Source organism: Dama dama, chromosome 8 (genome assembly GCF_033118175.1).
Source record: "Dama dama isolate Ldn47 chromosome 8, ASM3311817v1, whole genome shotgun sequence".
Classification (NCBI taxonomy): domain Eukaryota; kingdom Metazoa; phylum Chordata; class Mammalia; order Artiodactyla; family Cervidae; genus Dama; species Dama dama.
The window spans coordinates 16137930-16206125 of NC_083688.1; the positions used below are offsets into that span (position 1 = coordinate 16137930).

Consider the following 68196-nt stretch of genomic DNA (forward strand, 5'->3'; position numbering starts at 1 on the left):
CCTCAAGATAAGAGAGCTGTGTATCCTTGCATTTAAAAAGGCCACACACTGGAGAAGGAAATGGCAAACCACTCTAGTAGTCTTGCCTGGAGAATTCCGTGGACTGGGGAGCCGGGTGGGCTGTGGTCCATGGGGTTGCAAAGAGTCAGAGGTGAATAAACAGGCCAACCCATGCTATATTAATAGAAAGGACCCTGCTAATGCAGATGAGGCTGGCACTTCCTTATATATCTTTAGAATGTTAACTCTTAATAAGTTGAAGTTATCTTGAAAGGATGATAAGAGCATTCTAAGTATCATTGGGGGAACGTAAGTAATAGGATTTTGGTGCCTTCATCAGACTTTTTACAAGACAAAGATACTTTTATTTTGATAGTACAAGACTCTGGGACTCTGGGAATAAAATTGGCTGTATGCATACAATTGTATGGAACTAAGTTCGTTTTATTTTGTGAAAGCTGCTACTCTACATTAACGATTTTGATTTAGTAAAAAAAAAGGCCACACACACAATTCCTGAAATCTTCCCACCTTGACCTAAGTCTTCTCTTTCTCAGATTTTGCACTTTCTTTTTAAGAGATAACTACTTTAGTGATCACCCCTCTATTGGCTAAACTCATTAACTGATTTTCAAAAAGTTGGTGAGTCCTCTGAATCTAGTGGCTTTAAGGGAGAGATGCACAGTGGCAGCATTTTGTAAAAAGAACTTATTCTGACCTACAGTCTCTATGTGTGTAACTCATTAATCCTCACAGCCACCCCATGAAGGACTATTGTTATCCCCATTTTACAGAGGAGGAAACTGAGGTCCAGAAAGGTTAAGACACTTGCCTGAAGTCACCCAGCTGGCGGTCAGCTAAGCTGGGGTTTGAATCCAAGCAGCCAGTTCCCAAGTCTGTACTAAGGATACCTAGCTATATTCATGGAGATTCATAAATCTTGGACTGTGCCCCACCCGTGTGGGCTTTCCAGAATGGACAGTTCAACCTCTGGGTTGAGGTGGAGATGCCTTCCACGTGCAGCCTGCCTGCCCTGCCCCTTCCAGGCCTTTCTGTGATGGAAGATCTGCTCCATAACTTTCTAGCTGGGTAAACTTGGTTAATATTTACCAAACTGTTCAGAATGGAATAACAGTACTTACCTCCTTGGGATGAGTAAATGATCAGATGCACAAAAAGTGTTAGTAAATGGCAGCTGTTGATTTTGTTACACGTGTGTGTTTCAAGGGTGTGAGAAGAGTGCAGAGGGAGGGGCATGCGAGTTGACGCAAAGACGTCTGGGAGATTAGAGTTAATATGTTAAATTCCAGCCCAGAGAGGGGTACAGAAAATTACATGATGGAGCAGAAAGCTTCTGCCTAGGAGACCTTTTCTTGGAATTCTCAGGGACTCTAGACAAAAACCAAGGTGATGGGTGAGGGTGTGGACAGTCGGCTCTTGTTCTGGTTTGTTCTACTGGGCATCAGTGTCAATGAGGTGGAGGGACGCCCCCAGCAGGAGCTTGCTGCAGGCCAGGGCACAGATAAGGAGGGGTGTGGGGGGCAGCCTGTGGAACTCCAGCCCTGGAGGGTCTCCAGGGCCCCCACTGGCAGGGACAAACCTGGGGTAGAAGAGCTCTCTGCCCAACAGGATGGCCCCTAACGCTGTCCACCTGCTCACAGCCCATATCCAGTCTTGGGCCCTGCTGCCCTGGCCCCAGTGTCCTGCAACTAGTCCTTGTTCAGCAGCAGCGCTGGTTTTATGGGTACTCTCTGTAGCCTCTCAGACAGATGCAAACATGTGCGGGGGCAGAGAATAAACACAGAACTGTGAACCGGAACTCCTTAAATCCTGAACCCCAGGACCGACCTCCCAATCAAGCCGTATTGGCTGTTGTAGACTATTTAAATGAACTGTGTAGTTGTACAATGTATTGTCCATACTAGTGCTCCTCACTGGTTAGGTAATATGTTTTTTGATAAGTTTTTTCTGAAAACCCAAACCTACAGAATAGTTGCAAGAATACAAATAGTGTAAGAACACTCCTATGTCTTTTACTCAGATTCACCTATCTTAACATTTTCCCTATTTATTTTCAATTTTCTCTTTATATATATATGTATACACATATGTTTAAATGTACATATGTGTACACTTTTCTTTCTGAAACATTTGAAAGTCAATTGCATATACTTACTCTTTACTCCTATTTATTTCCTAAGAATAAGGAGTCTGTCTTACATAACCGTAATTTTTAAAACCAACTTGAGTGAATATAACTTTGAGATAATATTTCTATTTGCACCACTCTTCTTGTTGTTGTTTGGCCGCACCATGCATCTTACAGCATCTTAGTTCCCCTACCAGGGATTGAACCTAGGCCTCGGCAGTGAAAGCACTGAGTCCTAACCACAGGACCACCAGGGAACCCCCGCACTACTGTTTATATCCCAGCTTTTATCAACTGACCCCAAGATGTCCTTAATAGATTTTTTTTTTCCCTCCAGTGTAGGATCCTGTCTAAGATCAGGTATTGCATGTAGTTGTTCAAGCTAGGACTTTTGGGAGTGACCATTATTATGCTGGAAAGGGACAAACAAAGGGAGTGTTGCTAAAGGTTGATAGCTGTAGAACACAGGAGTCCATTTTATCCACTTTTATGTATGTTAAAACAAAGTTTGAAACACAAAGTGGAAAAGCAAACCAAAAACACAAACTAAAAAATATATAAATATACATGGACCCAGGTTCGATCCCTGGGTTGGAAAGATCCCCTGAAGAAGGCAATGGCACTCCACTCCAGTGCTCTTGCCTGGAAAATCCCATGGACAGAGGAACCTGGTAGGCTACAGTCCATGGAGTCACAAAGAGTCAGACATGACTGAGCGACTTCACTTTCACTTTCATATATATGCCAAGCCCACAGATGTAAAAAGGGATCATTGAGACAAATGGAGTGTCTGGTCTCCTGTCTGTAGATTCAGACCCACAGCACCGGTTCAGGTGGAGGCATAGCAGAGTAGATGAACTTCCCCCTTCCTCGTTGTTGGCCCTGTATTGAGAGGAAGTGAGCCTCAAGGGAGGAAGAGGGGCTCTCAGGGGAGGAAGAGGGGCTCTGGGTTCTTTTCCATCTCCCCCTGAAGTGAACCAGGGTGGCCTTGGCTGGGGGGCAGAGGAATGAGAAGGACAGGAGCCCTGATTTCCTTTGGTCACCAGAAGGCCTGGAGGCTGGGACAGGGCACCCATCCCATGCAGACTCCATGGCTGCTTTCAATCAGGGCAAAGTGCGCTGGCAGCAGCTTGATGAGCCGCCGGCCTCCCTGGCCTCCCCATCTCCCCTGCCCCTCCTGTGCCTTCCAGTCTCAATTTGAATGGCAGAAATGAATTCTGGTTGGGTGAGACGGTCTAGAAACCCATCTTTTATTCCCCACTTGGTGCCCTCCAAACCTTCACTCAGATTCTTAGCCTGCGGTTAAGTTTTTAGGAGTTGGTGAACTTGGACGGGAAAATTTTTCATGTCTATTTTCAATAATCTTTCATTGAAATCTAGCACTTCCTTCTCTTGTGCCTGTAGGCATCTTACCACATGTAGTATAGGCAGTTCCTGGGATCTCGTCACAATAGAAGTTATAGCTATTTTCATATCACAGCACAGTTGGTGCAGATATTTCGAAAACTGTCTACCTTCATCATGACTTAAAAATCATAGAAGTTATTAAGCCTACCACCAGATCTGGTCCTGATTTAATACATCAATAAAGAATTATAATCACAATTACCTTGGAAGGAAAACTATGACAAACCTAGACAGCATGTTAAAAAGCAGAGACATTACTTTCCCGACAAAAATCCATATAGTCAAAGCTATGGTCTTTCCAATAGTCATGTATAGATGTGAGAGTTGGGCCATAAAGAAAGCTGAATGCCAAAGAATTGATGCTTTTGAACTGTGGTGTTGGAGAAGACTGTTGAGAGTCCCTTGGACTGCAAGGAGATCCAACCAGTCCATCCTAAAGGAAATCAGTCCTGAATATTCATTGGAAGGACTGATGCTGAAGCTGAAGCTCCAATACTTGGGCCACCTGATGTGAAGAACTGACTCATTGGAAAAGACCCTGATGCCGGGAAAGATTGAAGGCAGGAGGCGAAAGGGACAACAGAGGATGAGATGGCTGGATGGCATCACCAACTCGATGGACATGAGTTTGAGCAAGTTTCAGGAGTTGGTGATGGACAGTGAAGCCTGGTGTGCAGCAGTCCATGGGGCTACAAAGAGTCGGACACTACTGAGCAACTGAAAACTGAATGGACCTTAAGCAATCACATATGGTCATTGTATTTCAATATAACTTGCTTCCTTGGTAATCCTGGGTATTTTACTTTATGCATTTAAAACTCTCAGTGTGAGAGGGGTCTGGTGGCTTCACCAGACTCCAGAGGGTCCTGTGACAGAGAGAAGATGAGGAAGCCCACCCAGCCTGCCTGGGGCCCCTCCTGCTCTCACAGTTACCCTGCCAGCCCTCTCTCTGGGGTTCAAGTCCCCACTCCTGTGTGCTATGTGTGGCTGGCCCCCTCCTTGGAAGCCTGGCCACAAGCTGTTGTCTTCTGGGGTTGGCCCATATGGCACCTGTTGGCTTTGTGAGGTGCTGTGGTCCTCCTATTCCTTCTGGGCCTTGTGAGGAATACATGAAGATATGTGCCCCAAACTCTTGCCAGGGGACCCCTTGTGCCATTCCCTGCACCCGCTTGCTTGCCAGGGTCCCTGAGTCCCGGGCACAGACATGTGGTGCTCGCCTGACCTGTGATGAAGACCTGGGAGCAGGTTAGCAGCAGAGCACAGAACTGGGTCCAAGAGCTAGAGGCAGGAGCCTCTGCAATTGACTATCAAGCCAAGTGAAAACTTAAAAACAAATTGTTCCTTGAATTGATACGGGAGCGCTTGGAACAAGTGTCAAAAGTTGAGAAGAGAATATGGTGAGTTTCTCTCCCTCCCTGGGCCTTGGCCTCAAACTTTACCAGCTTCTTTTTCCTGCCAGCTCCCAGGCCCACCCAGCAACCTTCTCACTGGAGTGCAGTTTCCTGTCAGACTCACACACTGTGAGAGAGAGACACTGTCCAGATCTGCTAATGTGAGCATCTTGCTGGCCAAACAGGCTTCTCTGCAAACTTGGAAGATAGCATTCTGATTTTTACATCAGTACTTGGTGAGTTTGATTAGTGTGAGTCAGTCCTGCTGAAAGGGATCCCCTCTGGCCCACAGAGCCAAGGGCTGCACTGCAGACTGTGGTGAATTCCCCACAGCGACCAGGTAGAATAAAACGAGCACAAATCCATTCTGACAATCAAGAAGCAGCCAGGGATCCACAGGCCCCCTTCCATCTGGAGTGTTTTTCCCTCCAGATCTAACTCGGCATTATCTGGGAGATAATCACCTTTTTCTCTACCCTGTTAGGTTCAGTACCTCTGAACCTGCAAATTAATCTGGCAAAATACAGATTCACAAGAGAAAAGACAGATGTTTAATTTACATGCATGTATGGAAATTCACAGAAAAATGTGACTCCAGGCAGTGGTTAGAATTAGAGGTCTTGTTTTTTCTTTTTAGAATTAGAGGTCTTATATATCAACTTAGGAAGGCTTCCCTGGTGGCTCAGTGGTAAAGAATCCACTTGCAAGGCAGGAGATGCAGGAGACCTGGGTTTGATCCCTGGGTCGGGAAGATCCCTGGAGGAGGGCATGGCAACCCACTCCAGCATTCTTGTCTGGAGAGCCTCATGGACAGAGGAGCCTGGTCGGCTACAATCCATGGGGGTTGCTAAGAGTCGGACATGACTGAAGCGACAGCAGAGCACGCACGCACGCACGCGCGTGCACACACACACACACACGCACACACACACATATCATCTTAGGAGGGGAAGGGGAGATGGAAAAAGGCATTTATGGGAAAATAACTGACTTTTTTGAAAAAGCCCTTAGGAGAATAGATGAGAGATTGGATAGTTTTGTGGCACTATTTACTCATGTGATTTATGTAGACTTCTCTCCAGAGATAAGAGGCTGTAAAACTTTGGAGGGAGGGGATATACGACAGTCAGAGCTTTGAAGAGGCACTGCTTCTAGATGAGGGGAGTGGGCAGGGGGAAGTAGAAGACAAAAAAAAACTCTTCACAGTGGGGTGTACTGGATCTATCCACATGCCCCTCTTCTCTTCACCCAAAGACCAGACTGTGGGGGTGAGCTGGTGGGAGCTAGGGGTTTGGGGTGGACTTCCCAGCAGAGGATGTACGAGGTCACCTTCTTGTGGCCGGGTCGGTGTAGCAGTTAAGGGGTACATGCAGGGCCACGGACTCCAGGGTCCAACTGTGTGTTCCTGGCCAAGATTCTCAACTTATCTGGGCATCATTCTCTTACTTGGGTAAAAAGCCTTGTAAAATTGTCCTGAGGATAAAATTAGATAATGTTTTTAAAGCGCCAAATACAAAAATAAGTAAATAAACCACCTAATACAGTGCCCCCCACACCTAGCAAGTGTTCGATTAATACAGTGAACTTCTCTGGGCACTGGGGATACAGCGCTGAGCAAAATCAAGTCCCTGCTCTCCTGGGTCTTCCGTTCTGGAGAGGAACTCAGGCCGTGGTCAGATAAGGATGTGCATGCACTCTGAGAAAAGGAAGCAGGTAGAGGCTGAGGGGGAGAGGTGTGTTGATTTGGATGGTCAGGGAGGGGCCATTCCAGAGGAGGTGGGAGGAAGTGGTGACCATAGGAAGTGGCCTTGCTCTTTGCCCCTCCGGCTGCGTTCCCACGTGCTGTACCCAGTCAGCCCTTCTCTCGTCCCACAGTGAACAGGGACCAAAATGTGGACAGAAGGGCCCCAGATTTGGAAATGTGAGTTAGGGTGGTGGACTTTCCTGCCCTTCATCCGTCTTCCACACCTCCCTGCCTCAGGCTTCCACAGAACAACTCTGAGGACCCGCTTCCAGGAGAGGAGCTTACTTTGAGGAGCTGTTGTGCTCAGGGAAACTGGCCAGTTCTATGGCCACAGGGCAGAGCAGAACGGCAGCGACCAGAATAGAAGGTCTAAATTTAAACTGTTTGGGGGCCTCAGAGAGCTGGGGGGCCTGGGCCCTGGGGCGGCTCCCTTCTGGGCCGGCCCCCTGCATCTTGGCCTTCCACTCCCCACCTCCCTCCTCCCTCCTCTCTCCCGGAGTGGAAACTGTTTCGTTTCTGGCTGCTGAGAGCTGGTTTCCTCCCAAGGAAATAATGTCTCACCGCAGCTGCAGCAGGATCTGCCCCCTGGAATTTCCCAGTCCTGGAGAAATCACCCCACTGGCAGAGCTGCCCCGAGGTGGGACACACCTAGAGCCTGCCTGTCCATCACCACCCAGGAGGGGCCGCGCCCAGAGACTCACAGATGTAAACAGAAACAAACACTGGGAAAACCCTTCCAACTCAGGCCCAGTTTCAGCTGTCTCCACCTCCCTGTGTGGCCTGAGCGAATCAGCTCCTCTCCTGAACCCACTTTTCCACTTCGACAGTAGTAACAATAGATCTCTTGAAAAGCAAAACAGAACAGAACTCTACAGGGATCACCCCCAGAAACTTCTCTATTCCAAAAAGGTTGCTTTCATTGTGCAAAATATTTTTAAAGTTTGTTTTTTTTTTTCTTCCCTGAAAAATTCCTTTAGAACCAGTTTCAGGCACTCACAAGTCTGCCTGGTTGCGTTTTCCAGACGTTTCTGCCTGAAGGGATCACTGCCCATGGTACTGAGAGGCTTTGGGCTGGTTCCAAAGACTGAATTCAAAGATTCCTAGGAGGATGGTGAGAGGTGCCTGGAGCAGCCAGTCCACTTTGCAAACCCTCAGCCATAAGCATAAGTCCTGCCAGGGCCTTAAAGAGTCCGCCACTTAGAGGGGTCTGCACACTCATGGCCAAACGGAAACTTTCAGTTTTAAACCCCAACTTCAGAGGAAGTGGGCTTCACTGGTGGCTCAGTGGTAAAGAATCCACTTGCCAACGCAGGAGATACAGGAGACATGGGTTCGATCCCTGGGTCGGGAAGATTCCCTGGAGAAGTTAATAGCAACCCACTTGGGTATTTTTGCCTGGGAAATTCTATGGACAGAGGAGCCTGAAGGGCTACTGTCCATGGGGTCCCAAGAGTTGGACAAAACTTAGCAACCAAAAAACAACAATCGGAGGCGGCAGTTAGGGAGAACATCATCCAGGCAGCGCTTTTATTCCGAGACCAGTGGACAGGGGCTGTCACAGACCTGATTCCTGTGGGGATGGTCACAGCCCAGATGCTCATGTGCAGGCTGTACCCCTGAACTTTAGCAGGAGGGAGCACAGCATGCTAAGGGGACACACCCAGACATACTGGGTTGCCCAGCAACAGGGAATGACAGACCCAGGGACACACACCAGCCCTGGGATGACGCATGCATTGTTTCTGCACAGGCAGACTGCATGAAGCCGGCTGCCCCTCGCATGGCCTCTTACCACACGAATATGCTCTGTCATACCCTTCGAGTCAGAAACAGCTGTGTGACTAAAGAGCCTGCTCACTCCCCAAAACGCTTACCCAGATTTAGACAGTGCTGGGGCACCCCCCCATGCTTCCGGTCATAGCTCGGTGACACATGGCACTCTTCTGAGTGGCCAGAATCTAGAAGCCTCACCTCCTTTTGTTTCCTCTCGAAAAAAAACCTTTGGCTTTTCCATTGTAATCAGCCAGTGACCAAACAGTCTATTTCTGTAACTTCTTAGCATTAGTCAGAGATTGTTCTTTTGAAATGTCTGCAAGTTACAAAGTATGCCTCAGACGTTGGTTTTCAAATTCAACTATGCGAACACTGAACACACAATGTGAAAACTTAGAGGACGATTTTTAAATTTGAAGTTCACAAACCCGCGCCTGAAGTTTCTTTTCCTCTTTTGGAGGCAGGGGAAAGGCAAGTTTACCAACTTTTTAACGATTCTAAAAATTCCACTCTGGTAAACAGGAAAGCAGCAGCAGCAGCAGCTCTGGAGTCTCTGAAAGTGCAGCATGAACAACAGGAAAAGACCCCTTCTGGACCGCGCCCCTCACTAACTAGGAATGGGTGAAATGAGGACTTGACCTCCATCTAGTTTTCACACTCAGGCTTCATCTGTGATTAGGCAGAACTTGCAGGGTGGTGTTTGTGTATTTTTAAAATATCTGTTTATTTGACTGCACTGGGTCTTGGTCACGCCATGCGTGATTGTCAATCTTTGTTGCATCATAAGAACTCTCAGTTGTGGCAGGTGGGATCTAGTTCCCTGACCAGGAATCGAACCCGGGCCCCCTGCATTGGGAGTGTGAAGTTTTAGCCACTGGACCACCAGGGAAGTCCCTAGTGTGGTGTGTAGACTGCCTGTCTAGGGGACAGTATGACCTCAGCTGGGTCCAAAGACAGCCCCTTGTATAGATTCTGTCCCCTTACTGGGATGTTTCAGACAGTAAGTTGGTTTTTGTTTGAGAGAAGCTATTCTCCCTTGGCAGCTGGGCCTCTCTCCAGTCCCATGACAGGGCTGGACCTACTTGGAGACAGCTTCGGATCTACACACTGGGTCTGGCTGGCCCTGACCTACTGTCCAGAAACTTCCTCTGTTCTTTCCTCCCTCACCCACCCTCCTTCCCTAACCAACGACAGGAATTTCTGGGTGAGCCTGGTGGCTACCTTTAGTGAGCTGGGACCTTGCCTCACTCAGTCTCTCCTGTTCTTACTGTTTATACCTCAGTGCTTGAGATATTAATCAGTGCCTCACCCAAGACAGAAAGGAAGCAAAATAAATAAATTAGAGGCAACATGTTTAATGAAAAATTTCTGCATGTCAAAACGCACATATGCAAAACAGAAAAAGAGACACAGATGTACAGAACAGAATTTTGGACTCTGTGGGAGAAGGCGAGGGTGGGATGTTTCGAGAGAACAGCATCAAAACATGTATATTATCTAGGGTGAAACAGATCACCAGCCCAGGCTGGATGCATGAGACAAGTGCTTGGGCCTGGTGAACTGGGAAGACCCAGAGGAATCGTGTGGAGAGGGAGGCGGGAGGGGGGATTGGGATGGGGAACACATGTAAATCCATGGCTGATTCATGTCAATGTATGACAAAAACCACTACAATATAAAAAAAAAGAAAGAAAAGAAATTCTGAACTAAACAATCACTAAATGTGTGCCAGGGGGAAAAAAAAAAAAAACGCACAAACAAAACAAATTGATGGCAAAAGACAAACTTGAAAAATATATTTTCCAGATAAATATGGCAACAGAGGCAAATACTCTTAATATACAAAAGACTTTTGTAAAGCATCGGGTACTAAAGAAAGATGGGAGATGTGAGCAGACAGATTCATCAGAAGGATGAAACAAATGGTTAATAAGAAAAATTTCACTCTCCGGAATACTCAAAGCAACACACACACACACAACACACACACACACACACCCCCTTTGTGATAACATTTCCCCTTATTACATCTCAAACTAGCAAATGAATCCCCACTGTTGAGCTGGGGCTTCCGCTTTAATTACTTCTAAGAATGCCCAATAATTGGAAGAGCCTTTTTTGAGGAAAAATTAAGCCTGAAAATTAGCCGATACCTTTTGACCTGTCATTTCTACCTCTGGAAGTATCCTAGAAGGAATCTTTAAGGTGTCCAAAATGCATAACTACAAAAATACTTGTTGCAGTGCGGTTGTTAAAAAGAAAAAAAAAGCATTTATAATTTCATCCTCACTTTCTTGATTGTATACCCAATGCTCCTGGGCCTGTCTTATGTTACATTTATTTAAATTCTGAACATGCCGTGCCAGAACATTGCTTTGTATTTCAGTACCCTAACTTAAATAATGCAGTTGATAGAATATTCTGAGCCAGGGTGAATCTGGGGGCTAACTCAGTCCCCCGTGGGTCCTGTGACCTGTGGAAAGGGTCTTCGCCTTCGCCTTTCTGCTCTGAGGCGGGTGGACCTGGGGCTGAATAAAGCCCACGAGACCTGCAAGGATGCTATGTGGAGGGCAGCTGCCGGAAAAGCAGGAGGGAGGCTCTTGGGAAGAAGCGTGGTGGTTGAATTACAGGCAGTCCGAGCGGGAGCCATGATGCTGATTTCACTGTCTGGAGTGAGAAGCCCTTTCCAGGAGGGGCTGGGGTCAACAGGCTGCCTTTGGACCTCACACCCTCTGCCTCCCCATCACCCACCCTCTGTCAGCATGGCATCGAGCTGTCCCAGGCCTTCCTAGGGTGAAGGTCTCTTGGAAAAGAAAGGGAATACAGAGAAAACCCTTTTATGGGAAAGCTGCCACATCCCTTGAACTTTCCTCTATGAGTCCTCCAAGTTCCCTCCTCTGGCTGCCCTCCGGCAGCTCCCTCACATGGCCAGGACGCTCCAGAGACCCTCTCCCCAGCAAGACAGCCGCATCCTCAAGGTGGCCTCGAAAACAGATTCCGCCTGGCCTCGAAAGCAGATTCCGCCTGGCCCCGGGGGTGGGTGGGGGTCTGAATGGCCGTTGCTGTCTTCTACGCACTAGGAACCTTCTGCCCAATATGGCTGCCTCCAGTCAGGTCTGCGCCTTTCTCACTGCCCTTCGTGTGCCCCTCGTAGAGTTAGGAATTTCCTCTGATTCCTTCAACTAAATGTCTCTTGGCCATTTCTTTTCCACCAGTCCTCCTCATCCCAGCAATCCTTCCCTAGGGTCCGCACTGTCTCAGGTGCTGCCTGTCTGCTCAGAAACGTGGTCAGGCTGAGTTCAGTTTACTTCAGAGTTGACACAACCACTTGCATTTTCTTATTCTAGGCTAGTGGTGTTCACACTTTTATTTTTAGCTGTAGGACCCCGGTTTTGGCTACCCCCATGCAAAACATAAATGCTGAGCTGCCCTGGTTGGGGTGGCGGGGCGGGGGGCAGGATGAGACACCAACCCCTCCCCCCATCCCCAGAGGAAAATCCTTATAGAGGTGAACACGTTACTATTACCATCAGAATCAGCTGAGGAACTGAACAAACAGGAATTCCGGAGCCCGGAGCCTGGGCCAGGCTCTGTGTGTGTGTGTATGTGTGTGTGAGAAAGAGAGAGAGAGAGACCAGGCCAAGTGTGTGTGTGAGAGAGAGAGACCAGGCCAAGTGTGTGTGTGTGTGTGTGTGTGTGTGAGAGAGAGAGAGAGAGAGAGAAACCAGGCTGAGTGTGTGTGTGTGAGAGAGAGAGAGAGAGAGAGACCAGGCTGAGTGTGTGCGTGCGTGCGTGTGGGTGCACGCCTGTGTGGTTGAGTACCTCTGCTTTTGAACACGCCTCCCAGAAACCCTGAAGCAGCTGCTCAGGGAGGCATCTCCTCAGGGCTCAGTTCCTCTCCAACAGGCACCTCTCTCTGGCCGTAGGGGTCTTGCTGCCTTCACAACCTGCCACACCTTCCCTTTCTTTCTCAACTCTTCCCCAAGGTGCCCCTTCACCTGGTCAAATCCCATCCAGCTCACCCACTCCACTCGGTGACTCCTAAACCTGCCTCACCCTTCTCTGAGTAACTAGCTCTTTCTGTGCTGCTCAGAGGGTCTGATTTATTTAGGGTGTTCTCTAGTGGTTCAGATGGTAAAGAATCTGCCTGCCAATGCAGGAGACAAAAAGAGATGTGGGTTCAATTTCTGGGTTGGGAAGATTCCCCTGGAGAAACGAAATGGCAACCCACTCCAGTATTCTTGCCTGGAGAAGTCCATGGACAGAGGAGCCTGGCGGGCTACAGTCTGTGGAGTTACAAAGAGTCGGATATGATTGAGCAACTTATTTAAGATGATTTTTAATTTCACAAGTGACATAGGAGCACATCTCCATTGTAAAACAGTTCAGGTGATCCAGATGCAGTGAAGAGCCTTCATCCTCCCCACCTCCACAGTCCCACACTGGGGTAACTCCAGGGCAAGTGGGCTGTCCTTCCAGACCCTTGTCCATGGATTCCCTAGCTAGTTTCTAGACCTGGAGAAAAAAAGAACCATCCTTCCTCTCTCCCAAGACAGCTCTTCTGTTTGTGCCGTGATCTGGACCCTGCAGCCTCCCCCACAGCTGTTCCATGGTTTGGACCATACCTGTCTCATTCCAGCTTCTTTCCCCTTGATAGCCTCTTACCTAGGACCTCTGTGTGTACATACATGCACACACACACACAAATATATACAGGTGTTTCTCTTCCTGAAAAATCATCTTTTTCCGGATCCTTACATGCCTTTTTTTTTTTTTTTTAATTTTTTTAATTTTTAAGTTTTTATTTTTTCCTTACATGCCTTTAAACCCAATCTCCCTTCAGCCCTCTCTCTCTCAAGCCCAACTTCTTCACCGAGTGGGCTCCCTCCCTGAATACCATACATCCAGGCTGACCTCAGGCTGCATCCTCGCTGAGAGGGCACCAACCCAGGTCGAGTGGTGGAGGCTCCTGTTAGCACAGTGCACAGGGACAGAAGAGCTGTGGCCTTGGAGGAGGGCCTGGCCATCCGACATCTGGAGTCTCCACTCCCAGGCAAAACCCTGCAACATGGGCTGAGCCTTCAGGAGATGCATGCAGGGCCCAGAGCGTCTTGGGGAGCTCTCTGTGCAGGGCCTAAAGGGCACCTCTGCAGTCACCCTCAGACATCTGGGAGCTTCCCTTCCATAGCTTTCCCTACCCTGGGAGGGAGGGAGCTGCTTCCCCAGTGCCCGGGACTTGTTCTGACAACCTGAAACCCCAAGGCCCCGCCTCTTAGATACCACCCCCGCCTCAAAGTTCCCAAATAGCTCTGCCTCTTGTGAAGGGGGAGGAACAGGAAGACAGGACTGAGGCCTTAACCACCATTCTCCTAACTCAGTATCATAAAATGAAAGCAAACAGGCTTGGATTATGAAACGTCCCCCAGAAGAACTGGATTCGTTTCCTCTTGCCGCCATACCAACTTACCACGAATTCAGTGGCTGAAACAATGCCGATCTGTTATCTTACAGCCCTCGGGGTCAGAAGCCTAAAATCGAGGTGTTGGCAGCGCTGTGTTCCTTCTGGAGGCTTCAGGGGAAGATCTGTTTTCTTGCCTTTTTCAGCTTCTAGGGACCTTGTGCATTCCTCAACTCTGGGCCCTTCCTTCCTCCATCTCCAGAGGGCAACCCTCCACCCTCTTCTTCCACTGTCCTGTCTCCTCTTGCTGGCTCTGATGGCTCTCCTGTCTCCCTCTTATAAAGACCCTCACGGTTACATTAAACCCACTCCTGTAGTTCAGGATAATCTCATTATGGTTTCCTTGGTGGTTCAGATGGTAAAGGATCTGCCTGCAATACAGGAGACCCAGGTTCAGTCTCTGGGTTGGGAAGATCCTCAGGAGAAGGGAATGACAACCCCTCCAGTTCCATGGACAGAGGAGCCTGGTGGGCTACAGTCCGTGGGGTCAAAAAGAGTTGGACATGACTGAGCGACTAACGCTTTCTTTCACTTAACACATATGCAATGTCTCTTTAAACATATCAGGTAACATAGGTTCTGGGGACTAGGACGTGGATAGACATTTCTGGGGGCCATTATTCAGCCCACCACAGGTACAAAATGTAATCTGGATAAGCATCTGTATCTACCACCAAGAGTAAACAGATACTAATATGTTGCCTTGTTTCCATTATTATTTTTTTTTTTTTTGAGAAATAAAGCTTTAGAAATAGCTAGAGCCCTATGTTGTTTTTCATTCCTCCTCTCCTCAGAAGTTGGTGAAAATAACCCACCTGTATGTTTCTGTGCTTCGCTACATATTAAAAATGCATTTCTGAAGAGAACAGTTCTATTTTTGACATGTTTTGAAACTTTATGTAAAAGGAATCACTGTGTAGCACTCTGTAACTTGCTTTTTCCACTCAATATGGTTTTGAGATTATACATGTTGATACATGAAAGTCTGGTTCATTCATTCTAACTGCAGCAGAGAACACCTCCCGTGAACAAGAGTTCATTTTGTCCTTTCTTTTGTTGAGACGCAGATTGTTTTCACTTTTTTTCCTTTTTTTTCTGTTACAAACAGTCCTTCAGTGAATATCTTTGTATTTGTTTTCTGGGGCACCTGTGCCAAGGACCTTGCGGGGGAGACCCCTGAGGGGGAGCCCACAGCTGGGTCTGGGCTGTGCACACCTTCAGTTTACTAGGACCGTCACCTAGTCCACAGGTACCTCCGGGTTTAAAAGAATTTTTATCTCCCTCCCTCCTTCCTCAGCAGCATCTGTTTATTCACATTTACTTTTTTTTTTTTTTAATGATTTTCCTTCCATATTTTGAGTCCATCTCTTTTGCTCCCAGTCTTTTTTTAAAAAAATAATTTTATTTATTTAGTTTTGGCTCTGCTGGGTCTTCATTGTGGCTCCAGCTTTTCTCTAGCTGTGGCGAGTAGGGGCTACTCTCTTGTTATGGGGCATGGGCTCTAGGGTGTGAGGGCTTTAATAGCTGCGACATGTGGGCTCAGTGGTTGTGGCTCCCAGGCTCTAGAGCACAGGCTGAGATGTTGTGGCACATGGCCTTAGTTGCTCTGAGGCATGTGGGATCTTCCGGGATCAGGAATTGAACCCGTGTCTCCTGCATTGACAGGTGGATTCTTTACCACTGAGCCACCAGGGAAGCCCTCCCAGTCTTTCTCTCTCTCTCTCTCTTTTTTTTAAACTAGAAGCCTTTTATTTTGTGTTGGGGTATTGCCAGTTAACTGGCTTCCCCGGTGGCTCAGCGGTAAAGGATCTGCCTGCAATGCAGGAGCCGCAGGAGACGAGAGTTTGATCCCTGGGTCAGGGAGATCCCCTGGAAGAGGGCCTGGCAACCCACTCCAGTATTCTTGCCTGGAGGATCCCATGGACAGAGGAGCCTGGTGGGCTGCAGTCTATGGGGTCGCAAAGAGTCGGATATGACTGAAGTGACTTAGCACGATGCACGTGTAGTCGATTAACAACATTGCGGTAGTTTCAGGTGAAACAGTGAAGGGAGTCAGCCATACATTTATACATATCCATTCTCCCCTAAACCCCTCTCCTATCCAGGCTGGCACATAACATTGAGCAGAATTCCATGTGCTGTACAATAGGTTCTTGTTGGGTACCATTTTAAACATAGCAGTGTGTCCATGGCCTTCCCAAAGTCCCTAACTATCCCTTCCCCCTAGAAACCATAAGTTCGTGTCCTAAGTCTGTGAGTCTCTGCTTTGTAAGTAAGTTCATTTGTATCATTTCCTTTTAGATTTCAAGTATAAGGAATGTCAAATAGTATTTCTCCTTCTCTGTCTGCTCCCAGTCTTTTATTGACCGTTACATGGCTGGGGCCTTCCCTCCATCCTGACCCCGAGGATCAGGGCCCGAGGAAGGCCCACCTAGGGCCTTCCATGCTCTGCCATCCTCCTTCCGCAGGTTCCCTCTCTGTGGAGTTTGACCTGCAGCGGCCCTTCCCCTGTATGGTTCTGAAGCCCTGCTCTCCCCACTGAGGCCACGCCAAGGACATGTGGCAAGGCTCCCGCCAGATAAGTGAAGTCCTCTGCATCACCACCCTTCGGCCTAAATAAATGAGGCGTGTCTAACCCTGATGATGCAAGTAAATCAGGCCAAAAGTATAAATGGCTTTATGTTTCCTGTCCCCAAGGCTATTCTGAAACACATAACCTGCCAGTGAATGAAACTATCCTGCAACGTGGCAGGATGGAGGAATAAATCCAAAGGCTGATATTTCTTCCCAGGACAAGCCTCATTTCTTTATCAGCCTGTGGCTTTTAGACACCAAATCTTCTGTTCTAGGTTTCTCAACCTCCCTTTGAAGATTCCATTAAAGCAGTGGGCTTCCTCACCACAAGGGGTCATCTCTGATTACCTGGCACTCATAATGACCCATCTCTCCTGCTGCTCCCTAAACAGACTGAAATGACATTGTCTTCAGGGATCTATCTTTTTTTTTTTTTTTCCATTTATTTTTATTAGTTGGAGGCTAATTATTTTACAATATTGTAGTGGTTTGTGCCATACATTGACATGAATCAGCCATGGATTTACATGTGTTCCTTGTCCCGATCCCCCTTCCCGCCTCCCTCTCCATCCCATCCCTCTGGGTCTTCCCAGTGCACCAGCCCTGAGCACTTGTCTCATGTATCCAACCTGGGCTGGTGATCTGTTTCACCCTTGATAGTATACTTGTTTCAATGCTGTTCTCTCTGAACATCCCACCCTCGCCTTCTCCCACAGAGTCTAAAAGTCTGTTCTGTACATCTGTGTCTCTTTTTCTGTTTTGCATATAGGGTTATCGTTACCATCTTTTAAAATTCCATATATATGTGTTAGTATACTGTATTGGTCTTTATCTTTCTGGCTTACTTCACTCTGTAAAATGGGCTCCAGTTTCATCCATCTCATTAGAACTGATTCAAATGAATTCTTTTTAATGGCTGAGTAATATTCCATAGTGTATATGTACCAGAGCTTCCTTATCCATTGGTCTGCTGATGAGCATCTAGGTTGCTTCCAGGGATCTATCTTAAGTCAAAGAGATTCTCAGTTATCTGGTTCCAACCCAACGTCTTTTGAACTTTGTGGGTACCTGTTAGCCATTTATGTCCATTTTGTATACTCCCTTATGCTGTGTGGCAGTGGCTTTGCTGAGACGTATCACTGGAAATGATAGGGTGCAAAGAATTGCTTCCCACAGAGGCTCAGTCACTTGCTTCACACGGGAACCCCAAAAGCTGTCAGCAGAGTCATCCATGACCTCCTGCCATAGAACAGTGGCTGGCAGGATGCATCCAGGGACCCTGACACCCTCAGCATCTGGAATGAGTCCCGTGCTCCTAAGTGTGAGACTCACAGCTTCCCATGAACTGTGTGTGCTGGGGCTTCTCAGTTGGTACTAGTGGCAAAGAACCTGCCTGCCAGTGCAGGAAATGTAAGAGACGCGGGTTTGATCCCTGGGTGGGGAAGATCCCCTGGAGGAGGAAATGGCAACCCATTCCAGTATTCTTGCCAGGAGAATCCCATGGACAGAGGAAGCTGGCTGGCTACAGTCCATGGGGTTTTAAGGGGTTGGACATGACTGAAGTGACTTAGCACACAGCACAAGAGTGTGCTTCTAATGCTCAACCCTGTGCCCCTTTGTCCACCCACTCCTGGGGCTGAGATGGGAGAGGAGGGGTTCACAGAGGCCAGCATGGCGTGGGTCCCATGAGTCACCTTCTGGCACCTGAAGAGCACCCAGAGCTGTCTAGGAGAAGCAGCCTTCCGGAGAATAACCCAGACAGAGAGAGCCCAGCTGGACACCAGTGCTAGTTGCCCTCCTTGTGACAGACAGCTGGAAACTCGAAAGGTCGAACACAGAAGCCAGGAGGCAGAGTGGCAGGCCAACCACAGAGGAGGCCACCAGAAACCCAGGGAGCTGAAGTCCTCTTCTCAAGTGCTTATGTTTTTTCAAGAAAACAAATGTTTCGTAACGGAGCTTGGAGGGTTTCCTGGGCAGCCGCCAAGGCGGATCAGGATCATTTGGCAATTATCAGCCTGGGCCATCCGTGGCTTCTGAAGGGAACCTGGGAAGTTCACGGTCACACACCTGCCTGTGACCTCTCTCCTTAGGCTTGATTCTCCAGGCTTTGTAGATTCCTAAATTCTGACTGGGAGATTTGATCATCTGAAATTTTAAAAGGAGTTTGGTGAAGATCTTTTTTTTTTTTTTTCTGGCAGTCTAAATCCTATCTTGAATTAACTCCTAACTACTCGATTAAAAATTAAGATATTGCTTCTTCAAAACAAAGTTTTTAATTCTTCAAAAATGACATTCCACTAATTAGCTTCTTAAAATCACTTACCCCATAATTGACCTGATGACCCTTCCTAGTTTTCTGCCATACACACTTCTTTTTTTTTATTCTTTGGCTCTGGTGGGTCTTCATTGCTGCACTCAGCCTTTCTCTAGTTGAAGCAAGCAAGGGGCTTCTCTTTATTGCGGTGCACTGGCTTCTCACTGCGGGGACTTCTCTCTTGTTGTGGAGCACAGGCTCTAGGCCCTTGGGCTTCAGTAGTTGCAGTTTGCAGCTTCTAGACCGTCCACTCAGTCCACTCAAGACAGATTCTTAACCACTGGCCCACCAGGGAAGCCCTGCCACACACTTCTCCGAGGTTGTGGGACAGACCCTCCCAATCTATAGTCTTATATGAGGCAGGTCGGATGCATCAGTTCCACTGTGGTTCTTGCTGTATTTGGCTTCATCTTACTGAGAAGTTGGTTAGGTACAAAGAAAGAAGCAAGCTGTCATGTCTGATGACATGCACATAACTTCACAGTGCTGAGCTGGAGCTGGTTCTCACCCCTCACCAGTTGGGAGCACATCTTCTCAACTCCACATTCCCTGACATCATGTTGGTCACTTGACATCAGCCATGGTGTGAGTATTTATACCAGGAAAACTGGCAAGCTGTACAAATCAGGCCTTTATGTTGGGTGGCCAGGGCGGTGAGGAGAGTAGTGCTTAAAACATGTTTGGAAGAAACAAGAAACCCCAAATAGTTACCCATGCAGGGTGGAAGTGGAGCACAAGGGTGTCTGAGTTTCTCTTTTACTTTTTGAATTTTTTATCACGTGTATCATTATTTTTTTAAAAAGAGAACTTGCTTTTTTTAGGAATAAAGACTTCCTTCCATGTTTATTAAACCCATACCATCAGCTGGAAACTGCCCGGGCTGAGCTGTCCGGTTGAGGAAGTGATCAGAGCCTGGAGTTGTGTCCTCGAAGTGGCCACAGTGGAGCAACATCCTGGGGAATGGGGTGGAGGCTGGGCAGGGGTGGAGCCTGAGGGTGGACAGAGCGCAGAGCAGGAGGGCAGTCCTGCTAGAACTCCATGCCAAGTCTGAGAGGGGACCCACAGTAATGACAGGCCCCGAGCCAAGGTGTCAGCCCAAAACTCGGGTCATCAAACCCCAAGGATCAGAAACATGGATGTGAAGACAGGACACCCCAAATGGCGCAGCTCCAGGGAGGATGGGAGAGGCGGAGGTGTACAGAACAGGGTACAAGGTTCACAGGAGGAGCTTCTAGATTACGGGGCTGAGGGGCAACGCTTTAGGTCATCCCCAAGACCATTTCCCCCGCAGCGTATGTTAAAAGGGGACAGCCGCTCTGCCCAGGAAGGAAGGCAGGCAAACTGGGGAAGGCAGGAAACAAGCACAAACAGGTTCCCAGACACTGGGGAAAAGGCGCCCACAAGCCCCTGAGGGAGGCTGTGGTAAACAAGTTCCAGGGAGTGAGGCAGCGCTCCAGGCGGATTCCAGGAACCTCGTCAGGCTGCAGAAAGGCCCCGAGAGGCCCCAGTCAGTGTCTGGGAGTGGGGCGGAGGTTCCCATCGGAGGAGTTTGCCGTGGCTTGGAGATTCTGGGCAGAGATAATGGAGGGCTCAGGTGCAAGGATGGGCCACAACCAGGAAAATCCATCCAAGACACAAAGCAAATGCAGGACCCAGTGGGCAGCCCTGGAAAAGGCTGGCAGGACCCCAGTGCTGGGGGAAATGGACGCCGCATCCCACCCCCTCCCTGAGGGCTGGATACTTGGGAAGAGAGACTCTTCAGGAAGCTGAGCACAAGGAGGCCACGCCTTGCCGGGACTGGCCAGGAAACTAGGGGACGGGTAGTGGAGGATGGAGTGGGATGCTCCCTGTGGCAATAGCTGAATGCCACATCTGTGCCCTCCGTGGCCCTCAGACATTTCCAAGCCTCCACCGGACAATGCAGGTGGGCAGTCCTTTTTGAAGTCATTAAGAGGGCTGCCACTAGTTGCAAGGGAATTGCATATCCCACCTTGTAAACACCTAAGTGTGGTGATGAGCCACAAGGATTAACAAGGCCACGACTTGGTCCGCTTTCTTTTTAACTTGCTGCTAAAAGTCTTCAATCTTTTTTTTAAATTTATTTTTAATATTTTTTTGGCTGCACCACATGGCTTGTGGGATCTTAGATCCTCGACCAAGGACTGAATCTGTGCCCTCAGCAGTGGAAGCGTGGAATCCTAACCACTGGACCACCAGGGAATTCGAATTCCTAAGACCTTCATTTTTAAGATAAATTAGATGCATAAATCTCTTATCATGGGCACAGGATGTTCCCTATCTCCTTCCATACTGCTGAGAACTGTTGTTGTTGTTGTTGTTCAGTCGCTAAGTCACATCTGACTCTTTGTGACCCCATAAACTGCAGCACGCCAGGCTTCCCTGTCCTTCACTATCTGTTTGAGTTTGCTCAAACTCACGTCCACTGAGCAACTATGTCATCCTCTGTTGCCCCTTTCTCCTCTTGCCCTCAGTCTTTCCCAGCATCAGGGTCTTTTCCAGTGAGTTGACTCTTTGCATCAGCTGGCCAAAGTATTGGAGCTTCAGCTTCAGTATCAGTCCTTCCAATGACTATTCAGTGTTGATTTCCGTTAGGAATGACTGGTTTGATCTTCTCGCTGTCCAAGGGACTCTCGAGAGTCTCCTCCAGCAACACAGTTCAAAAGCATCAACACTCAGCTTTCTTTATGGTCCAGTTCTCACATTGGTACATGACTACTGCTGAGAACTGATCAAACTTAAAATACTGCTGAACCTACTGATTAATGACCTTCAGCCCCAAAAGCCCCAAGTCAATTACAGGTAAACTAAGTCAATTTCACTGTCAACATGTTGAATGTTGATGGACATCACTAAATCATAATATCCAACAGCTTCAACTATTCGGGGGCATATTTTACAGCTAACTCATGCCCCAAAGCTTGTTGAGAGGTCAGCAACCCATCAGCGGATACTCAGAGGAAGACTTGCCCAGGCTTGGTCACTCACTTAACCAACACGGAGACTTGTGGCTGCAGTGTCCTGTGGTGTGCTCTGAGGATGCTGAAAGGTCCTGGCCCTAAGTAGAGGACAGGAGAGGCCCATGACAGCCGTGCCACCACCAGGCTGTAGGCTCCAAAGACAGCCCTGTGCTGTATTTTTGATTATATCTTGCACCTAACAGGAGCCCTAACGCTTAATAGGTGCTCAATAAATAATTACAGTGAATAATATGACATGCCTCTGATAACAAACATTTGAGAAATCAGGAGGAAGCAGTGAATTCTGCTAGGGAACTGAAGAAGCCTTCACAGATGAGGCCACAGAATCAAGCTGGTCCTTCAACGTAGGAGTCAACAGGCAGAAAAGGGAGAAGGGCAGTCCAGGAAGAGGGTAGCGAATGGGAGGGTGTGATGTCTCAAGAGGTCAGGAAGGAAGGAAGGTAGGATGAAGAAGGATCTTGAAATACAGGAAGGTCCAGGCCCTGTAGACTCTATGCTCTTAAGAGTCCACTGTCCACATGACAAGCTCTTCTTAGCATCAGGAGCCAAGTTGCCTCTTTAGAAACATTACTTTCCTTTTGTCCAATAGTGAAACCATGCTGTTTCCTTTCTCAGCCTGACTGCCAGGAAGCTCCTTAAGTGTTGGGGTCCTTATACCTTTTTCGTAACATGGGGCCCTGTAACAGCCCCATGTAGCACTCTTTACCCTAGGTCCTGTGTTAGTTCTCTGTTGCCGCAAAACACAACAAACATGGCATCTTAAGACAATATTCCTTTATTATTCAGTTTATCACGGGAGTCTGAGCTCTTTAGCAGGGCTTCAGTCAAGGTGCTGGCCAGGGCTGGGGTCTCATCTGAGGTTTGACTGAGGAAGAATCTGCTTGCAAACTCACGTGGCTGTTGGCAGAATTCAGTTCTTTACAGGCGACAGGCAGAAGCCTCAATTTCTTGCTTGGTGCCAGCTGGGTTCCTACCCACTCTACAGGCAGTCCACAGCATGGCAGCTTGCTTCTTCAAAGTCAGTAAGGGAGGGGGTCCCCTAGCAAGATGGTTGTTACCATCTAGCATAACACAATCACACACACACACAACCACACAACTCATCACCTTTGCCCTGTGTTACTGGTTAGAACAAGTGCCACATACCCATGCCTCCCTCTCACACCCAGGAGGAAGGCTCATGGGGCCACCTCAAATCTCTTCACTGCAAGTCCTCATCGGGTAGTAACCGCTCTCTAATTGAACTACTCCTTTTGGCAAATAAGAGCATCAGGTCACATAGACATACACAGTGAAGTGAGCAAACGGTTCCTGCTAAGAATGCTCTCCCTGCCCCCACAGCATTCACTGCAATGTGGGGCACAGATTAAGTTGATAACTATGAGATGAAGACATATTATAGGATTCACATTACTGCTAGAAAGACTGAGAGTCTTCTGCCATCAATGTGATTATCTGATTGTCATAAATTTCTTGATTGACAAACATAAAACAAAGGTAGTAGCCATAAAGTGGGAACTAGGTCAGATATCTGCTGCTGCTAAGTCACTTCAGTCGTGTCCGACTCTGTGCGACCCCATAGACGGCAGCCCACCAGGCTCCGCCGTCCCTTGGATTCTCCAGGCAAGAACACTGGAGTGGGCTGCCATTTCCTTCTCCAATGCATGAAAGTGAAAAGTGAAAGTGAAGTCGCTTAGTCGTGTCCGTGTCCGACTCTTCGCGACCCCATGGACTGCAGCCTACCAGGCTCCTCCGTCCATGGGATTTTCCAGGCAAGAGTACTGGAGAGGGTTGCCATTGCCTTCTCTAGGTCAGATATCACCATTATGAATTTGGCCCTTCCCTGGAAAAATGTCTCTTAACCCCCAGCACCTATTGTTTTCCCCTACATTATAGATATAGTTAGTGCAAAGTTTCACTAGCACAGTATGAAACTCTGGGCTCTGAGGTCACATGGCATCAAGCTTAGTCACTGACTGTATAACCTTGGACAAGTTACTTAACTTCCAATAAGGACAGCAAATGCTTGTTTAGTATCTGCTACGTACCAGGCTTGGGCTTCCCTGGTGACTCAGTGGTAAAGAATCCGCTTGTAACGTAGGAGGCAGCCTGCAATGCAGGCAACTCTGGTTCGATCCCTGGGTCGGGAAGATTTCTTGGATAAGGAAATAGGAACCCACTCCAGTATTCTTGCTGGGAGCATCCCGCGGACAGAGGAGGCTGGCAGGCTACAGTCCATAGGGTCGTAAGAGTTGGACATGACTTAGGGACTAAACCACCACTACCACCATATGCCAGGCTTTTAACATACATTAAATTCATTAAAATTCATATACATTCATTTAACCCATATAAACACCCAGGAGAGTAGGCACCATTATTAACCCATTTATAGATAAGAAAGCTAAGGGATGATTAAGCAGGGCCTAAGATTCTCAACTTAAGCAAGATCATGGAGATTGAAGGGTTGTGCCTGACTGCTCAGTCGGTAAGTTGTGTCCAGCTCTTTGCGACCTCATGGTCTGTAGCCTGCCAGCCTCCTCTGTCCATGGGATTTTTCCAGGCGGGAACATTGGAGTGGGTTGTCATTTCCTTTTCCAAGGGATTTTCCTGACCCAGGGATTGAACCAGTGGTCTCCTGTGTCTCCTGCATTGGCAAGTGGATTTTTTTTTACCACTAGTGCCACCTGGGAAGCCCGAAGGGTTAGTGGTGGACAAGATAATTGAGGGCAAGGTAAAAGCAAATAGGATGCTAGTGCTAGCAGATTCTCTAACCTGCTGTCCCCATTGCTGACCCTGGCCAAGGACAGCCAGAAACCCTGTGGTGCAGGGCAAGGGGCCCTGTCTCAGCTTCTGGAACCTTCCACCAGTTTCACAAGGGCAAGGGCATCTGTGTTAACCTGTGAGCAAGAGGAAGCCCGGGAACCAAGACTTTGTGGTCCTGGGATGACTAGTGGATAGAGGTGGCCGAAGTTCAGCCTCTGAGAGCAGAGAAGAGGGGAATGGGCTTGATAGAGTGGGCTCAACCAACAGAGATACACCTGGAGAAAGGGCCCTTTCAGAACAGCTGGCCTTCCCAAGACTGTTCAGCAAACAAGATGATGCAGCAGGGACGGGGGAAGAGGCTGGCACTCAGAGGGGTCTAGGGACCCTCCCTTTCACTCCTCACAGCCAGGAGGCTCTGGGTCTCTGCAGATCTGGGGGTCCCTTACTGAGGGTCCCTGCATCCTTCTCCTGCCCTCACCTCCAGATCTTTAGCCCTCTGAGGCTGCCTCCTGTCGGGGCTGTGGGGAGGGGACCCGTCAGAGTCCCCAAACTCTCACAGAGTCCCCAAACTCTCACAGAGTCAGATACCCTCTTAATTCAGAACCCCTTCCTCTGCCCAGATGCCCCTTCATCCTTGTACCCCAGCCTGCAGGCCACCATGGGAGTCTGGCTTCTCCGCAGGGCTTAGCAAAAAAAAAAAAAAGAAACAGTGTTTCTTACATTTTCCCCGCCAACATGGCGGGGTAATAGCCGGGAGGCTCCGCCGGTTCGCAGACACAAAATGAAGGCGGCTCAGTGCAGAACCAGGCTGCAGACAGTCCCCATGGGGCACATGGAAACCGCATGCCTGTCCTCACTCCCTCGAACACCACCCCCACCCCCGCATCTCCCATCTCCCCCTTTCCGCCTGCCTGTTTCCCCTTCCTTGGGGGGGGGGGGGGCGGACAGAGGAGTCCCCCGCGCTTTGGCGCTTGCTGCCCGCGAGCGTGCCCATTTTCCCGTGGGGGCGGGCGCATTTCTGCTCGCGAGCTGTCGGCGCGCGCTGGGCACACACGGCGATCTCTCGCTGTGATGGGGCCGTTGGCGCGCGCCCGGGTGCCCCTCTGGGCCGCCTGCCCCTGGGGAGAAATGTGAGCCCCCAACACAAGCTGGAGGCTCTGCAGACACTGCACCGGCCCGACCCTCGCCCCCCGAGGTGCAGCCCAGGAGGGACTCGGGGCGCCAAGAGCGCATAACGAAACGCAGGAGCGCTCAGGCCGGGTGACAGTCAACTTGGCGCACAAATACGGGCTCAGGGGCCGCGAGCCTTGGCGGCGGGGACGGAACGGACGGTGCGGTGCGTCTGGGATCGCAGGGTCCCGCGGGCCGGGGGCGGGGAGGCGGCTCCTCCATGCTCCAGTTGAGCCCTGGAAAAACCCCGGCGCGCAGGGGAGAGGCGGGCCAGCTCGCAAGCACGGCCGCGGATGGCGGGAACAAAGACGGCCCGCGGCCGGATGCAGTCATGGAAAAACCCATCGGGGCGCCGGGGCGGGCGCGACAGGGGAGGGGCGGAGCGCGTCCGGCCGCCCCGCCACCCTCGCCGGCAGGCCCGGGCGGGGCTGCTCTCGGATCCCGCCCCGGGAGCGCTCCTCGCGGGCAGAGGGGGGAGACCCGGGAAAACAGAGAATGCCGGGCGGGAAGGGGCGGCCTGGGAACCGAGAACCAGAAGTACCCTGGCTCCGGGGGCGGCGTGCATCCTGGCTCCGCCAGCACACCCCCGTGCTCTCGGCCGGGACTGGAGGGTAGCCGGCGTGGTGCGCGCCGGGTACACGCGGGCTGCACACGGCCACTGGGCAGCTGCGACAGCGGGTGGTGGCCGGCCTCTAGGGGGCGCGCAGACACCTCTCCCCCACCCCCAGGCCAGGGCGCGGACGCGTGTGCGGCGGTTCACACGCCTCTGTACGCACATGATCATATACACGCACGTGCTCCCCGACACGCGAGCCAACCCCAGCTCCCAGGACAGAGGGATGGAAAGCGTCCTAACGAGCGGGGCGGATTAGATGCTTCTTTGGCGGCCTCCAGGGCAGGTGACAGAACCTCTGGAGCTAGAGGCGAGGACCCTTAGAATCTGACGCCGAGGTTAGGGTCCCCCCTCCCCCCTACTTTACAGGTGTGTGCCAGGATCCCATCTCAGGGCTAGAGTTTCCCTCCCGTTCAGGACGCCGCATGCCGGTCCTGGTCTTAGGAACACGCTTGGAGACGGGGAGGCTAAAGATTTTTTTTTCTCTTTAGAAAAGGAAAGTGTTGGCTGGAGTCGGGCTCAGTGACTTCTGAGGCCTTTCCAGTTACGACTTATTATGAAGAAGGAACTGGACCCAGAGACCATAAAAGGAGTTGGTGGGAGCGGAGGAAAAAAAAAAACTTGGTGCCTGGTTTGGCCCCAGCCACAGGCTCAAACGTCCCCTTGTTGGTGCTTCTGCCTGCAGTGGGGCGCCAGGGTGCAAACGAGAACCCATGGGGGGGGGGGGGGGTCCCTGGGGTGGGGAGGGGACGTGGAAGAGGACATGATTTTGGGGGGCCCAGAGCCAGATTCTGGAGAAGAGACCTCAGGGTCCGCCTGAGTGGGGAGGCTGCTAGGTTGGGGTGGCAGGTGGGGCTTCTTGAAGCCCGGAGGGCAGGGAGCCCACCACCTCAAAAAGTTTAGGAACAGGGCTACCTTTCTGAGGTCTGGCTGTTGGAATTGTGGGAATACAGTTGTGCTGGGAGTTCCAGCCACCTCCCAGAATACAGGGTGAGTAGAAGCAGGCACACCAGCGACAGGACAGGGTCAGAGGAGCTGGCAGCCACTTGTGGTCTCCTTGCGAACTGAGGTTGGAATCAAATGACCCAGACCCGGCCTCTCCCTAACTTCCTGGTTTGGGGGATCTGATCCGACATCTCTGGACCTCAGATTCCTCATCTGTAAAGTGGGAACGAGAGCTGTTCGGTAGGCTCCCTCCATCCTGCCTGACTTCCTTTTCCACTTCTCAAAGCCCCTGGAGCTTGCTCATCAGGACTCCTTCCAAGGCCTAATTTCTTGAGAGCAGGTGGGGTCCAGTGGGACGTAGGCTGGGGAGCAGCGCCCCCTCGTGGTAAATATCGGGAGGGCTCGGTTATTCCGGGAAGACTCACGCGGGCTACCCTGCTTTTGGTGCCTGATGGGGGCTCTGGCAAGTTAGAGCTTCCAGGGGCTGATCCTGGGGCTCCACTCAGGGAAGCTTTTCCATCTTGCTTCAGCTACCCCGTTGAGCAACCAGAGAGAATTCTGCTTCCCCGCAGCAGCCTCCCGTCTGCCTTCTCACAGCCCTGCTTCTCCTCTTCTCCAGGCTTCTCTCACTTCTGTCCCGGAGGAATCCATTTGGCATTTACACTGTGCTTTACGGCTTACACAGCACTTTGACACATATTAACTCGTCCCTGAGGTGTGCTGTTTCTGGGTGGTGACGGCCCTAGATGGATAGAGGATCCTGGTTTGGGGCGTGGCTCCAGCACCAGAGGGCTGGTTTGGATCCTGCCTCCTCCATCCAGCTGTGTAACCAGGGCGACGCTCAAAACATTGAATAACCAGTAGGACAGGCAGCGACCAATCAGAACAGGCCCTGCCCTAAACACCAGGTACAGCCAAATATGTGTACCTGCTGAAGATTCTGGAACAGTCTCAGCCTCACGGGGCCTAGGTTTCTCTATCTGCAGTAAGGACACGGTGATCCCACTTTATAGGACTGTTGTGGAGACTGAATTAGTTACTGCATGTAAAAGATGGAGAAACCAGCGTCTGGCACATAGAAAGCACCCACTAAGAGCTTTATTACTGGTCCCATCTCTTCTCAGACTCTGTGACTCAGGGTGAGCGCCACTCTTTAAGGGATAACAACTCCCCTCCCCGCAGTGAGCCCTCTATATGCATCTGGGCATGCCCCCAGCTCACTTCCCACTTACCACACTTCCTCTATAGTTATTCTACTCACCAGAAGTGCTTCTCAAGCTTTCCCACATATCCGAATTTCTGGGAGACCTTATTACGCTGCAGATTCTGATTGAGAAGGTCTGTGTGGGGCCTGGGATTCTATATTTCCTACAAGCTCCCAAGTGGTGCTGATGCTGGTCTGAGAAGCAAGACTCCCAGAGATCACTGCAGAAAAAGAAATGTCAGCAGTTTGTAAGCCATAAATGTTCACTGAGCACTTACTCAGTGCAAGGCTTCCCTGGTGGCTCAGATGGTAAAGAATCTGACTGCAGTGCAGGAGACCTGGGTTCGATCCCTGGGTAGGGAAGATCCCCTGGGTCAGGGAGAAGAGCAACCCACTCCAGTATTCTTGCCTGGAGAACTCCATGGACAGAGGAGCCTAGCAGGCTACAGTCCATGGGGTCTCAAAGAGTTGGACACGACTGAGCGACTAACACACACAGTCAGTGCAAGACTGTGCAAGGATACAAACAGTCCAAGGGCTGGGCTCCAACCTCAAGTGGCAGGCTAGTTATCTTGCACAAATGGAGGTTAAAACCTAGTAATTGGGCCAAAGGGCTAACATGTGCCAAAGGGTGTGCATGTGGTGAATCCATTCTCTGCCCTGTAGCCAGAGTGATGCCTTGAACAGGTGATGCTCTTGGCTTTGGCCAAGATATTTTACTTTCTTCAGTTCAGGTGATCCCCAGAGAGGGCTGACAGCTGAGGGTCCTTGTCTGAAGCCTGTACTCCCAGCTCTGGGGTACCCTAAGTCCTTCAGGCCTGCAGGAGACTGGATGGTGTAGCACAACGCCCCCAAGGGGGTATGCACTCTGGCAGGAGGACAGGAATCAGCGAAGCTGGTGGAGAGGGCGGGCTGTGCAGGGAGTCCAGCAGAGGAGTTTGCCGGGCCTGATCCCAGGGTGGAGATGAACCAGATGGGCTGAGGCAGAAGTTCTCTCCCTTGGTTCCCTGAGGACAGAGTGGGATGAATCATGGGTGGGATGTAGACCACAGGCACAACCTCGGCTTTTGTTCTTCTGTATTGTTGTATTAATCAGTGTCAACTTATCATCCATCAGTCGCTACACTTCAGATTTCATCACCTTAGGTAAATAACCCTCATATTTTTCCAAGAGCAAGTGTTGTTCAGCTTGAAATAGGGAATCAGACAGTCAGCATTTGCAGGAATGCGCATTTCTAGAAGTGCTCTGTGGTTTGGGTCCTTTGCTAAGAAAGCACCAGGTCCACCCCTCCGCCCGCACATGTGATATCTTGTGAGCCTCTTTGAGGCCACCCTAGATGTCCACATTGTGTTGACTGGATGGTGTGGACAGTGATCCAGGAAGTAGCCGGCAGCAGCATGGGGAGAGGCCAGCAGAGGGACCTGAGAGAAGGAAGAGGCAGGCTGTGCCCAGGAAGGAGGCTTGCTTGGTGTTGGGGACACAGCAGCTCGGTTGGCCTCATGAGGCTGTACCCTGTACAGTCCCACGGGGTTCCAGGCTTGGCTTAATGCTTCGCCGTCCCTGTCTTGATGTCCTTTTTTTTAATTTTCATTTTTGTTTTTGTTGTTGTTGTCTTGACATTCTCGATACTTTTTGAAGAAGGGGCCTTGTATTTTCGCTTCACTTGGGCCCCATACATTATGTAGCTTGTTCTGCTTGCCAGCTCTGGTTCCTGGGCCCAGGGCCCATTCTGCAGGGCCCGTCTGGGAGTGACTCGAGAACACGGGCTGGGGGAGGTGGGCCTGGGGCGGGGGATCCTTGAACAGGTCTTTGTGTGAATCTGGGATCATGGAGCTTGCTCCACCCAGAGGGGAGGAGAGGATGAAGGCTGCAGGCTTTTCTCAGTTGAGAACAAGGCCCAGGAAGCCAGCCCCCGAGGCTGGTCTTTCAGAGATGCCAGGTGCCTATGCTGTCTTCCGAGCCCCCATCAGTGAGCCTAAGAGACAGGAGGGCCACAGGGATGGAGTAGAGGCCCCGCTTGGGTGGGACCGGCAGAGCGTGCCCTGGCTCCTGGGTCAACAGTTGGCCAGGATGTGGGTGCCCTCTGGCCTGGGTTCAGATATCTGTGTCCCGGAGTCCAGCCTGGTCTGGCCCACTGCACAGCTCCTTGGAGACAGACTGTGAGAGGCTTGGGTGTTACTCTGTTTTGACAGGTGGCATATGGAGGAAGGAGCCTGACAGACCTGTACAGACTGTGTCACTTAAGTCCTGAGACCCAGTTAGGGGCTGAGTCCTGAGGGGACCCACTCCCCCCTCCCTTCTCCACCCCTCACCCTCGCCTTCCTGGGCCTGGGCCAGCTTTCAGGCCCAAATTTAGGTCATGGCTTTGTCTTTGCACACCTGATGCTCTTTCTGCTCCTGTGGTGTCTTGTCCCTCCCCTTCTTCCACTCCAGGTTGGAACGATATCCTCTCTCAGGGGAACATCCGCCGTCCCATGGGAAGGGCGTGAAGAGCTCCCACTGTGTGCCAGCGAGGGTGACTGAGGCCTGGGCTGCTCCAAACAGGAGTGCGTTACTTCAAGGAGTTCACCCAACTGAACATTTATAAGTAGGACAAAGCCTGGCGGTCTCGGGGCCCCTCGAGTGGGGAGAAAATCTGGGCGCCAGGGAGCAGAGTGGGGGCGTCCAGCTTTGGGCGCAGACCCCGCCCCGCCTGGGTCGCCGGTCTCGGAGAGCTGAAAAGGGCCTCTGTGTTCCGTCTCCCGCCTGCCCGCGGGCCAGGAGCGCATTTCCGCAGCTGGGCCAGACCCCGGAGGCTCCGCAGACCCTCGGGGGACAGACGCAAATAGTTCCCGGCCCAGCTGCCCAGCCAGTTACCTTGGGAACCAAACTCAATCGCCTGACGTCACTGGGCCGTTGCGTAGCAACCGGCAAAGACTCACCCTGCAGCTCTCCCCGCCTCCGCGGTGAGGTAGCCGTCGCCACGGAGACGGCGGGACTGGGCAGGGCGGTGGATACCCTGCCCGGCTGCCCTGTCCTCCTCGCCCCTCGCCCGCCTGGTCGCGTCCTCCGCTCCTCCCCGCGACGGAAGGGGACCAGCCCCAGCGGAGGAAATGGCGCCTCCTGGCCTCAGGCTGGCTGGCGAGGGCCCCATGGTGGCCTAAAGTGCGTCCTGCCGCCAACTGGGATCTCTCTCCCAGAGAGACCTTTGTTCACCGTCACCCACCTGACTGCCCCCTTTTCGGTTCCCAGCCTGGGTTCCTGCTCTGGAGACAAGGAGCAGGTGGCAGCACGGGGCATTTGCCCCACTCCCTACCCCCATCGCCCAGGACATCTCAGCAGTGTTTGGCCACCTGCCTTGTGGGAGGAGACACTGGGCCCTGCTCACACCACTCTGCTCCCATCCTTGGTTCCCTCCTCCACCTTCCCCTGGTGCTGTGACATTCACCTCCATGCCTGCCTGCCGGTGCTGGGTGCGGTTTGGCCAGGCCACCCCTGGGTGGGGGGGAGTGGGGAGGGTAGAGCCTACCTGACCACTTTCCAGAGTTTCTGTTGTGGGTGTTGTTCCGCGGTTGCCCCATCTCCATTTCACACCATAACAGGTTATACAATGCCGAATCCCCAAGCCCAGAACCTTTCAGAGGCCAGCAGCAATCTGCCACTATGGCCTGCCTCCCTCTCTGCCTTGACTTAACCGTCTTTGGCCAGGAATAATCCTAACCACCTCCTCTTGCTAGAGCACCTTGATTATCTTGTTCAAGTTCAGAGCAGTGGAGGCCTACTGTGGCAGGTGTTTTTCTTCATCAAAAACTGCATTTTGACAAGCACTTAATATCAATGCAGGAGATGCAGGTTTGATCCCTGGGTTGGGAAGATCCTCTGGAGAAGGGAATGGCTACCCACTTCAGTATTCTTGTCTGGAGAATCCCATGGACGGAAGAGCCCGGCAGGTGGCAGTCCATAGGGTCGCAGAGTTGGACACGACTAAGCAACTAAAACACACCCAATAATATACAGGTGGTCAGAAACAAAACCGGATGTTTTAGGCGAATCCTGTTTTCTCATGGATATTTAAAATTCAGAGATCCAAAGGAAGAATTTTCAATCCATGGAGTTGCAAGGAGAACACTTCAGAATGCCTCAGCTCTTTCCAAAGCACATGGTTCAGAGAGAGTCTGACTGTGGGCAGAGGATTCACAGACAAACTCTAGTGTCGTGGTGGGCATCTTCAGGGCCTAGAGCTGCGGACTGGGCTCTGGGTGGCTTTGTGTGAACATCTGACCTCATCTGGAGCCTCAGACTGGTTTTGTGGGAAAAGTAACTTTTATCTGCGGGGGAGCCTTCAGATGTGGGTTGGAAGGGAGGTCAGGGCTGTGCCACCCACAGTGGGGAACCCTGGGCAGCCAGGAAAGGACAGTTTGCCCGGCTCCCCCTTTTTGTCTCTGGGAGGGAGGGGCGTGGCTCAGGATGTCCAGAGCTGCCTGCTCAGAGAGGCACCAGGTCTGACCTTTCCACCATGTGATCCAGGTTGGACCAACCAGAGTCCTTCCCCTTGAAATTTATCAGACTGGAGCAGAAAACAGACTTTTCCTCTTGGTCGTGGAAGTGCAAGGCTGTGGACATGGAGCCTCCAGGAGCCTTGTCTCCGACATAAGCAGAAGCCTGGAGGAGAAGAGTTGCCACGGGAGATAGAAGACACAGCCATGGAGGTATCCTGACAGCTTTGTGTTCCCGATAGCAGGCGTCTCGAAAGTCAGTTCCTTCTCAGCCCTTTTCTGCCCAGCTTGTCAAATCTGTGGGTTTTTGTCACTTCCAATAAAGAGACTCCTGACCAATATATAGACAGATAATGCAGAAAGCCCCAAGGAAGGAAGAAAACTAACATTTGTCACAGGCCCACTGTTAAATGCTGTTCTTTTTCTAATGCATTCTTTTTTAAAAAATTAATTTATTTTCTAATTGAAGGATAATTGGTTTACAGAATTCTAATGCATTCTTGATCACAGGCATTTTAGAGGTGAGGAAATGGAGGTCTGGCCCTCATCTAGCACCACAGTGCCTGTGAGGACTCCACGGGGAGGGCCAGTGCAGCGTCTGTGGTCCCTGCCCATCCAGAGACCCACCGGCCAGGCCCTCCTCTTGAGGCTACGGTGTTCCTCTGCCATCTCCCAGGACTTGTTGGTGTCCTGCCCTTAGCCACACCCTGGCCGGGCTCAGAGATGAGGGTGTCTATGGCTCTCAGCCCGGCCTGAATGTTTCTTTAAACAAAATCTCTGCTTACCAGTCAATCTTTCAGAGGCGGAGCACACACCCGAAAAGACTGCTGTTGATCTAGAGAAATGCTGGTAGCTGTCAGGTGTTAATCCTAATATATAAACCAGAAACAGGAGACACCAGCTTTGTTGGGGTGAACTTGTAACTTTGTTGTGCCTCAATTCTCAACACTGAAGAGTACCCTCCATACAGCCGCCCTGTTGCTCTGACGATGGCTCATTCTTTTTCCCCTTACACACCACCTCTGTCCCTACTAACTGCCCCTCCCCAATAGTTCAATAGTTGTTCAGGGAATTCCCTGGTGGTCCAGTAGTTAGCACTCGGCACTTTCATTGCCAGAGCCCAGGGTTTGATCCCTTTTTGGGGAACTAAGATCCTGCAAGCTGTGTGGTGCGGCCAGAAAAAATAAGTTTAGTTTTTATCCATCCAACACAGTGGCCCATGTGCCTGTGATAGGCCGGATCACTCCCATTTGCTGAGTGCTCCTGTCTCTTATGAATTGCTTCCTCTTGGCCTGTGAAATGGGGCATTTCTCCAAGTCCCTGACTCTGGGCCTTTCCTTTCTCACTCCAGCCAGAGCTGGGGTGCACCCTCTAACCCCTGTGTTGGATTCCTCAGTCCTGAGTGTGCTGTCCTGACCTTGCAGGTACAGTAGCACCTGGATGCCTGGGGTGGGGGTGGGGGGTCCCACCTGCAGAGACAACGTGTTGCCAGGTGTATTTGCCAACACCGCAGTTAATCCCACTACAAAGGGGAAGGCCAGGAGCGGGCAGGGAAATTCCGTCCTTAGCACACAGCTCCATGCACTCTTCTGTCCTAATAAACACAGTGATCATTAACACATTGCACTCAACGGTGTGCCAGGTACATTTCCAAGCCCTTGCTTCATTTAATCCTCACAACAGCCTGATGTGGCAGGTGTATCATCATTTTACAGATGAGGAGACCAACGCAGGGGGATGAAAGTAATGTAGCGAGAAGGGGAAGGAGCCAAGACTCAAGGCAGCCTGACCCCCAAAGTGAAAGTGAAGGTGAAGTCGCTCAGTCGCGTCCGACTCTATGCGACCCAGTGGACTGTAGCCAACCACACTCCTCTGTCCATGGGATTTTCCAGGTAAGAGTACTGGAGTGGGTTGCCATTTCCTTCTCCAGAGGATCTTCCCGACTCAGGAATCGAACCCGGGTCTCCCGCATTGTAGGCAAAGTGTGCTCTATATAGCTCAGCTGGCTTTTTTTTTTTTTTTAACTTCATGGGTGTGGCAGCTTTTATTTATTTTTTAAAAATTATTTACTTACAAATAATAATTTTTGTAATAATCATTTATAAATAATTACTTATTTATTTTGGCTGTGCTAGATCTTCGTTGCTGCACAGGCTTTCCTCTAGTTGTGGTGTGTGGGCCTCTCATGGCGGTGGCTTCTCTTGTTGTGGAGCATGGGCTCTGGGGCTCGCAGGCTTCAGCAGTTGCAGCTCTCAGGCACTAGAGCACGGGCTCAGTAGTTGTGGTACCCAGGCTTCAGTTGCCTGAGGCATGTGGAATCTTCCTGGACTTGGGATCCAACCCCTGTCCCTGGCATCGTAAGGCAGATTCTTATCCACTGTAGCCCAAAGAGAGTCTGAAACTCTGCTGGCTTTAACACACAAAATGGTGTTGGTCCAGCAGCCCTTGCTGTGAGGAACCCCCATTTCTGGACTGACCCGGCCCCAGAGGTAGACCTGAGGCCCACACTAGGCAACGAGCTATTTCATTTCCCGTGGCCTCGGTGATTGGCTCAGCAGGGCATCGGAGCCATGTCTTCCCCTGGGATTCTCCTGCCAGAGCCAGGGGGAACAAGAGCCCCTCTTTCCAGGAAGGTGTCTGAGCACTGGAGAATGGAGCTGGCACAGGAGGGGCCGAGCTGGAAAGCAGAGCCCTGAGGCCATGGCTGAGGCCTGGGTGCCAACATGCCGGCACTTGGCAATTGTGCTAGTCGGATAATCCTTTCCCCTGAGCTAGGTTGAGCTCGGTTTCCATCTTTCGTTCAGCTTTGCAGTCTCAGGATCTAGCAGTGCCTGGCCTAAAGTGGCGCTTTGTTGTTTAGTTGGTAAGTTGGGTCCGACTCTGTGACCCCATGGACTATAGCGCCATGGACAGGCTCCTCTGTCCATGAGATTTCCGAGGCAAGAATACTGGAGTGGGTTGCCATTTCCTCCTCCAGGGGATCTTCCTGACTCAGGGATTGAACCCGAATTTTCAGCACTGGCAGGTGGATTCTTTACCACTGAGCCTCCTGGGGAGCAGAGTGGCACTTGCGTCTGTGTGGGATAAGTCACTTCAGGCGTGTCTGACTCTCTGAGACTCTATGGGCTGCAGCCTGCTAGACTTCTCTGTCCATGGAATTCTCAAGGTAAGAATACTGGAGTGGGTCACTGTGCCCTCCTCCAGGGGATCTTCCCAACCCAGAGATTGAACTTGTGTCTCTTAGGTCTACCTGCATTGGCAGGTGGGTTCTTTGCCACTAACATCATCTGTTTACCACTAACATCATCTGGGAAGCCCAGTAGTGGCTGGTTCAAAAAATATTTGTTGAAAGCGTTTGGGGTCCACGTGGCAGTTATGTCTCCTCTGTTCTGGACTCTGGGCAGGTTGAGCTGCTGGGCCACCCTCCCCACCAAGCACCCACCATGCCTGCCTCTACTTTTGTCATCCTTGCCTCTGTCAGGGACACATCCTTCTTCTCTTTAGGTCTGCCTCAAAGGACCCCTGATCCTGGGATCTGAACTGACAACCTCCCTCCTCTGGATTCCTTGCTTTCACTCCAGAGGGGCAGCTCACGTCTCACCTACAGAAAGTGGCAGCTCCTTGCGGGAAGGGGTAGACACACCTGGTTTTATGCCCTTGGGGCCTGGCATCAGACTCACTCACCGGAAGCATCTGCTGGGGAGGGATGGTAAGTGCACACCTCTGGGGGTCAGGCAAGTGACGTTAGAGCTGATGTAGGGCAGGTGGTTCCTTCTAAAGTGGGCAACTCGGCTGCAGGTTGCCCAGAAGAGAGAAGGCCCCTCTCAAGAGAAGCAGAAGTCCATTAATAAGTATTTATTTATTTGGCCACACGAGGTGTTAGCCATGGCACACAGGCTAAATGTGCCATATGCACATTTGGTGCAGTACGTATGCAGTCTTTGGTGCAGTACGCAAACTCTTAGTTGTGACATGTGGGATCCAGTTCCCTGACTGGGGATCGAACCTGGGCCCCCTGCATGGGGGGGCGTGGATTCTCAGCCATTGGGCCACCAGGGAAGTCCTCAGAGATTCATATTTTTATTTAAAAATCTCTTGGCTTGGACTTTGTTAGTGGGGCAGTGGATAAGAAATCCATCTGCCAATGCAGGGAACTCGGTTCGATTCCTGGTCTGGGAAGATTCCGTATGCCTCAGGGCAACTAAGCCTGAGGACCACAATCACTGAGCCCGTGCTCTAGAGGCCTCAAGTCACATCTACTGAACCTGTGCAACACAACTGCTGAAGTCCATGCACCGTAGAGCCGGTGCTTTGCAACAATAGAAACCACTGCAATGAGAAACCTTCCCACCACAATGACAAGTAGCTCCCACTTGCCACAACTAGAGAAAACCCGACTGAAGGAATGAAGACCAGCGCAATGGAAAATAAAATAAATTAAAAAGAAAGAACTACTGTGAAGGGCAAACAATCCATCAGTGGGCTGGTTCCTGCCAAGGTCTCCCATTTGGAGACTCTGCTGGGAACAAAGGATGGGTGAATGAAGGACTCTATGGCCAGGCCTGTAGAGAAGGTGTGTGGGTTGTGGCCCAGCCAAGGGCGAGAGTCGGGGCTGATGCCAGCCAGATCACTCACCAAGTCACGTGGCCAGGTTTGCACTGTGTTCCAGCCAGAAGGTGGTCTGGTGGCCTTCCAAAGCAGGTGGACAGAATCACAGACAAGGGTCAAAACCACATTAAGAAAAAAAAAAATAAAAACCACATCAAGAGACCTGGGTCTAGGGTGACCAACTTATCCTGGTTTGCCTGGGATTTTCTTGGTTTTAAATCTGAAAGTCTCACATCCCAGGAACCCCAGGCAAAGCAGGGTGGTTGGTCACCCAGCAGGATCCCTCTTCCCACTGTGTCCGCCGTCTGCTGGAGGATAATAATCGTGGCAGGTGACACGTGTGAACTCATTAACTGCCAGACATCATGTGTTAGACCTGCGTTGTTCTCCTTATGTCTTAGAATAGCTTCATGGTATGGGTTTGCTGTTGGTTATATGGAGGAGAATTGGAGGTTCAGGAGGGTGAAGAGATTGGCCCATGGCCGGTAGGGGTGCTAGGATTTGAACCCACATTGGTATTGCTCTGCATTCTCAACCCCACTACCAGAGAGCCTGGCAAGCTGGCCTGAGCCTGCTAAGCCAGGAAGCCCCAGAGAAGGGCCAGGTCTCGCTTCCTCAGAAACACACTTACCTGGTTAGAGGTCCAGACCAGATCAATTTTTGCAGTGGTAAAGAATCCGCCTGCCAGTGCAAGAGACCCAGGAGATGCGGGTGCCATCCCTGGATTGTGAAGATCCCCTGGAGGAGGAAATGGCAACCCACCCCAGTATTCTCACCTGGAAAATTCCATGGACATAGGAGCCTGGTAGGCTACAGTCCATGGGGTCGCAAAGAGTCAGGCACGATTGAGCGACTGAGCATGCACAGCTCACCACACCTGGCCTCCCAGGCCTGCCCAGGCCCTTCTCTTTCTTTTTTTTTAATTTTAATTTTTAAAATTGCATTGGTCATGCCACACTGCATGCAGGATCTTGGTTCCCAGACTGGGGATTGAACCTGTGCCCCCTACATTAGAAGGCTCAGAGTCTTAGCCTCTGGATCACTCGGGAAGTCCCATGGCAGGTCTCTTTCTGCACTTTGGCTCCTGGCTCCTGAGTGGGACAAGCTGAGAAGCCCTCAGGAGGGCACCTTTCCGTCTCCAGAACACCCTAGCCCCATCCTGTCCCTTCACCCTGTGCCCACTGCACCTACAAGGGAGGAAGCCGGCGCTTGGAAAATAAACGCTGGCCGGTGATTTATTGCCCAGTCTGGGGAGAGCTGTCCAGAGCAGGGGTGGGTGAGAAAGCGGGGCAGGAGTGTCCCCGGTGTCTCGGGAAGCTGCCGAACATGGGGCCCAGTCCCAGCAGGGGTGGGCTTGGGCCTAGTGTGGGGTGAGATGACTGGTCAGGTAGCGCATGGCCGAACGGATGCCCTCGACGGTCCTCTGCTCCACCGATTCCAGCATGTGGGTGACGGAGCGTAGGGCTGATCTGGTCCTCACCACCAGCCTGGAGGACAGGGCAGAGCTGGCTCTCCCCAGGATGCTGGAGACGGAGCGCAGGCTGGGCCCCGGGCTGTGCAACAGGTCTGACATGGAGCCACGGCCGGTGGCCAGGAAGCCCGTGGCCAGGCCCATGGTGGCATCGGACCACACCAGGATGTCTGCCAGGGAGCTGATGGACCCCTCGCCCCCGCCCAGCAAGCTGGTCATGGAGCGCATGTAGCTGTTCTCCTCGCTGGCTGTGAAGTCCAGGGGACCCATCTGTGGGGCCGGTGCTCCAGGGCCCGGCGAGGCAGGGGCTGATGGCGAGGCATCAGGGTCAGGGTTCAAGGCTTTGGGACCCTCCGGCTTCTCTTCAACAGCTTCAGGGGTGTCAGCAGTCCCAGGGTCAAGCTGGTCCTTGGGGTTGGCGGTGCTCATGACCGGCTGAGCCTCCACGTTCTGGGGGGACTGTACCTCGGCACTTGGGGTGGCTGTTGCTGGCTCCTGCTCTCTGTCTGGGGTGGCCACTGCTTGTGGCATCGCTTCCTTAACCAGGGAGATAACTTGGAAAATCTGAGGATTCTGAGTCCCGCTGGAACCTTGCACCAGCACTTTCTGCACTAGGTTCTGGAAGTCCAGGGAATTTTTCAGGATATCTGGGGCCGGATCAGCAGGCAGGGCTGTGGCCTCCCTGGGCTCCTGGGCTTCCCCCTCGGCAACTTCATGCTTATCTGTGTCCCCGGACTCTGACGTGGCCCCCGAGGTGGCTGGCTCAATGGAGGCCTGATCTACATCCTGCCGTTCAGCTGATGTTATAGCGTTAAGAGATGCTGGGTCATCTGCAAGGAGGGGGACCTGACTTTGGGACCCCACTGCTGGGATGTCTGTAGACCTGCTGTCACCATGTAGAGGGTTGTTGGTGGCTCCGGCCTCTCCCAAGGGCACGGTGGTCATCTAGGCCCTTTGTTACTTGTGCTGGTTGAGAGAGTGGCCATGGCCCTGCTGGGCTGAGCTCCCCAGATGGTGAGGTCACAGGGGACTGTCGAAGCTGGCGATGTCACAGGTACTGGCAGAGCAAGGTCCCTGCACCTCTGGAGTGGCTGCCCTAGTGGGCTGAGTCTGTGGGACTGTTTGTAGCCGTGTTTGCAGATGTCTAAGGAGACACAGGCAAGTGTCTTGGAAAAGCAGGGAGGTTGTATACAGGGGCAGGTGCCCACCAGGAAACAGGATGCTGTGGCTCTCACAAAAGGATGGGATGCAGATGTTGGTTTGTAGTAAAAGTTATAAGGGACCACTCCCAGCACTTCTCTGTCCACACTGGTGACTCATTTGGCCAGTCCTTCTGCAGAGACTCGGTTTCGCAGCAGTGGTGAGTAGGAACAAGGGAAGGAGAGGGGCTTGGGCAGCTCCCAGCTCTGACTGTCTTGGTTGTGGGGAGCTATAGACTTAAGGGTTTGTGTTTCACCACAAAGTTTGTATGGTTGAAAGCTATGTACTTGGAGATGGAGACTTTGGGAAGTGATTGGGTCATGAGGGTGGCACCTTCATGAATGGGATTAGTGCCCTTATAAAAGGGACCACACAAAGTGCCCCCTTCTCCATGTGAAATGCAGCTAGAAAACAGCTGTCTATGAACCAGGAAGCAGGCCTCACTGGACACTGAATCTGCAGCCCAAATGTGCTGATACAGGGGTTAACCCTGTGATATAGAATAAACAGTCTCCATCTTCTCCCTGCTTAGCTAGGCTGAGAGGGCAGAGAATAACAAAGGATCTATAAACCCTCTAGTGTTCTCTGGAAATGTGTGGACCCAGATAAACCTATTCAAGCTTGTGCTCTTCATTAAGAAGGTGGTTGGAGTGAAGGTTCCAATCTGTTGTGTCTCGCTTCCCCTGGGGTTATCAGCTAATATTTAGTGATTGCTTATCATGGGCAGATATGTGACTTCCCTGGTGGCTCAGATGGTAAAGCGTCTGACTACAGTGCAGGAGACCCAGGTTTGATCCCTGAGTTGGGAAGATCCTCTGGAGAAGGAAATGGCAACCCACTCTAGAACTCTTGCCTGGAAAATCCCATGGACGGAGGAGCATGGTAGGCTATAGTCCATGGGGTCACAAAGAGTCGGACGCGACTGAGCGACTTCACTTTCACTTTTATCATGGGCAGAAGAAGGAGCTAAACATCTAACCCTTCCAACTACCCTGTCATCTCTAGGTAGGTGCCATCCATTATTATACCCATTCTATACAGGGGGAAGCTAAGCTTCAGAGGGAATAAGTGACTTATTCAAAGGCACATATCAATAAGCACTGAATCTGATTTGAACCCTGTCTGGCTTCAGAAGTCAAGTTCTCCAGCACTATTTTATATGCAGGAGGGATATTAAAATATTGAATGACCAGCATGGTAAGGATACTGGCTAATGCAGAGAGAGGCCTACCATAATCCAGCCACATCAGTAGTTAACAGTTGCTGTCAATTCTCCCAGCGCCAGGCTCAAAACTATTTCTTCTCCCCATGAATGCTCTGTGGCCATCTGAGAGGTCACAGGGCAAACCCAAGTTTGTTGCAGGTGGGACAACCTTATACTTTGTGAAGGAATTTTTGAGAAGACTGCTAGTTGCTCACAAAAGCCTAAAGTCTAAGGGAAAGTTTCTGCACAGACAGAGTTTAGTGATGCCTTCAAGATTCAGTCTTCTTTCTCTCCTCTGTTTCCCCTTCCTCACTGACGGCTAGATTTTTCGGAAGATTCCTCCGGGTGCAGGTTGCTAGCACCTTCAGGCTAGTGTAGAAACCCTGGTCCTTGGTAATTAGTGGCAAACATTAGGCCCTGAGTCTCATGGGCCTTCTCTGATGGAGTCAACACAGCTTGGGGACCACACCCTGGTTGGTCAGGCGTGGAATGGGGCTCGGGGTCAGCCCCACTGAAACACAAGGCCTGTAAGTGGAAATCAGGTTGGTCCCCAAAGGAAATTGGGTGCCGTTACCAAAAGAAGGCAAAATGGATGCTGGTCAAGAAACACAGAAACGATCCACTCTATGGCGATTATAGACATCTAAAGAAAGTCTATTTATTGGGGAAAAGCCTGGCATGTAATGAAGCAAAATGTTCAGAAGAAACTCTGATTATTGTGACAAAATTGGAAAATACATATAAGCAAAAACAGGTAAATAGCAATAAAAATAAAAACACCCTAAGCAATATGGTAGACTGAGTGAGTGGGAAGCCTGTTACACAGCACACTCACACAAATATCATATAGGGTTAATATCTATACTGTAGGAACTTCCCAGGTGGTCCAGTGGATAAGACTCAGTGATCCCAATGCAGGGGGCCTGGGTTCGATCCCTGGTTAGAGAACTAGATGGCACATGCCACAACTAAGAGTTCACCTGCCACAGCTAGAGATTCCACATGCTGTAACTAAGAGATGATGCAACCGAATAAGGAAGTCAAGGAAGGCCTGGAGACCCCCAGAAGATAGAAGAGGCAAGGAGGGCCTTCCCAGAGCCTTGAGAGGGGAATGTGGCCCTGTTGACAGCTTGACTTTGGACTTGGGTCTCCAGAACCATGAGAGAATGACTCTGTGTTGTTGTCAGACACCCAGTCCATGGTTATTTACCTCGGCAGCCGAGGGAAACTAAGATAGCCTCCCATGGTGATGGTGATGTCCAGTTGTTATCACTCTCAGCACGTGCTCAGACACCATGTACTTGTCCTCCAATGACGTCTCCTGGTTAAGTACTGTTACCACCTTGTACAGATGGGGAGACTGCAGCTCAGATAGAGGAAGACCTGGGTATGAGCCAGGCTGTCTGGTTTGAGCCCACACTCTTCACCCCTGCATGATCAGGCCAACTGACATTTAGTAGCCAGCACCCCTTTGGAGCAGGTCAGAACTTTGTTTCCACAAACCTGTGTGATCATTTCTGGGGCAACGGCCCCACCCCCGTTGCCCCAGTACCTGACGTTTCTACAGGTTTTCTACACCCCCTGGGATGGGCGCCTTTGCCACAGGCACTGCTCGGTGCTGCCACCTTGAGGTGGCCACAAGGATCAGGCCACTCCCCAGCCTTCCACCACAGTTCCTGCAAGTGTGGGCCTGCAGCTTTTGTCTGCAATAATCCCCTGGGGCCCTGTCCATGACGAGGGGGGGTGCCCGCGGCCCCCACCTGCCCGTGAGACCACCTTGGGGCCTGAGTCTTTGGTGGGTGCTCCGTCGTAGCTCTCACTCCCAGGGCAGCCACCCTGAACACCAGTGTTCTAAGGGGAGACTGCAGTTTTTTGCCTCTTGCCAGGACTTCCACTTCCTGCGTGTTCAAAACACTTGAGGAGTCGGAGCTCCAACCATTAGCAGGTGGTGTGGGAATTCCACTTAGAACCTACACTGGATTTGTTTGGGAGAAGCAGGTTAATAAGCCCCATGGGATGGGGGCTGAGACCCCAAAGGCATTCATTCTCAAATGACAAAGGATGTCACCCTGCTTTCTAAGGATGTGAACGTGGTTATCTGGAGAGGAGAGGCTTTGTTTGGAAAGAGCTGGGTTTGGGCTGGGAGCCCTACAGCCAGGCTGTTCTGCGGGAGAGAAGGGGTGAGGGCTTTGAAGTTCCTTGGCTGCACCGAGAAGGGGAGAAAGGTCAGGCCTCTCTGGGGGTGGAGCAGGTGAGGCTTGGGGAGAACAGAAACATCTAGAGGGAATTTTTAAATTGTTTGTGTTGAGGTCTCCAAGGTAAACCCCTCACCTTCAACATCAGAAATCAGGCCTTGTTTGCCAGTGCTTTTGTGTGAGCGCTGGCGGCCAGAGACATGCAGGCCCCGAGGAGCGGGAGGGTAGGGCTTTCTCCTGTAGGTTGGCACAGAGCAGACTGCCCTGGGGATGCAGAACAGGGACAGTGGGGTGCTGAGCTACAAAACGGTGCTGGGACAATCGGTTAAGTATTGGAAAAACAGTGGGTTAGTTTCTCACTCTCACTTGAGGATGAAAACTACAGAGTGAGAGAGAGAGAGAGAGAGAGAGAGAGAGAGAGAGAGAGGTCATAAGTAAACTGCAAATACTTAATTTGGGGAAGAAGTACTTTCTAAATATAGCAGCCAGTAAAGAAGTTCCAAGGGGGAAAAATCAGTCTAAAAATAGGTCAAGGACTTCCTGGTGATCCAGTGGCCTAAGAATCTGTGCTGCCAATGCAGGGTGCCCGGGTTTGACCCCTGGTTAGGGAACTAGATCCCACATGCCTCAACTAAGACATGGCACGGCCAAATAAATAAATTAATTTTTCTTAAAAAATAAAAAGATGTCGAAAAGTAATTTAAAAAAATTTTAAGAACAAGCCACAAATAAAAAATATTTGCTACAAATACCCTACAGGGTTAATATCTATACTGTATAAAGATCCCAGATTGAAAAGACAACATTATATTCCAAATAACACAATATGCAAAGGATGAGAACAGACCACTCACCAAAGAAATCTAAATAACTAATAGCCATGAGACAAAATTCAGAAGTACTAGTGGTCAAAGAAATACAAGATTAAAAAAAAAAGCAAAACAAGATATCTTTGGGTAGTGGGATGATAAGTGACTTAATTTTTGAGGGGGAGCAAACTTCATTTTTTGATGTTTCTCTAGTAATATCTCTTACTTGCATTAAGAAAAGATTCTAAAAGTTAAAAGCACATGGTTTGGTCAAATAACAAATGAATAGCCTGTATCAGAGACTTTTTTGTTGTGGTGGATTGTGGGCAAGTTTTTTCTTTCAAGCTCTTGCACATTTTAAAATTTATACAATTTCATTTGCCCTTTCAACAATGGGTAAAAACCACTTGAAGCATTAGAACAAATTTGCAAGTTAAGATAAATTCCTTCCAGAAGCCTGGGCCCTGAATGTAGATAGGATTCCTGGGGCCACCCAAACACCCGCTCTGAGTGGGAAGGGACTCAAACTGAGGGGCCACCCTCACACCTCCCTCTGCAAAACAAAGGGCGTACTTCAGCCCCCCCCCCCCCCACGCATGCACACACACACACACACACACACACCCCTTGGACTGCTGCAATTCCTAGGATGCCTTTGCTCCATCTCCATCTCCGGGGTCTAACCCCATCTCTCCCTACTCTCAGGTTTGGCCAGCCAGCGGCTGTGAGAGAACTCAAGTCCCTCAGAGGTCTGGTTGGTGGCTGTGGGGTGGCCTGGGTGGGGTGCTGAAGGGACGCTTGTGCAAACCAGCCTTGAGAGACCAGAACTCTGCCCATGCATCCCTCCATCCATTTTTCTTGTATTGCTCCTGGGTGTCCATACTTCAGAATGTGACTATATTAGGAGACAGGCCTTTAAGGAGGTAATTAAGTTAGAAGAGGATCATCCAGGTGAGCCCTAGCTCAGTATGACTGGTGTCCTTTTAAGAAGAGGAAATGTGGATGCAGACACACACACAGAGAAAGTCATGTGAACATGAAGATGGCCACCCGTAAACCAAGGAGAGCAGCTGGGGACAGCACCTTCCTTCATGGCTCTCGGAAGGAGTAGACACTGCCAACATCTTGATTTCTGACTTCTGCCTGCAGTTCTGTTGCTTAAGCACCCCCTCATCTGTGGTACTTTGTTCTGGCAGCCGAGCTGAAAGACATGGTACTCCTGAGCATAGGATTAGGCCCTCCAATAGAATCACAGAGAGGGATTCCCTGGTGCTCAGTAATAAAGAATCTGCCTGCCAATGCAGGAGACACACGGGTTCGATCCCTGATCCAGGAGGCTCCCATATGCCATGGAGCAGCTAAGCCCGGGAGCCACAACTACTGAGCCCATGTGTCACAAATACTGAAGCCCACATTCCCTAGAGCTCAGTGGCTGCAACAAGAGAAGCCACGGCAATAAGAAGCCTGTGCATGGCAACTAGAGAGTAGCCCCCGCTTGTCACAACTAGAGAAAAGCCCGCACAGCAAGGAAGCCCCATCACAGCCAAAAATACGTAAGTTTATTTTTTTAAATCACAAAGAGATTAAAGACAGGTATCTAATGGCAAAGAATTTATCATCTAATTTGAGAGACAGGTCACTAATCTGCTGTCACAAGGTGGCCTAGTAGGTCGAATGCACATTCCCCAAAGTGTACAGGTTCCCCGGGTTTGGGATGCTGGGAAGACTTAACAGGATGGCTAGAGGTCAAACCACGGTGGTGAGGCCACAGGGTTTGGTGACCTCAGCCTTCCCAGCTCTCTTCTGGTTCCAGAGATCTGCTAGTCTCCTATGGGGACTGGAGGGCAGTAAGGTGGGATACGGAGTGAGGGCAGAGCCCTGAGCCACCTCCTGCTCCCTGCGTTGACCCAGCTTTGCTCCACCCCTAGGGCAGCCTGGGGATGGTGACCTGTCTGGACAATCTGTGTTTCCCACGACCAGGACTCACTTCTGCCCCTTTTCTCCTCCCACCAGGGGCCCTCAACTCAGAAGGAGTGGGGAGAGTGGTTCTTCCACCTCAGGTGGGTTTCCCCAGAGGTATTGCTCTAAGGAAGAGTTACCGAGCCTTAGCTCTAAACTAATGGTTTTAGCCTCCCTAGTCTGGAAGGAACAATTTGGAGAAGTGGTGAAAGATATGGGCCACTCCCCAGACAAAGGAAATGGCAACCCACTCCAGTATTCTTGTCTGGAGAATTCCATGGACAGAGGAGCCTGGCAGACTATAAAGTTCATTGGGTTGCAAAGAGTTGGACACAACTTAGCGAATGAACAAGAACAACCACCTCTAAGATCTGAGCTGTGTCTGGTTATTTGCATTCCAGGGACCAGCAGACCCCCAAAATCCACCTGCCAAGTGACTGGTCGGCCCAGGGCTGTGCACAAGTGGAGGGAAGGGTGGTCAGGGATGGAATCCTGGTGGAAGGCACCAAAGCAGCAAGAGGGGGCCTGTGAGGAGGCAGTGGGAGCACCCTGACTGATGCTGGAAGGAAGCCTGTCCCTGAGGCAGAAGATCTCACTTTCTCCTGGAGGCCAGGGGAGAGGTATGGAGGAAGCAAAGCTTTGGGAAAGTTTGGGGAAGAAGCCTCTAGGAGCCCAGCTCTGTAAGAGCCTGCCTGCCACACTGCAGCATGAACAAGCATTCTGCAAACATCCCCCAGAAAGATAGGCTCTGTCTTTCAGAACAAAGCAGGAACAGCAGGGCAGGGGGCCCAATCAGGTTTTGAGTGAACAGAACAGAAAGTCTCGACCTGCCGCAAACAGGCATGTGTTCACGGGGGACGATCAGCAAGGAGCTTAGGAAACTGGGGTTTGGGGGTGAACAACATTGTCAAGGTGAGAAGGTGATGTCCCCAGTGTGTCCCCTGGAGGGGAGGGACCGCCAGCTTGCAGACACCTAGACAGATCCCACTCACCCCACCTCCCACTTTGTGTCCACACTCAGCCAGCCACCTTGGGTGTCCCTTGGCTTCTGTAGTGGATTGAATTGTGGCACTCAAAAAACATGTCCACCTGCAACCTCAGAATGGGGACTTATTTGGAATTTGCAGACATAAAATTAAGCTCATCTCCAGATGAGATCATCCTGGATTTAGGGTGGGCCCTCACTCCAATGACTGGGTCCTTGTAAGAGCAAGGGGGAAGATGCTGGGAATGAGGCACAGAGGGGGAGGCCACATGAAGACGGAGGGAAATGGGGGCCAAGGAACACTAAGGATCACCAGCGGCAAACAGATGCCAGAGAGGGGCATGGGACATGTTCTCCCTCAGGGCCTCCAGAGAGAACCAATCCTGTTGACAATTTCTAACTTCAGGATTCCAGAACTGTGAGAGAAAAAGACCATCTTTATAAGTTTGCACATATAAAATAGATAACTAATAAGAAGCTGCTGTATATCTCAGGGGACTCCAATCAATGCTCTGTAATTGCCTGGATGGGAAAAGAATCTAAAAAAGAGTGGATATATGTATATATATAACTGATTCACTTTGATGTACAGCAGAAGCTAGCAGAATATTGTAAATTAACTATACTCCAATAAAAATTAAAAAAACAGAAGTTTGCAGTAGTTTGTTATGACAACCCTAGAGATGAATACAGCTTCCTATGGTGATCGCAGGTGTTGGGAAAGGATCACACGTGTAAATGAATTTCGGAAACACTGGGCTTCCCCGGTGGCTCAGCAGTGAAGAGTCTACCTGCAATGCAGGAGACGTGGGTTCGATCCCTGAGTCAGGAAGATCTCCTAGAGGAGGGTGTGGCAACCCACTCCAGCATTCTTGCCTGGAGAATCCCACGTACAGAGGAGCCTGGTGGGCTATCGTCCATAGGGTGGCAAAGGGTCAGACATGACTGAAGCAACCGAGCGTGTCAAACTAGAGGTTTCTTTGCTGAGGAACGTCTCAGAGCCTTTGATAGGCGACAGAGCCCTTTGAGTTTTCAAGGTGGGGGCAACCAGTATTGAACACACATTTCCCAAGCTTTTTTGACCAAGGAACACTCATATATTAGTCAGCTTGGGCTGCCAAACAAAATACCACAGACTGAGTGGCTTAGACAACTGACATTTGTTTCCTACAGTCTGGAGTCCGAGATCAAGATGCTGGCAAGGTTGGCTCCGGGGAGGTCTCTTTTCCTGCCTTGCAGACGACTGCCTTCTCACTGTGCCCTCACCTGGCCTCCTTTCTGTACATACATGCAGAGAGAGAGAGTCAGCGAGAACACATGAGAGATCCAGTGTCTCTTTCTCTTTTTATAAGGACATGAGTCTTGCTGGATTAGGGTCCTATGCTTTCGACCTCATTTAATCTTGATTACCTCCTTAAAAGTATTTCTAAGTATAGTCACATTAGAGCTTCAACACACGAGTTTGCAGTGGAGTTGCGGGGAGAACACAAACACATTTTGCACTGACACACCTGGGGAGAAGCAAATTTAATTGCCTTGAACTTGACCCCAGGGATAGGGGGTGGCAGGGGCCACTGTCAGTGAGCAGGTGGCTGTCATCCATCCATGCCTGTATAAGGATATCCTTGGTACAACAGGAGAGAAGAAAGAAGATGTGGTAGGTATTTTTTGAAGGTCACATCATCTTGCAGCTCCTCCTGTCAAAAGGAGTCTATTTTCTCCAGCCGCTGAATCAGGGCTTAGCCATGTGACTTGCGTCGGTCAAGGGGACAAAAGGAAACATGACACCAGCAGAGGCTTAAAAAGTGTTTGTGCACTGGGGCTTGGCTTCTCTTCTTTTGGAGCCCAGCTGCCAAGTGAAGGAGTCTGGCCAGCTTGATAATGAGATTTGTGTGGCCTAGTTGCCTTCGTCACCCCTGCCAAACGCCAGACATGTGTGTGGGGCTGTCTGGACCATTCAGCCCCCAGCCTGTACCAAGTCAGCCTTCTCAGTACTTTGGGGAACATCTTTGTCACCAGTTTTATTATTAAAATTTTCTAGCCTTTTAAAGATATTAGCATGATGAATATCAGGTGCACACGTGCTCAGCTGTGTCCAACTCTGTGTGACCCCATGGACTGTAGCCCACCAGACTCCTCTGTCCATGGAAATTTCCAGGCAAGAATACTGCAGTGGGTTGCCATTTCCTTCTCCAGGGGATCTTCCCGACCCAGAGATCGAACCCGCATCTCTTGTGTCTCCTGCACTGGCAGGCGGATTCTTTTACCACTGTGCCACCTGGGAAGCCCATTAATATGAGGTGAAAAATCTTAAACTGATACCCCACAACAATAGGATGTGAGGTTTATTAGATTGGTCCCTGAAATTAGCCGTAGATTGGCTAGAGAGAAACGAAATGTTTTGAAAGACAGAATGTATCAAACGTGAACACTGACCTATCTGGGGTATTTTTGAATATCCCACTGGAAGGAGCTGGTGAAACACATGGGTTTGCTTGAAAAGCAATTCCCTCTTGAGAAGTGGCACCATCTTTTGAAAACCCAGATGAAATGACTGTCTTCGTTAGTCTTGGTTGCCTTGGGAGTGTCAGGGACAGGGAACGCCAGCGAGAGCAGCTGATGTGGGGCACCTCCCTGGTGTCCTCTCTACTTGACCTGGCTCTCGGCTGCCCCCTCGCGCTGGTTCTGTGGCACTGCAGGAGGCTGCCCATCCATTATTCTTTATGCAGGCTCCTGGCTCTGTAGGTGCCATCCTTCCCACCCACGGGACAGAGTGAGGAAGAGGATTGCACTCCATGCCTCACTCCAACTCCCACTCTAAAAGCTACACATTCACTGTCACACCACAAGGTATCCAGGGACAGGAGACTATGGATCATTACCAACCACTGACTCCGTGCGTGCATGCTCATTCAGTTGTGTTTGACTCTTTGCAACCTCATGGACTGTAGCTCGCCAGGCTCCTCTGTTCATGGGATTTTCCCAGCAAGAATACTGGAGAGTGGGTAGCTATTTCCTTCTCCGGGGGATCTTTCTGACCCAAGTATAGAACACAAGTTTCTTGCGTCTCCTGTAACTGGCAGGCAAATTCTTTACCACTGGGCTTCCCTGGCGGCTCAGACGGTAAAGAATTAGTATGCAATGCAGGAGACCCAGGTTCTTGGGAACTGGAATACAAAAGCAGGAAGTCAAGAGATATCTGGAATAACAGGCAAGTTTGACCTTGGAGTACAAAATGAATCTGGGCAAAGACTAACAGGGTTTTGTCAAGAGAACATACTGGTCATAGCAAACACCCTCTTTCAACAACACAAGAGGTACTCTACACATGGACATCACCAGATAACTAAAAGAGATATTCTTTGCAGCTGAAGATGGAGAAGCTTGATACAGTTAGAGAAACAAGACCTGGGGCTGATTGTGAAAATGTGAGCTCCTTATTGCAAAATTCAGGCTTAAATTGAAGAAAGTGGGGAAAACCACTATACCATTCAGGTGTGTGTGTGTGTGTGTGTGTGTGTGTGTGTGTGTTAGTGGCTCAGTCATGTTCAACTGTGTGGGATCCCATGAACTATAGCCTGCCAGGCCCCTCTGTCTATGGGATTTCCCAGGCAAGAATACCGGAGGAGGTTGCCATTTCTTTTTCCAGGGGATCTTCCTGACCCAGGGACTGAACCCAGGTCTCCTGCATTGCAGGCAGATTCTTCACTGTCTGAGCTACCAGGGAAGCCCAGACCATTATGGGCTTCAAATCCATTATGATTATACAGTGGAGGTGATGAATAGATTCAAGGGATTAGATTTGGTAGAGTGCCTGAAGAACTATGGATAGAGGTTCATAACCTTGTACAAGAGGTGGTGACCATAACTATCCCCAAGAAAAAGAAATGCAAGAAGGCAAAGTGATTGTCTGAGGAGGACTTGCAAATAGCTGAGAAGATAAGCAAAAGGCAAAGGAGAAAGGGAAGGATATAACCAACTGAATGCAGAGTTCCAGAGAATAGCAAGGAGAGAAAAGAAAGTGTTCTTAAATGAACAATGCAAAGAAATAGAGGAAAACAATAAAATGAGAAAGACTAGAGAAATCTTTAAGAAAATCAGAGATACCAAGGTAACATTTCATGCAAAGATTGGCACGATAAAGGACAGAAATGGCAAGGACCTAACAGAACAGAATAGATTAAGAAGAGGTGACAAGAATACACAGAAGAACCACACAAGAAAAGGTCTTAATAACATGGATAACCACGATGGTGTGATCACTCACCTAGAGCCAGACATCATGGAGTCTGAAGTCAAGTGGGCCTTAGGAAGCATTACATGAACAAAACTAGTGGAGGTGATAGAACTTCGGCTGAGCTATTTAAAATCTTAAAAGAGGATGTTGTTAAAGTGCTGCACTCATATGCCAGCAAATTTGGAAAATTCAGCAGTGGTTGAAAAAGGCCAGTTTTCATTCCAATCCCAAAGAAAGGCAATGTCAAAAAATTTTCAAACTACAGCACAATTGCACTCATTTCACTGGCAAGGTAATGCTCAAAATCCTCCAAGCTAAGCTTCAACAGTATGTGAACTAAAAACTTCCAGATGTACAAGCTGGACTTAGAAAAGGCAGAGGAACCAGAGATCAAATTGCCAATATCCGTTGGATCACAGAAAAAGCAAGGGAATTGCAGAAGAACATCTACTTCTGCTTCATTGACTACACTAAAGCCTTTGTGTGGATCATAACAAACTGTGGAAAATTCTTAAAGAGATGAGAATACCAGACCATCTTACTTGCCTCCTGAGAAATCTGTATGCAGGTCAAGGAGCAACAGTTAGAACTGGACATGGGACAACGGACTGGTTCAAATTGGGAAAGGAGTATGTCAAGGCTGTATGTTGTCACCCTGCTTATTTAATTTATATGCAAAGTATATCATGCAAAATGCTGGGACTGGATGAATCCCAGAGTGGAATCAAAATTGCCAGGAGAAATATCCACAACCTCAGATATGCAGATGACACCACCCTAATGAGAGAAAGCAAAGAGGAACTAAAGAGCCTCTTGATGAAAGTGAAAGAGGAGAGTGAAAAAGCTGGCTTAAAACTCAACATTCAAAAAAAAAGATCATGGCATCCAGTCTTATCACTTCATGGCAAATAGTTGGGGGAAAATGGCTACGGTGAAAGATTTTATTTTCTTGGGCTCCAAAATCACAGCCATGAAATTAAAAGACTCTTGCTCCTTGGAAGAAAAGCTATGACAAACCTAGACAGTGTATTAAAGAGCAGAGACATTACTTTGCCAACAAAGGTTCGTCTAGTCAAAGCTCTAGATTTTCCAGTAGTCATGTACAGAGGTGAGAGCTGGACCAGAAAGAAGGCTGAGCACTGAAGAATTGATGCTTTTTGAACTGTGGTGCTGGAGAAGACTCTTGAGAGTCCCTTGGACTGCAAGGAGATCAAACCAGTCAATCCTAAAGGAAGTCAACCCTGAATATTCATTGGAAGGACTGATGCTGAAGCTGAAGCTGCAATACTTGGGCCACCTGATGAGAAGAGCCAACTCATTAGAAAATACCCTGATGCTAGGAAAGATTGAGAGCAGGAGGAGAAGGGGGTGACAAAGGATGGGATAGTTGGATGGCATCACTGACTCAATGGACATGAGTTTGAGCAAACTCTGGGAGATAGTGAAGTATCGGGAGCCTGGTGTGCTGCAGTCCACGCGGTCACAAAGAGTTGGACACAACTTAGTGACTGAACAACAGCTTACCTCGGTATGTGTGGTACACACACACACACACACACACACACACACATATATTTATATTTTTAAATTGGGGTCTTGCTGTACTTTCCATTTGAAGCTTTGCCATTGTTCACTTATTTAAAATGATACTTTAAGCAATTTCCTATAGCCTTAAATATAATGTTACTAGCTGAATATATTTAAATATAAATTTTAATTGAACATATAACTTTACATTGAATAGCTGCATTCCCATCATTTAGATACACTGTACTTTATTTAGCCAGGCACCTGTGTGGGATGTTTTTCAGTCAGTTTTCACTAGGTATAGCTGCAGTAACAACATATCCCCACATCTCAGGGGCTCATAATTATCAAGGCTCGGTTCTTGTCCTTCTTATATTTCCTTCACGGCATAGTTGAGGATTTGCTCCTATGGGCTGGGTTGGCTGTGGCTCTAATTCTCTGTTCAAGCCAAAGGAATAGCCCTGGGGACACGTCAGTTTTGTGGCAGAAGACAGAGGGGAGTGAGCAGGTGGAAATAAGCAATGACTCTTAAAGTCTCTGCCGCAAGTTTTGTCCTCACACAGGCCATTTGCAAAGGCAGCCATGGGGTCAAGGCCAAGGTCAGTGGGGCGAGGCCACTAGTCCTGCCAGAGAAGGTGCCACAGGTCACACGCAGTGGGTGGGGTTGTATAATCCTCTTCAGGAAGGGAGCGTGAATAATTGGGAACAATAATACAATTGTCTGCAGAGGTTTTCCATGTTGAAACTATTAAACTGCTTTTGAACGCTCTTTTTTAATGATATTAAATCTCATGCAACTTTTCAAATTAAAATTTCATTTTAAACAAGGTCACACAGGTACATGTTTTTAAAAGTCAAACAATTCTTTAAGGTTTGTAAAACACCCCCCCCACCCCCACCTCCCTAAATAGCAACTTCCTTTAGCCAAATTCCCACACCTCAATCAACTGAAAAAGAACTTATCTCCAGTCTTACCACGTGCCAGGAATTGTACTAAACAACTGACCCAGGGTATCTCAACTTACCACCACCTCAGGAGGTAAATATTATTTATCTCCCTAGTGGAGAAGAAATTTAAGCTCAAGAACTGATTTCTTTGGCCGGAGGTGCCTGGTAGGCTGCAGTCCATGGGGTCACGAAGAGTCGGACACGACTGAGCGACTTCACTTTCACTTTTCACTTTCATGCATTGGAGAAGGAAATGGCAACCCACTTCAGTGTTCTTGCCTGGAGAATTCCAGGGACGGCGGAGCCTGGTGGGCTGCAGTCTATGGGGTCACACAGAGTCGGACACGACTGAAGTGACTTAGCAGCAGCAGCAGCAGCAGGGCAGCCACTTGCCAGCAGGGGGCAGATTTGCGATTGGAACCCAGGTTACCGAACTTCCGCAGCCGCGGTCCTGGAAGAGCGGTCCTGGCCCGCAGCATCCGCCTCACCTGGGACCCTGTTAGAAACACTGGTTCCTTGGGCCCCAAGCCAGCCTTGCGAGCTTAGAAACTCAGGGGTTACAATCGGCAGTTCGGTGACTCAGATGGACACAGGAAGGGGCGTGTGCCCTGACCACCGCCCCCCCCCCCGCCCCCAACGCCGGCTTCAGTGATGTGGGGGCCATTAAAAACACGACTTGGGAGCCGGACATAGGCGCCCCTGGCCCCCCGTGGTCCTCCCCACTGCGCCCCACGCCCCCACCTCCAGCCGGACTGCCGCGGATCTGAGCAAAGGGGCCCTTTGAGGGGCGAGCGTGTGCACGCGGGGCTGGGGGCCTGGCTGGTTGCTCTGGGAGGTCTCTGCAGCCCTGACCCGGGCCCGGAGTTGCCCGAAGAAGTCTGGTCTGGAACCCGAGCCCTTCGCCTTTAGGAAGTAAATGGGGGGTGGGGTGGGAAGGGAAAAGCCTACGAATGTCAGAAATTTCCAAATCAAGTTCATCGCTGAGCTTTAGAGGGTATAAAGCTCAGCTTGCTTGCCTGGTTTCAGCTCCTCACCCCCACACTGACGGGGTTCAGCTCCGCCCTTCCCTGCCCCACTCTCTTCCCACTCCACGCCTCACCCCAACCCCATGCCACAGAGCTGGGGGTGGGGTGGGGGTGGAGAGCTGAGGGTCTTCCGGCAAGAACCCACCCTGTGGTTACAAGGCTCCTCCTGTCTCTGCGCAACCCTGGAGGGTGGCTGCTCCCACAGCGTGGGGCTGCTCTTGAGCTGGGGCTGCTACCTGATGCCACCCTGGGCCCCTCATCCGGGGGGCACCCAGTTAGTGCCCTCCCTCTCTGGTCCTGCTGCTCCCCAGGGGCACTGCCAGGACACAGGAGATGGGTCCCTCTGCCCTCAGACCCATGGATCTCCTCTCTCCCTTCCCCTCTCTGCCCGGCTCCCCCTCCTGCCCTCTGATGGTGGAGGGGGTACCTTGCCCTCCTTGGAGCCATTACTCTGCCCTTCTTTCTTTTCACTTCCTCAGCAAACCCTCCCAAGTTCTTCTAAGAAGGACATTCAGGGGAGAAGGGGTCCTGCCTGAGTGGGGACGCCAGGGTTGGAGTAGAAGGCAAATGTGGGAGACAGTGTGAAGGCTGAATCAACAGGACCTGGTGGCTGATGGATGTTGAAGACAGGGAGAAGTCAAAGCCCAGCCATCTGGGAGAACAGGCCTAGTGCCTGGAGCTGGAGATATGAAAATTTTGTTCATATTCAAGGTGATGGGAGGACTCCAGCCAGTGGACAGGTCCAGAAGGCCATTGGGAAGGGCTGAGCCTGGATGCTGTTCGTGGAAGGGATTAGGGAACACTGGTGAGGACCACTCCTGGGGAGTGAGCGGATGAGCCTGCAGAGGGCAGGCAGAGGCCCAGGTCACAAGGTGGAGATGGTCCCACTTTGGCTTGAACAACAGAAATTAATTTTCTTGCAGTTCTGAAAGCCGGAAGTGCAAGATCAAGGTGTCATCATGTTTGGTTGCTTCTGAGGCTTTCCCGTTTGGCTTGCAGATGGCCATCTTCTCTCTGTGTCTTTGTGTGGTCTTCCATCTCTGTGCTAATCTCATCTTCTCATAAAGACACCAGTCATATTGGATCAGGGCCTCCCGGTGACCTCATTTAAGCTTAACCATCTCTTTAAAGATCCTATCTCCATGTCTAGTCATGCTAACTGGGGGGTTAGGATTTCAACAGGTGTAGTTTGTGGGGACACAATGCAGCCTGTAACAGGGAACAGTACATATAGCTGGGGGCTTTCCAGGTGGTGCTAGTGGTAAAGAACCCGCTTGCCAGTGCAGGAGACAATAGGAGATGCGGGTTCGATCCCTGGGTTGGGAAGATTCCCCCGGTATTCAGTATTCTTGCCTGGAGAATCCCATGGATAGAAGAGCCTGGCAGGGTGCAGTCCATAGGGTTGCAAAGAGTCAGACACGACTGAAGCAATTTAGCACGCATGCACGGGGAGATAAAATATACACACTGAAGTAATTTTAAGAAATGGTACACAGTTAATTGTTAAACTGTGTGCTAGAGAGAAACAAGAAAGTCAGACTGTATAAGAAATGATTACACATGGAGATGCTGAATAAAATAAAGTGGAATTCCCTGGTGGTCCAGTGGGTAGGACCCTACATGTCTACTGCAGGGGACATGGGTTTGATCCTCTGTTCTAGCACTAAAATCCCACATGCCTTGTAGTGCAGCCAAAAAAAAAGGGGGGGGGGGATTTTCTCATGAGTCTCACTCAACAACTTCTACTCAAGAGTAGCTCCTGTTTAGGAAATGTCATCATTTAGCTGGATACATGCTGTATAAATGGTCACTTGCGGGACTTCCATGGTGGTCTATTGGTTAGGACTCTGTGTTCCCATTGTAGGGGGCCTGGGTTTGATCCCCAGTTAGGGAATTAGATCGCACAAGCTGCAACTAAGAGCTGGCCTGCCTCATCGAAGGTCCTGCACATGGCAACGAAGATCCTGCATGCCTCAACTCAGACCTGATGTAGCCAAAAAAAAAAAAAGTTAAAAAACAAGGTCATTGGAAAGGCAAAGAATCCAGGATCTGTGAGTGAGGAAAGAGGGGAAAAGAAGAAAGTATATGAGGTGGGCAGTCTGAGTCTCTGTCGCAGGTCCCAACCCGAATCCCTTCTGTCTCTTCCAGTCCAGACTCCATGTAGCAGCCAGAGTGATTGTTTGCTTAAATTTTAAGGCACTTTCTTTACAGAGTGAAAAAAAAAAAAAAATCTAGCAGTGTAGCTGGTAATACAGTGAAAAATAAGCCTCCCTCTAACCCCTACTTCCCACCCGCTCAGCCCAGAAATAATCTCTGGGTTTTCTACCTGTGAACCAGACCGCGACATTTTCCTGCTGAAGACGCTTCCCCCGGTCCCAGAGTCTGCTCCCCGACCCTGCCCTCCTCCCTGTCCTCGGCTCACGCTGCTGTCCTCCTGGCTCATAGGGGAGGCTCTCTGGCTTCCTCTCAGTTACAGAGGGCACTGCTCCACGGCCCTTCCCCTGCTGTTCGCTCTGCCTGGAATACTCTTCAGGGCTCAGTTCAGTTCCATCTTGTTCAGCAGCAAGTCTTTCTTTTTAGGTCCAACCCTGTTCACAGTATCAAGCCCTCCACCCTCCAGTCAGGGACCCAAACCACTGCACCACTGAATTCCACTGCTCTACTGTCAACCCCCAAGGACCCGATAGGGTCAGCCCCTGTCGGAAGGTGAGAAGGGCTCCTGCCTGAACATGGATGAGCTTAGAAGCTGAGGGATCATTCATTTCTTGACTATATATCAGGGGAATTCCCTGATGGTACAGTGGTTAGCATGCTTCTACTACAAGGCCACCTGATGTGAAGAGCCAACTCATTGCAAAAGACCCTGATGCTGGGAAAGATTGAAGGCAAAAGAAAAGAGGGCTGGCAGAGGATAAGATGGTTAGATAGCATCGCTGATTCAATGAACATGCATTTGAACAAATTCCAGGAGATAGTGAAAGACAGGGAAGCCTGGTGTGCTGCAGTCCACGGGGTCTCAAAGAGTCAGACACAACTGAGTGAGTGAACAAAAACAAAAACAAAACAAAACTGCAAGGGGCATGAGTTTGATCACTGATCAGAGAAATAAAATCCTGTAAGACAGGTGGCATGACCAAAAAACCCAATATCAGGTGCTGTCTCTTATGACCTGGTATCAGGAAGATATAAGAGAATGAGATGGTCAAGTTCTCCTGGAACCTGCAGACCAGATTGAGGAGATAGGCAATGAACAAGAAAATGAACCAATAAGATTGTCTCAGGCTGCCGTAAGTTCCATGAAGGGCATAAATAGGGGATGTAGCAGAAGGTTTGGGAGTGGAGGGGGGCATGCCAAAATGTGTGGTTGGGGAGGTCATCTCAGAGCTCTGAAAGATAAGAAGGTGCCAGGGAAGGAACCAGGGAGAGAAAGTTATAGTAGAACAAAGAGCATGTGCAAAGGCCCTGAGGTCTCAGAGAGTGGTTCAGCCAAGCACAGAGGAGAAGATGAACACAGCTGAGCGAAGCTGAGCTGCATGCTGACTTAAGCTGGGGTTTATTCTAAGAGCCTTAACAGGATTTTCAGCAGGACAGTGGCATGATCTGGTTTGATTTATAAGGAAGCCGGCTATGGGACCTGAACTTTGTGAGTCCTTTGAGTGGTTTCTGTAATTTTCCGTTTGCAGTGTTGTCTTGGGATAGTGTTATTTTTGGTTTTCTGGCCAACTTGGTTAAACCGACAGTGGGATTTATTTTATGCGTGCAGAGCTGCAAAACAAGTCTCAGCAAATTTCCTACCTGCTTCTCTATGACCTTGGGGGGTTGTCTCTTCCAGGAGAGACACTCGTACCCCCTGAATGGTAGACCCTTCATCCTTGACATTGTGCCATTCAGCACCTCTCGAACTTGCCTTCCACTGACAGTAGATGCATCAATCAGGGCTCTCTAGGAAAATAGAACCAACAGGAAGTAAGTGATAGATAGGGAGGTAGGTAGATGGATGGATAGATAGATGAGAGAGAGACATAGAATGATAATGAAACCTGTAAGCCAACCTGGACTCTTGCTCTGGGAAACTCTGTGTGTTTTGGGGGTATCAACTATCTTTCGCTTGAAAATGAAGGCATTTGACTGACACTGAGCAGGCCTGAATTTGGGAAAGAATAAAATTCCTGGCACCTGTTTCCCAGTCCAGGCCTGGAGGCTGGTGTGAGAAGGCAGATGGAGCCTGGACCGCTCCCTTCTGCTGTTTGACTCTCAGCCTGTTCTCAGTGAATATCAGCGAGGTTCACGACCGAAGTGACCTGGGCCTCCTTGGGCAGGAGATGCCTCATGCTGTTGGTCCCTTTGGCTGCGGGGCCTCTAGAGGAGTTACTGGCTCCCTAGTTGTAAGTCTTGGCTGTGCAGTCTTGGCTTTTTCTTAATCAGATACTGTAAGATCACAGTGGAGGATCTGACTCTTCCCACAGAGTCTGCTGAACTCTGACCCCACAGCCCTTCATAACCTCCTGCTTCTACGTCTTGGTGGTTTGTGTGGTCACATGACACCCAGCCACAGAGACAGGCAAAAGAAGCCCAAGGGGAAACGGAAGACTCCCACACATCCTGCCTCCAATAAAGGGCAGAGATAGGCCCTGCTTGTTGGATGGTCTCACCGCTGTTCCCAGGCCTTAAAGTGTGTGCGTGTGTTAGCATGTGTGCAAATCACACCAGGGTCATGCCAAGCTTGTTGGGGGTTTGAAGGCCAGCTCTGTGACTATTCTGGACTTTGGTTCAAGCCTTTGCTCTGGACAGTCAGCCAGGGTACAGACCCCCCCAGCTGAGTTCCCTATGAATGGAGCTCAGAATCAGCACTGCCCCGAGGGACCTGGACCTTCAACCTGAAGAGCATGATTGTTTTTGTTTGGGTTCCCTCAAAAGCAAACCTTGAGATGAGAATTGGGTAAAGTACTTTGTTTGGAATGTGATCCCCAAAAGCATGGGGTGGAAGAATGAGACAACAAAAGGAAAGAAAATCACAGGTGTATATTAATAAGCCATTTCTGGCTTTGGGAAACTGGGGTTCAGTCCTACTGGGAACCCTCTGATAGGCTCTGTGGAACATGCCTCAGAGTTATTTCACCAGGGGGAAAGGAAGCTGTGCTGTATTTGTTATTATTTTTTTTTTTTAAGTTTTAAGATACAACAGCTACACCATACAATTCACCCATTAATAGCATACAACTCAGTGTTTTTAAAAATTTTTTACAGATATGTGCAACCATCACCATGGTCAATTTCAAAAGGTTTTCAGAGCCTCAAAAAGGAATCGCACCCATTTAACACCTATCTACCACCACCCCACATCAGCCTACGCAACCACTAATCTACTTTCAGTATATGCAGATTTGCCTCTTCTGGCCATTTCATATAAATAGAATCATATAATATGTGGATTTTTGTAACTGGCTTCTTTCATTTTTCAAGGGTCAGTCAAGCTATACATAGCATGTATCTGTACTTCAATCCTTTTTTATGGCTGAATAATATTCCATTGTACATATATACCCATTTGTTTCTCCATTTGGGATGTGAAAACCAGGAAGCAAGGCTCACTGGGGCCATCTTGGAGGCTGCCTATCACATGGAGCATTTATTGATCCATTCCCACCCTTCTATAGGAGAGTTGTTCCTGGGGAGTTAAGTTCCTGACACTTCTGACCTTAACCTGAACATCCTGAAGACACCATCAAGAACGCCCTCAGGCAGACAGAGATTCAGGAAACTGTTAGTGCGTAGTTGCTGAATTTGCAGATGCTTACAAGAGATAAGAGCAGGGTGCTGATTTGGTCTGTTATGGTGATTAAACCCATCGCACATCAGGTCTCCTGTATCCTCCTTCCTTGCTGAAAGGCCCACTGCCACCCAACACTTGCCCTCATTCGAACATCCCTCCCCTCCCCTGCCTGACCATTCTTATCTGTTCCTCCCTTAGTTGGTCAAGTTATTTCAGCAGATTCCACAGGCTTCTTTAAATACTTAATTGATTGGTGGCTCAGACAGTAAAGCGTCTGCCTACAATGCGGGAGACCCAGGTTCAATCCCTGGGTCAGGAAGATCTCTTGGAGAAGGAAACAGCAACCCACTCCAGTATTCTTGCCTGGAAAATCCCATGGACAGAGGAGCCTGGTAGGCTACAGTCCATGGGGTCGCAAAGAGTCGGACACGACTGAGCAACTTCATTTCACTTCACTTCAAGCAATACACTTGCTGAAAATACAAACAACACAAAAATATATTACTAGGAAGTAGAAGTCCCTTATAATCTCACTCTAGAAATGATCACTGTTGCTTGATTGACACATGTTCTTCAATAATCTTCTGGGCATAAAAATCCCACCTAAGTGGGACTTCCCTGGTGGTCCAGGGGTTAAGAATCTGCCTTCCAGTGCAGGGGATGTGGGTTCGATCCCTATTTGGGAAAATAAGACCCCATATACTGCAGGTCTACTGAGCCCTTGTGACAAAACTAGAGAGCTTGTGTTCTCCAAGTAAGAGTTGATACAGCCAAAATAAATAAAACTGAAGGCATAATTCAAATTATTAAAAACAATTTTTTTAATCCCACCTACTTAAAAAAAAAAGTAAAAAACACCTAGTCATTTACATGCCTGGGATCCAACCCTCCCTGCTATTATGTTCCTTACAGGTTTCTCTTGGCAACATATCTTGCCTGGGTGCCTATCTAGGACAACATGTGTAGATCAGCCTCCATTTTTCACATGCATGCACAGTGCTACTTAATATGCATGTCCCACCAATTGTTTTCCCATCCCCCTATTGATGGAGAATTGATGCTTTTAACTGTGGTGTTGGAGAAGACTCTTGAGAGTCCCTTGGACTGCAAGGAGATCCACCCAGTCCATCCTAAAGGAAATCAGTCCTGAACATTCATTGGAAGGACTGATGTTAAAGCTGAAGCTCCAATACTTTGGCCATCTGATGCGAAGAACTGACTCATTTGAAAAGACCCTGATGCTGGGAAGATTGAGGGCAGGAGGATAAGGGGATGACAGAGGATGAGATGGCTGGATGGCATCACAAACTCAATGGACATCAGTTTGAGTAAACTCCGGGAGTTAGTGATGGACAGGGAGGCCTGGCATGCTGCAGTCCTTGGGGTCACAAAGAGTTGGACGTGACTGAGCGACTGAACTGAACTGAACTGATTGATGGAGATAGCAGATGCCTTTGGGGCCCTCTGTCTTCTCCCCTAACGTGACTCTGATTTCAGCCTCACTGGGGAGGGAGGGGGGCCCCCGCTCAGGCACAGGCCTTGCCTTGTCCACTTTCTGCTCCAAGACCTTCTCTGACACACAGGAGTCCTCGGGACTCTTGTACAAACACAGTCAGGAAGTGCAGGGGGAGCCAAGAGCTCCAGCGACGTCAGTTAGAAACCAGTTGTCTGGTCCTTCAGGCAGATGACTCTGGGTAAAGGATACTTTACCCAGGACACTCTGCTTTCAGGAGCTAAGATAATTTAGGTTGTCTCCAATTTTTCATTATTACAGACAAAGTTATAACAAGTAGCCTCTTACACTTATCTCTGTATTTGAGCTACTATTCTTTTCCATAAATTTTTGGAGGTAAAGTTGCAGGGCCGAAGGGATAAACCTCACTGTTTGGTGGCTATGGCCAATTTTTCCTCCAGAAATGTCATGATTCTCATCTATGGTGGGTGAGGGAGACTGTTTCCCTCTCTCTGGGAGGCTGAGTGAAGTGAGTAGGGTGTCCTGCCTGCCTCCCAGATAGAGGTGGGGAGGGGGCAGGGACAGCTCAGAGTCAGGCTTGTGTGGGTTAGGAGGGGTTGACGATTGGTTAATCCTTGTTGCTGTTCAGTCGCCCAGTTGTGCCCGACTCTGTGACCCCGTGGACTGCAGCACACCAGGCCTCCTTGTCCCTCACCATCTCCCAGAGTTTGCCCAAGTTCATGTTCATTGCATCAGTGATGCCATCCAGCTGTCTCACCCTCTGTCACTCTCTTCTCCTTCTGCCTTCAATCTTTCCCAGCATCAAGGACTTTTCCAATGAGTCTTCTGTTCACATCAGATGACCAAAGTACTAGCTTTGTTTCCAAGGCAAGCCATCCAACATCACAGTAATCCAAGTCTATGCCCCTACCACTGATGCCGAAGAAGCTGAAGTTGATCAGTTCTATGAAGACCTAGAAGACCTCCTAGAACTAACACCTGAAAAGAATGTTCTATTCATCATCTGGGATTGGAATGCAAAAGTAGGAAGTCAAGATATACCTGGAGTAACAGGCAAGTTTAGCCTTGGAGAACAAGATGAAAAAACAAAATGAAGAGGGGGGGTCCACCCAGTAAGTAAATATGCTGCAAACAGAAGACACATTTCTCACTCTCAGGGAAGGAGAGGAAGGGTGAATGCTGTGGCGTTGGATTGGAATTAGAGGACTGATGTCAGTTCATGTTTTTCAATGTTTATTGATAGATATAAAAATAAATATGTGTGCATATATGTGTATTGTATTTAATTATATAAAATAGAAAATTATATTTCCTAGTTGGGCTCACTGAGAGGGCCTGGGGGCAGCAACACCCCAGTAGTAATGATCATACAAGGCACCCAGATCTTTGTTTCTAAACCCCAGTCTCTGCTAAAAGGAACCAGATGTCCTTGGAAAATGGCTGATTTCAGACTGATGCAGGGACATACATGAGGAGTCTGTAATAGCTTATTGTGCAAGAAAACACAGAAACGTTTATGATGAAGACATGGAAAGGATACAGGAGGCAGCTTGATGAGGTTCCCACTGGCCAAATCTGGGATAATTTAAACATGGTAAATAATGATAATGAATTATTACTCATTGAATACAATTAGAAACCCTGCATTCACACAGATATAAATAAAGAGTGAGAGGACAAATTTTTATCTTACAGTATAGTGCAAACTAATCAATGAAGGAATGATAGAATTAGAATTACCATTTGGCAACCAATAATTAATTTCTCTAAGAATCATAGACAAATGCTAAAATTAGTGGGCGTTTGATGAGAAATGGGATATTTACACAATCTCAAAGTACCCTCCATGAAATACAAATTAATTCCCAAAGAAAAAGTAGTAGTTTTCCAGAGGAGAACCCTGGCAGATACCACATTAATCAAGGGAATAAAATGATCATTTTCAGTAACAGGACCAATCAAAACTGCTGGCTGCCTCATAGGATGCAATGAAAAGAACAAATCTCCCTTTCTGTGATATTGCCACCCAAAATGTATAACCTAAATCTCTCATAAGGAAACAACATCAAGCCTTAACTGAAAGAAATTCTGTGAAAGAACTGGCCTGCGTGCTAAGTCACTTCAATCGTGTCTGACTCTTTGTGACCCCATGGACTGTAGCCTGCTAGGCTCCTCTGTCCATGGAATTCTCTCCAGGCAAGAATACTGGAGTGGGATTCCCTTCTCCAGGGGATCTTCCTGACCCAGGGGTCGAACCTGAGTCTCTCACATCTCCTGCATTATAGGCAGGTTCTTTACCACTAGCACCACCTGGGAAGCCCACAAATTAATTGACCTAGAATCTTTAAAAATGCCAAGCTTATGAAGTCAAGGGATGATTGAGGAACTGCTGCAGACTGGGACAACTGGCAGAACTTGAAAACGTTTGAGTGCTGGCCAGCAGGCATGCCTCAGTGTCAGTCCTGACGTTGATGGCAAGGTTGTGGTGATGCAGGAGAGGGTCCCCATTGCCAGGAAATCAGTCAAGTATTTAGGGAGACTGAGCTTCAGGCTGGCAGCTTATTCTCAAAAGGTTCAGGATGTACTATGCTCGCAAAATTTTTCTGGAATGTATTCTGTCATTAAAAATGCTGCATGTTCCCCAGAGTCTATAAGAATTATCTCACTTAATCCTCGCAGCAGCCACTTGATGGATGAGAGGAATGAGGCCCTGGGACTCACACAGGCAGTTGGGGCAGTGGGGGATTCAGCCAGGCCTGCACCGTCTTTTTAGGGCTTTCAGTGAGGAATGTGGTCCGTCAGGATCAGGGCTTTGCAGGGGGAGTGAGAAGCAGGGGGAGAGAGAGCCAATGATGCCCTCCTCACAGAAATAATACTAAAGCCTGTAGGCGCCCAGAGGACCACGCTGTCAGGTGTGATGGGTCCTATGCCCGCTTGGGGACCACACAGGGGGCAGGATCTGGTCCAGGCTCCTGGTCGGAGGCCCCTGTGTGCCCCTGGCAGGCTTTGGGCAGAGGGTGCCCTTCCATCCTGGCCCCTGCACTGGGATCAGGAGGGCAGAAGCCTCTGAACCTGGAGGTGAGGAGTGCAGAACAGGCTGGGTGCGTGGCTCCTGGCTTCTCACACAGGGCCAGGGAAACTTGGGTGTGCAGCAGGGGTGACACAGTCGAAGGCATGACAGTTGGGGTGACAAAATGGCAGCGATATGGAGGGGGCCTCGGGGGCACAGGGTTTGTGACCAACTGGAGGGCATTTCTGTGCCCAAGTTTTCCTGAGCTGTCCTCCGAAGGCTTCTCACCAGACTAGCCATGACCCTAATGATGGCTTGAACAAAGAGCTTGAGCAGAGACAAGATATCAGGTTTAAGAAAGGAACTGCATTTTAAAATGAAAAAAACCCTACAACTAAGATGCTTACTCCCTGGTAGAAAAGCTATGACAAACCTAGACAGCGTATTAAAAAGCAGAGACATTACTTTGCTGACGAAGGTCTATCTAGTCAAAGCTATGATTTTTCCAGTAGTCATGTATGTATGTGAAAGTTGGACCATAAAGAAGGCTGAGCACCGAAGAATTGATGTTTTTGAACCGTGGTACTAGAGAAAACTCTTGAGAGTCCCTTGGACTGCAAGGAGATCAAACCAGTCAATCTTAAAGGAAATCAACCCTGAATATTCATTGGAAGGGCTGATGCTGAAGCTGAAGCTCCAATATTTTGGCCACCTGCTTCAAAGAACTGACTCACTGTAAAAGACCCTGATGCTGGGAAAGGTTGAGACAAGAGGAGAAGGGGATGACAGAGGATGAGATGATTGGATGGCATCACCAACTCAATGGACAAGAGTTTGAGCAAACCCCAGGAGATGATGGATAGGGAAGTCTGGTGTGCTGCAGTTCACTGGGGTCAAAAAGAGTCAGACACGCCTTAGCAACTGAACAACAAAAATAAGACCCAACATAGCCAAATAAATAAATAAATATTTTAAAAAATAAAGTAAAATGAAAAATGCATCTATATATAATTATACAATGAATGAATGTTGACTGCTGAAAAAAAGTCTTTTGATCAGAAAACAAACAATTACCCTAATCTGCTCCCTGGAGATAACCATGGTCAGCTTCAGAAGTGAGTACTGCTCAGTGCCTGGGATGGATCCTGTCTGCTTCGTTCCCCAGGGGCATACATGTCCCCATTCTACAGACGAGGAGACTGAGGTTGACGGAGTGAACGGACTTACTTGCCCAAGGTCACCAAGCTGGTCCACAGCCTCTCCTTGCCCTTGCTGCAGCCGCCCTCCCTCATTACAGAGGAGGCCCTGCCCCCTTCCTGCGGGGGGCCTGGTGCAGCGTGGGGGCTGGGGTCCTCCTGGGTCCTTTGGGGCCCCGTAAGGTTGGAACCTTTGCTGTGGCAGGGGTCCAGCCTGAATGAAGTGGTTATGCCCTAATAAAGCTCTGCTGGTTGCAGCCCCCTCTTCCCGTCCTTGTTTACAGCGCCTGCACACAAACACACTTGAGAGATTTCTGGGAACTTGAGAGCTTTCACAGGAAGGCAGGATCCCAGAGAGACCACCTGAGGGTGGACAGTGACTCTGGATGGGGCCTGCCTCCAGTCCGTAGCTTCTGTGTCCTTCCCTTTCACTCTCCACGAGCCCCTCTTGCCAGGAAACAAAGAGAGAAACCTCTTTATTATTTTCTGTCAGTGCCTTGGAAGGAAAATATTAAAAATCACTTCCTTTGTGTTCAGAAATTATACCAAGTTTCTGAGATTTGCACCTACCCTGATTTATTTGAAAAACAGTTATCAAATGCTGGCTGAGTGCCTTCCTGGAAACTCTGCATCCTTTATTTCATTTAACCTCCATAATAAACTTATGAAGCAGTTCTGTTGTCATTCCCATTTTACAGATGAAGAAACTGAGGCATAGAGAGCCTAAGCATCATATCTCCAACAGCCAAAGGATGAAGATAAAACAAGTTGTGTCCCTGGAAATGCATCTAACAGTCTCTCTGAGCTGGGACCACGCGTTATAACCCGTTGGAAGGCACCAAGACCTAACTAGGGAACATTTGCATTTTTACCAAAAGTTCCAGAGTGAACTGGGTACCAACACTCTGGAGAAAGGCACTCAGTGGCCTGGCTTGTCCCCATGGAACAACTGTCCCTGGGCTAGAGGTGCCAGGCTAGCCCATGGCAGCTGGCGCCCCAAGGAGTTCAGAGCCTTAAAGAACCCTGATGCACCCAGGCAGCTCTTGGAGAAAACTCGTAGCCCAGTGAGGGAAAGGTAAATGGGCTTCAGAAGGGGAACCAGGACTTTGTGGGTGGCGCTAGTGGTAAAGAACCCGCCTGCCAATGCTGGAAACATAAGAAATGCAGGTTCGATCCCTGGCTTGGGAAGATCCCCTGGAGAAGGGCATGGCTACCCACTCCAGTATCCTTGCCTGGAGAATCCCATGGACAGAGAAGCCCGGTGGGCCCCAGTCCATGGGGTTGCAAAGAGTTGGACATGACTGAAGCGACTTAGCAGATGCACCCGGAAGATTCCACATGCTGCGGGGCAAATAATGCCACAACCAGAGAAGCCAGTGAGCTGCAACGAAGGCCTGACAGGGCCAAATAAATAATAAATAAATAAATATTTTTTTAAAAAAGGAGGGGAACTATGTCAGACATGTTTATACAAATCTAGTCTCTGAGAGGGTAAATATACATATGAACTTTTCTTTTAAGCCTAGACTCTTGAAATTTGACCCGCTTTAAAAAACGGGAGAGCCAGGCTTAGAACTGTAGAATAAAAGGGA

General features: G+C 49.6%; 1 protein-coding gene and 1 long non-coding RNA gene across 3 annotated transcripts; one reads left to right on the top strand and one right to left on the bottom strand.

Annotated features, from left to right (window-relative positions):
- The first annotated feature begins 27123 nt into the window (after nt 1-27123).
- Nucleotides 27124-37397, top strand: LOC133060786 (uncharacterized). 2 transcript variants are annotated; one of them, XR_009693839.1, is made up of 5 exons: nt 27124-33196; nt 34699-34875; nt 35961-36149; nt 36488-36692; nt 37134-37397. It is a non-coding gene; the product is annotated as an uncharacterized LOC133060786 (long non-coding RNA). The 2 variants fall into 2 exon arrangements; XR_009693840.1 differs by having other exon boundaries at nt 36000-36149.
- Nucleotides 37398-38951: 1554 nt separating this feature from the next.
- Nucleotides 38952-40007, bottom strand: TEX44 (testis expressed 44). Its single transcript, XM_061147962.1, has one exon. The coding sequence runs from the start codon at nt 40005-40007 to the stop codon at nt 38952-38954; it is 1056 nt and encodes a 351-aa protein (XP_061003945.1).
- Between the last annotated feature and the right edge of the window lie 28189 nt (nt 40008-68196).

What these genes read in the sequence shown, in the direction of transcription:
- TEX44 (XM_061147962.1), bottom strand. Translation starts at nt 40,007, where the DNA reads ATGACCACCGTGCCCTTGGGAGAGGCCGGAGCCACCAACAACCCTCTA.